General features: G+C 41.7%; 6 protein-coding genes across 21 annotated transcripts; 2 read left to right on the top strand and 4 right to left on the bottom strand.

The window, feature by feature from the left end:
- Window positions 1-227: 227 nt before the first annotated feature.
- On the bottom strand, window positions 228-4834 carry zc2hc1a (zinc finger, C2HC-type containing 1A). Of its 3 annotated transcripts, XM_037279319.1 has the most exons (10): window positions 4727-4834; window positions 3788-3861; window positions 3557-3673; window positions 3066-3089; window positions 2637-2778; window positions 2304-2443; window positions 2116-2218; window positions 1935-2004; window positions 1741-1851; window positions 228-1551 (listed from the first exon to the last, which is right to left on the bottom strand). In XM_037279319.1, exons 1-10 carry the CDS (start codon window positions 4743-4745, stop codon window positions 1422-1424), a joined length of 930 nt encoding a protein of 309 aa, XP_037135214.1. In that variant the 5' UTR covers window positions 4746-4834; the 3' UTR covers window positions 228-1421. The 3 variants fall into 3 exon arrangements, with proteins under 3 accessions (XP_037135214.1, XP_037135215.1, XP_037135213.1); XM_037279320.1 differs by lacking the exon at window positions 3066-3089; XM_037279318.1 differs by lacking the exons at window positions 3557-3673; window positions 3788-3861; window positions 4727-4834 and having other exon boundaries at window positions 3066-3546.
- A 1083-nt stretch (window positions 4835-5917) lies between these two features.
- Window positions 5918-28718, bottom strand: phldb2b (pleckstrin homology-like domain, family B, member 2b). 6 transcript variants are annotated; one of them, XM_037279313.1, is made up of 23 exons: window positions 28352-28691; window positions 25828-25884; window positions 25449-25572; window positions 24918-25016; window positions 24584-24667; window positions 19309-19428; window positions 17441-17625; window positions 16113-17249; window positions 14218-14580; window positions 13450-13611; window positions 13178-13315; window positions 12273-12401; window positions 11784-11939; window positions 11598-11708; window positions 11461-11535; window positions 10317-10457; window positions 10079-10178; window positions 9368-9518; window positions 8865-8955; window positions 8636-8782; window positions 8309-8528; window positions 8140-8225; window positions 5918-8055 (listed from the first exon to the last, which is right to left on the bottom strand). In XM_037279313.1, exons 1-23 carry the CDS (start codon window positions 28385-28387, stop codon window positions 7915-7917), a joined length of 4053 nt encoding a protein of 1350 aa, XP_037135208.1. In that variant the 5' UTR covers window positions 28388-28691; the 3' UTR covers window positions 5918-7914. The 6 variants fall into 6 exon arrangements, with proteins under 6 accessions (XP_037135208.1, XP_037135207.1, XP_037135209.1 ...); XM_037279312.1 differs by having other exon boundaries at window positions 13450-13613; window positions 14211-14580; XM_037279314.1 differs by lacking the exon at window positions 12273-12401 and having other exon boundaries at window positions 13450-13613; window positions 14211-14580; window positions 28352-28689.
- Window positions 28719-30709: 1991 nt separating this feature from the next.
- On the bottom strand, window positions 30710-35047 carry plcxd2 (phosphatidylinositol-specific phospholipase C, X domain containing 2). The gene is made up of 8 exons (XM_037280022.1): window positions 34612-35047; window positions 34264-34400; window positions 34069-34188; window positions 33908-33961; window positions 33662-33817; window positions 33281-33391; window positions 32687-32817; window positions 30710-32167 (listed from the first exon to the last, which is right to left on the bottom strand). Exons 1-8 carry the CDS (start codon window positions 34712-34714, stop codon window positions 32008-32010), a joined length of 972 nt encoding a protein of 323 aa, XP_037135917.1. The 5' UTR covers window positions 34715-35047; the 3' UTR covers window positions 30710-32007.
- A 328-nt stretch (window positions 35048-35375) lies between these two features.
- Window positions 35376-41818, top strand: mak (male germ cell-associated kinase). 5 transcript variants are annotated; one of them, XM_037279524.1, is made up of 15 exons: window positions 35376-35496; window positions 36552-36833; window positions 37463-37517; window positions 37593-37714; window positions 38016-38095; window positions 38761-38893; window positions 38961-39132; window positions 39241-39408; window positions 39482-39715; window positions 39801-40009; window positions 40090-40229; window positions 40296-40442; window positions 40927-41046; window positions 41198-41287; window positions 41442-41818. In XM_037279524.1, exons 2-15 carry the CDS (start codon window positions 36730-36732, stop codon window positions 41597-41599), a joined length of 1932 nt encoding a protein of 643 aa, XP_037135419.1. In that variant the 5' UTR covers window positions 35376-35496; window positions 36552-36729; the 3' UTR covers window positions 41600-41818. The 5 variants fall into 5 exon arrangements, with proteins under 5 accessions (XP_037135419.1, XP_037135418.1, XP_037135423.1 ...); XM_037279523.1 differs by lacking the exon at window positions 38016-38095 and adding an exon at window positions 38455-38537; XM_037279528.1 differs by lacking the exon at window positions 41198-41287.
- Window positions 41815-43178, bottom strand: tmem14ca (transmembrane protein 14Ca). Of its 2 annotated transcripts, none has more exons than XM_037279533.1 (5): window positions 43094-43178; window positions 42478-42562; window positions 42299-42400; window positions 42150-42237; window positions 41815-42071 (listed from the first exon to the last, which is right to left on the bottom strand). In XM_037279533.1, exons 2-5 carry the CDS (start codon window positions 42551-42553, stop codon window positions 42014-42016), a joined length of 324 nt encoding a protein of 107 aa, XP_037135428.1. In that variant the 5' UTR covers window positions 42554-42562; window positions 43094-43178; the 3' UTR covers window positions 41815-42013. The 2 variants fall into 2 exon arrangements, with proteins under 2 accessions (XP_037135428.1, XP_037135429.1); XM_037279534.1 differs by having other exon boundaries at window positions 42478-42563; window positions 43075-43152.
- A 2058-nt stretch (window positions 43179-45236) lies between these two features.
- Window positions 45237-56959, top strand: tfap2a (transcription factor AP-2 alpha). Of its 4 annotated transcripts, none has more exons than XM_037279531.1 (7): window positions 45237-45396; window positions 48872-49291; window positions 50164-50215; window positions 51535-51757; window positions 52795-52913; window positions 54168-54309; window positions 55404-56959. In XM_037279531.1, exons 1-7 carry the CDS (start codon window positions 45364-45366, stop codon window positions 55687-55689), a joined length of 1275 nt encoding a protein of 424 aa, XP_037135426.1. In that variant the 5' UTR covers window positions 45237-45363; the 3' UTR covers window positions 55690-56959. The 4 variants fall into 4 exon arrangements, with proteins under 4 accessions (XP_037135426.1, XP_037135425.1, XP_037135424.1 ...); XM_037279530.1 differs by lacking the exon at window positions 45237-45396 and adding an exon at window positions 46482-46653; XM_037279529.1 differs by lacking the exon at window positions 45237-45396 and adding an exon at window positions 47342-47736.
- The last annotated feature ends 12375 nt before the right edge of the window (window positions 56960-69334 follow it).

Here is a 69334-nt window from a genome sequence, read left to right on the forward strand (position 1 = left end):
GCTCATTTTGCCACAGATGCCTGAGTTCACCGAGAAGTTCTCATGTTTGATGTAACTTGGGATGTTCAAGTGGCACAAATGTTGGCCGTACTAAACTTGCCGTTTGTTGATTTGAACCCACATACGTGTGTGATGTACATATATAAGCCATTTATATTGGAAATATATTTATAAGAAAAATGGATTCTTTTGTTGCTGTCTTTCATGGATACACACCAAGTTTTCTGCATAAACATTTGTTTAATCATGGAGGCTCTACATGGCATTAGGTGCACACTTCTGTCGTCATTTCCCCCAATTTAATTTTATGAACATGAAGTATGCACATCCTTAACAGTCAAAGTCGTACTACCCAGTGGTCCATGTGCCTTTGACTAACAGTAATGCAAACACCAGAGTATGTTACGCCAGAGTTTATGCAAGAGGTCGGGTTCAAGCAGCCGGACATATCCAAAGATTAACCCGGGCTTGAAAGTGCCAACGTTATCGCCACTTTGATAGCAACCAATATCAGGTCAATATTGATTTACACTCCTTTGTAGTGCTTTTCAAATACTAATGCACTGAACATGTTCAAATGATAAATTTGTCAGAATTCAATTGTAAGTAATGTTTTTTTCCATGACAGTATGTCCAACTATTTTTTTTCAAGTGTGCTCTTGCACAGTGACACACATTTCTGATAAATACCTCAATTGAAACACAGTGATTTGATTGAATAGTCAATTCTGTTGAGAGTTGAATATTTGTTGTAACCAATGAAAGGGGGAAAAACACAAGGTACATGTGCAAATAAAACAGAATTGACTTTTGGTACAATATTAACAAACTCAAAAGTCACCCAGTAAAAAGGAGTTGAAATATGGACGGAATAAATTAAATTAACTAGCTGGAAAAAAAAAGGAACATTAATGCATGGGCTTATAGACAATGCTACCGTTTGTGAAATATCAGCATTAAAAGTCAAAAGGGGCTTGAAAGAAAAAAAACACCTAACACGCACATTTTCCTAAGAGTCATATTGCACTTATTGATGGGACTAAATTCTCCTATGATGAAATTGAGAAGCAGTTACAGTTATGCTTGAGCGAGAACTGAGCGACAAGGGGAAATGATTGTGTCTCACCACTGCGCTTAACAGTTTTCCCACCTCAGTCCTTTTTGTGACTTAACTAAACATATGCCACTGTTTAGAACAATTTTAAAGCTGTGGTTTAATTTTCAGAACAGGGGTGTAAAGGTTTTTACCCGAGCCTAAGAGAAACCCAATGCGGCCAGCCCAGCCTCACCCCACACTCTACCTCTAGTGGCCCCCAGGTAAATTGACTTTGAGACCCCTGATCTACATGGAAAACCTAAATTGTAAACCTGTGCAAAAAAAAATAGCGTTGACTCATTAACATGAGTAGGAAAGCGATCTTTCAAATACACAGCCTTCTGATGCCACACTCACAGCAGAATTTTGCAGCTTCTATGGGGTACCTGGTCCCACACGAGTGACAAAACTTGCTCTTCACGTCACCGTTGTCCACACTGCCATCGACATCATCCCTGAGAAATCAAACACAAGCGCAGATATTGATGATTCATGATGTATTTAGGGGATAAGCAGTTCAAAAAAATGCATGGATGGTTGGTAGCGAGCGCTTCATGCAATACACCGACCACAAGAGGTCAGGGTAGTGTAGCATGAGCTTTTCTTCCCATGTAGCTTTTCTCTCTTACTGATAAATGTCTCACCTGGTTATGCAAGTCTCCTCTAATTTCTTCTTATTGAGTGGTCCTCTTACAGGCGTAGTGTTTCTCACAGAACCGTATCCAGAACTCACTACTCGGTTCTTTATCCCCACACTGACATAAACGTGGAAGGGAAAAATGTAAGAGGACAAACGAATGACCCTGTATTCTAACGCAGCCGTCGGTGCGCTAATCACCCGGAAGAAGGGCTCGGGCTCGGGTTTGTCCTCGTTGAAGCTGCAGGGGAGGTCTTACTGGAAGGCACTCCTAGAATAGGAACACCGTGTGACCCAACGTTGTGCTGCTCTAGCTCATGACATGATGTTATCTAACTGGAGGTTATGAATGTCAGAGCGCTTTCAAATCCACCATTTTTACCAGTCGGCTGGGAAAGGCCTGATCTTGCAGGCAGACGGGAGGAGGCCGAAGGGATGCTTGATGATGCGGAGTTGACCTTCTTGACAAAAGGGGGCGGCTTGTACTGAGGACAAAGGAAGGTGGAATGAAAATTTGAGAGAGGAACCACACTGAGCCCTGAAAAATCGACCTTAGTGGAGAACTACTACCTGTGTGCGAGCAGGAGCTTTCTTGGCGTCGCTTTTGTTTCTGTTACTCATCCTGGAAGCCTGATCCTGACAGAACTTAATGTGCCCTTGAGCCGAATTTTCGTTGAACCTCCGTTGACAATAAGGACACTTGACTAGGTCTTAAAAAGAGATTGAGAGGAAAATACGCAGGTCAGTTTCATGACAATCCAATACGACGACAAATGTTGTGGCGGCCATTACGTTAAAATGTCAAGGTGAACAGAGAGGAGCTAGTATACAAAAAGTTAGTCTTTCCAATTTAGCAATTTGTGAAAAGAATCAGAGATGAATTTTCAATTTCAAGTGACTTACCTGGGTCAAACGTCGGAGCAGGAGGCGGGGGCAAAGGTCCGCCTTCCTTCACGGCCCTCGCGCTGGCTTTGGATGCCTTGAGGACTGCGAGGAAGTCTTCATGTTTCTTGCGCCAGTTGGACGGCTTCTTTGGGGGTTCCGCCTGGTAAGAGGCAACAGTCATAACATCATTCTGACGTTTCGATGGGGACACATGTTGAATTCTGATTTGATGAATACAAAAGTTTTTTTTTTTGTCCTCAAGCATTTCCGAATCCAGTGTTTGGATGGGAGCTAATCAGACACAATTCATGCACTGAGAAGATAGTAAGTCTAAAGCGGTTTATAGATAGAGGGTGCAGGTCTTTAACACTGTTAGGAAGTAGGCTACAGCTCAAAGAGTGATTCTTGTTATCTAAAACAAAATAAAAAAAATAAAAAATAACTTACTTTTTGAGCAGATGAACTTTGTGACTGAAATATAAAGTAGTTGTATTTGTTGCAAATGTGTACATCAAACAAAGGAATGACTTCAAGGTTAAATGGACATATTACATTCACTTCCATTGATGGCACTGTGTAAAAAAGATTGCACTGTTGGGACAGGGATGTTTCTGGCGGAGTGCTTCCTCGAGATGTGCACACTTTCACCACTTGGTGGCAGTAGTGTGACAGGTGGAGTTGATGTAGATGCGCGACTAATACTGAAGGCGTGCAGAATCTTTCCATCAGTACTACCACACTTCTTAACCAGATGTATGACAAAAGAAAACGCTATTTGGACAAATATGTGCATATATATCAATATAAGGCCCACTATTCAATATCAAATTGCAAGGACATCACAAGCAGCATCTTGTTCAAGGATGCTTTGACAGAGAGTGGGAATAACTTTCAAGGCCAGAGAGGACTGAAGCTAACCCCTTATTGTGTGGTCTTACCTTTGGTTTTAGGGGTTTGAGAGTTGGGATATCTGTACCAGCCGCTCTTTGCCTGCTGGAGTCAAAGACCTTCCTTCGTTTGGATGCTGACTTTTGGCAGATTTTGGCATGCTTCTCCTAGAGAAACAGAGAACCCGTTTCCCAGTAACCACACCAAATATCACATAAGTGCAACTCTGAATAAGTTCTCCATTTGTTGTTCAGGAATGTTAGCAGGAGTGTTGATTTTACCAGGACTTTTGGGAGGAACATTCTTTTACAGGTGTTACACTGGGAGAGATCGCCAACAGGAAGGGCCTCCCCATCTGAAAAGTCAATGATGGCATCAATTGTCATAAAAAGGCATTGCACTGTACATCAAACATGTTTGATTGTTTCATTAGTTTTTCGCATTTTTTGGGGGTTTGATCTCTGATCTCGGGCTTGTTTTTATAGGGTCAAAATAAAACTTGAAGGAATACACATTCATTCGAGAGCTGCTATCAACAAAAACACCCAGGCACACCCAGACTCTCTTATAGACACTCTTTGAGCCAGCATTAAAGCTTAAAAGGTATTTTTGCTCTATCATCTTTAATGACATCATAACTGCCCGCACACTCAAGAGCACAAGACATTCTTTGTAGGGCTGGCTGCACAAAAAAGCAACAAAAACAGTCTTACATCTTAATATGACCTCCTTGGAGCCACTGAGTTAAATGAAGGCCTTCCAGCATCATGTGATCAGAATGCATGACAAATGACTTTTGATTATTCCCCTAAACGCTTTTCCATTTCGTACATACAATGAGAGCATCGGACCAAAAAAGCTCACCGAAGTTCCTGAACCTTGCACGTCCATTTTCTAATGCAAGGTTAAAATTGGGTGGATTTGAACCATTGATACACACACTTGCACATCTCAACAATGTTGACGTTGGAGATTCAATGTGCGTCTGCAAAGAAGCTTGCTTGTGCCGTATTCGTATGGAAATCGGAATCGTCGCAGTCGATGCAAGTGACGGACAGCTCCCAAAGACAAACACGTCCATCGCATAGCAGCTAGCGTATTCACACACAAACGTTACCTAGCCTGACAGAAGCAAGCCAAACAATAGAAGGTCGCTCCCCAAAAATTACAAACTGGATTCTAACACACAAAAGTAGAATAAACATCGTGATTTATCTTACCGCCGAATTCATCCATCATTACCGTTTCTTTACTTCTTGCAGATACAGTTCAACTGCCCTTACAAACAAGAGACTGGTAGTCGCCGGACAATGTCAAATTGTTACCGCTAAACACTTCCGGTTTTGTTAATATACGCCGGGAGTTCATCTCTTTTCTTTATTTAATCCTTATCTGTCCTTGACTTTTGCTCCTCTTTTTACATGTCAACTTCTCTCAAGCAGACGTCCCATTGATGATACTGGAGTTTGGAAAATGATGCATTCATTCCTCCATTAAAGGGAGACGATAATTAAAGAACAGGTATTTCACAACTCGGTCGCACGTGTAGTTGATTCATCGCATTAAAAACACATCTAGCCTTTGACATTTACGTTTCAAAGTAAAGCAAATAAACTTAAACATGAGCAACCAATTTAAAACTAGTTTCGATAGAATTGGCCAGTGGAGAACTCTCTTGACTCCAATAATCTTTGTGTTGTCAATGGCAACTGGCTTGCGTGACGCTGGCGATATGGCAACATCTCGGGATTCCATTGGTCCTTACTGTGTGGGAACATGCACAGGAACCAGCAGATGGGGCATGGGAGGTAACCTAAACACAAATGTGGAAATTATTTTCAATTCGGTTTTCACGTTGACAAAGTCTTGATGTCTGCATTAATATCTCCTGCGCAAATGCCTTTTCTCCAACATGAACGTGTCCATACAGCTGAACTGTTTCAGCTTTTGGGCATATTGTGCACATATGGAGCAAGTGACAAACAGCTGCTACGAGGAAACAAAGGCTGTGGGCACAACAAAAGAATCATTGTGCGCCCCTGGACACACTGTGCACTATTTGTTTGACAAACGGCGCAAGCTCGACCTTTATTTTGAAACAGCAACCGGATATACACTTATCACGTGAACGCTACCGTGAATTGACGGACGCTTGTGCAGCAAGCTCTACCGGTGACTACTAATTGTGCGCTATTTGACTAGTTACGGAAAAGGACGCGTAAAAGAAGTTTGAATGACTTACTGACCTTACTTGTGCGACTGCCATCAACCAAACAAAAGATCCTGCTAATTTGACTTTTTTTTTTCGTTTGCATTATCATTCCCTCCAATGATATTCATATTGCATTTGATTAGGACTGAAACAACGAATCAATAATAGATTAAAAATAGACATCGGAAAGTTTCGGGGACAAATTAAAAGTGTCAATTTATTGTGACACACCATCATTACATCACTCATCCGCTTCTTCTCGCTTTAATTGAGTCAGTCGCGCTGGGCGCGTCCCATGGTGCGCGCATGAACTACCTTTATTGACCACGCGGTGGTGCAATAGCGCCACTTTTATGCAGAACGGAATTTAAGATGATTTGTACTGCACAGGCAGTTATGCTATGATGACTAAAAAGTCAACAATGGGTTCCCCAAAGATAGAACTGATGAGGGGAAAAAAACTAGATACGTTTATTACTTTACATGGAATATAAAAACTAACTAGCCATTCAACAATAACGGCATAAATATAGTCACCTTCCTAAAATAATGGCCCAAGTCATTTTTTTCTGCAACAAATACGGATTATATTGTATTTATTAAAATAATTCCTCTCAGAGGTAGAATTGAATGGTCTGTTTAACTAAGATGTAGATTTTAGCAGCAGTGGCCATCATCCTGAGATGTTTAATGTAAATAAAGTATATATTTTTGATAAAATACAACATGGGCCATTTTTTTTAAAAGAGTGACACTATAGTTAGTAACTACACAAAGTGACAGGAACATTGAGAGAGGTGCTTGGAACGGACAACCAAACATAATCAACAAAGGCACCGCAAAGAATTAATGACCCTTACAACATGAACTTTGGTCAAGAATTCAATGAAAAAGGTTGACATTAATGCACCAAAACTACTGTGGATTACAAGCATGATCAACCGTTGGAAACGAATTTCTATTGCTGGTATACTTTACAAATAACAAAAAGCCATTAAATTAGTAGCAATAACAGCAAACCATTTCTGTAAAAGCACAATAATCAGAAGCATGTAAGCTCATATGTCCATGTGCTTATTAATACAAAGTAATATACATGTTACACGTACTGTACCATCATTCTTTTTTCTCTCTCGCTCTGACAGTTTCGAGTGGTCGTTCAAAAGCAGCCACTATTTCCACAGCTATGTTTTGTCAGCACAGGCGATTTGGCATATATATCAAAACAAAGTTATTAAAATATAGACTATTGTATATGCATTAAAAAAAATCCATTCATCCATCCATTAAGCACGGCGAGAATCCTAATGTTGATTAGTGACTATAACTATACTTTTAAAAAAACTTCTGGCTTCGAGACAGCAGTCTTTTATGTCTGAGCCAATGTTTTCATCCTATGCAACAGTGTGAAAACTGCATCTGTGGTTTATGTTGATAGTACTAGAAAGGCACATTGGAGCTGCTGCATAAGAAGCTCAGTTATTAGAGCTCAGACACAAAAGAAGTCCTTCGCGTATCGATTGAATACATGACACATGCATGCACATTATTAAAACCTGAGAAAAATAGTAGAAAATAAAATAGTTTGGCTTAATAAATGTCTCCATGTACTGTAATTTTCGGACTATAAGCCGCACCAGCTAAAATTAGGGGAACATTCCGTTTTGTTCATATATAAGCCACAGGTGATTTAAATGAAATATTCTCTCTATTACCAAAATGAATCCTCTTACCATATCATGAAAAATCCATAGATATGCCGCACTGACTATAAGCTACAGGTTTCAAAGTTGATGTAAAAAGTGGCAGCGTATAATCCAGAAATTACGGTAATATATGTTTTCACAAAAAGAATAAACTTCTGACTACAACTATAATTGATCTATTGTCTGAGTCTGTGATATAAAGCTTGTTAAAGTAGTATGCTTGACTGCACTGATTCATCAGTATTTAACCGTCACATGAGAAATAGTTTGCCGTAACAAAAAGAGGTAGCGTCAGATTGACTACACTTGTGGCGGTAAAGACCAAAGCCTTTGATTTGATCTCATTTCCATCATCTAGTAACAAGGCATGTTAAACGTGTGCAACAGGTAAATCAGAGGTGCTGTCAGATAATTGTCCAGGTAAAAGATATAGATAGATGTTCGACTACTAAAATAATAACATAACATGGAGAAGTTTTGGGATGTTCCTCTACAACATAAATTGTGTGTATCCTTCAGCGCCTGTAACGATGACATCCATCCAGATCCTCATGGCTTCAGGAGAAGGGGCCACCATGTAGTAGACCCTGTCATGAGTCTTGACGCTGAAGGTGAGGGAGGGGTTGGGGCTCTAGAGGACACGGAGTAAGTCGCAGAAAGTCAAGTTTTACTCAGGCGGCGCGTTTCATTTGAAATAAGACACTGCATCATGTACCTTATGTGCATTCTTCAGGTGGTCATAATACACTTCTTCTATGGCTTGAAAGTAGATTACGCCTTTCAGCTTGGCTTCATGCTTGTCTACAAATATCACATAGAGTCGGTTACGCTCGTGCTGCAAAGTAACTGGATTAACATGATATCAAATGATCCTGAAGTCCAACCTGCATAGTAGGAGAGCGTCCGTCGATTGCGGTCGAAGACGAACCAGCGCTTTTTCCAGGTCTTGATTTTTCCGCCCATCTTGATCAGATAGCCTCTGCACGTCTTTTCCGAGAGGGACAAGTGGAAGCAGGTTTCGGCACTGTGACCCGCCGACTCAATATGAGCCCGCAGGTCAAAGTCATCCTTTCGCACTGGCAGGTACCGTGTGAGGGGCCGGGACTAGACGACAAGGGGAAAGACTTAGGAGTATGTATTGCATCACGCAAGATGAAATCAAGATGGAAGGCTCTTTATTCTTTCATTTCTCCACTAATTCCCCTGCTCACCTGCACTCGCTGCTTCTCTCGTAGTTTCACCTCACGGTCGATGAGTTTCTGCCGCCTGCTGGTCTCCTCCTGGAGCATCTTCTCCAGTTCCTCCCGCCTCTTCTTCTCCTCGTCCAGTGCTTGCTTGCGAATTTCCATCTCGCGCTCCTGAGGGTCACCGGTGAAATGTTGTCATCAGATTTTGTGGGTACATGCATATCCATGAAGTATGTATTTGAGGTCTTATCACCTTGTACTCAAGGAGTTGGTTCTTTTCCGCCTGGGCCTCTCGCAATAGACGCTCCATCTCTTCTAACCTGGCTACATTTGAAGTACTTGCACTAGAAACACACAAAACACTTTTTGGGTTTGTTCTTTAAATTTGATATTAGAGGTATTCATTCCTTTTAGAAACTTCACATTGTTCAAAACACATTCTCTTTTATCCAGAAGGGAATGGGATGATGTCACAGCACCGCTATGATAAATGCTGCACATTAGACTGTGTAAACAAAACGGAGGCAGGAAGGAGAGTAAGTCAAAGTCAGCAAGAAGATAAAGGCAATGGAAAAGAATACCGGAGTCAAGAAATCAAGTGATAAAAAAAATACATATTCATGTTGGACAATGTGTCTACCTACAAAACAATTGGCTTGTGTCTTTGTTCTTTCTAAATAAATAGTTCGGAACATTTTCAACTTTTAGTCCTTTATAGAAATGTAAAAGACTTTTCAAAGCACACTATAAACATACCTGGAAATGTTGTCAGGAGAGCACGCCGAGATGCTGGTTTCAATGGAGTCGGTGCTATCCACACTCATCGTGTCAAAGGCTCGGTTGTCACGGTAGTCAAAGGCATTGAGGTAGACGTTCGTCTGGGATGACGCTCGAGGGCTGGGCTGACCTTCAAGCAAAAAACATTGAGCTTTAGCACACGGCTTCCATTCAGTGCCATCCCTTTTTGTACCTGTCTCCGTCTGCGTCCCCCCCTCTTGGAGAACACTTTGTTCATCCGGCGACAGGTTTATGTCGCTAAGTCCCGCCAGTGTGACTGATATTCCAATACGTTCAATAAGATCGAAAATTCCCTTACTGTTGTCGTGCAACAGGCTCAGGAACATTAGGTTTAAAAATGCTGAAAAAATAAGGTGCCAATGCTGAGGAGCGGTGGCGGCACAAATAACAGCAACATGAAGCTGAGCCTCTGGCTCCAGGAAGAAGACACAAACACGCGACCTGATTGCATCTGCCACTAATCCCGGACACACCCATCTGATGTGCCAGATCAAGAGACCGAAGGGACCGAGGGACCACACAGACGCGTCGAAAATAGCACACAGTCCCAGAAAAACCTCTTCAAATGTTTGCTAGAACCACACATAAAATTCTTACTGGAAAGCAGTAAGGATTTTATTGGATTTGTTTGAAATGTTCCATTAGAGATACTGAATTGTATTTACACACCTTTTTGCAGGCGTCTGCTTTCTGTTTCCTTGCTGCATAGGGAGAAAATTCGGGGAAGAATGCTGCCACAGCTTGTGCTCTGTACCAATGGTGGATGGGCCTGAGATTAAATACACAAAACAACTAAGGCAAGGAAAAGTCAAGTTGATGCAATCACCTGTTTTCTGCATTAAAAAGATAATTTAAAAAAATGACAAGTTTTAATCTTAACCTAAATTTCATTTCAAGTCATACCTACCTTAGTAGGGAAACTGCGTCCAAGTGTTGCACTTGAGAACTGGGGCATCATGGTGGCGCTTTTCTTCCTGGGTAACGTGTCACTGAGATGCGAGCCGCCATCTTTGTCAGGTCGCTTCCTCTCCTCCAGCAGCCGGAAATGCTAATCAAATACAAATGAAAGGTTTGTAAACTTTATAGTTCATGTTCAAATATAGTCAATGGTCCCATTCTGCCCTTTGAGTGAGTCTTCAAACTGTTATTTTGGTGCCATCTTGTGTTTGTAGAAAAAAATTGTGCAGATATACTTTTGAAGCACTTCCGATAAGCACGGACTACAATTGTGTAGAAATGTTCCATTTCTGATTTATTTCATAAATTCTGCCAGGATGCACAAACTTAATAGTGTACAGATGGGTTTGGCACACAAAAGTTACCTGCCTGTGTCGGGGATGGATCTTTTTGACAGGAAGTGGGGGTGGGGGAGAGTCGGGGAGGGGGGAAGGCTCTCGATAAGTCACCATGTTCTCTGGCCAGTGCACAGAGATGCTTTTGGACGAGGGGCACGGATTGAGATGGAAGGAAGAGGAAGAAGAGTGACAGAGCTTTGGAGGGAGAGAGAAGAAATAACATTTTCAGAGAACTGAACAAAAAAGGACGAGGTGGGAAATTAAGAGAAAACGAAATTTGCCGACCCATGACGACACACACCTCATCCTCTCCAAAGTCTTCAGGGGAGGAGGCATTGGTCGGGGTGGGGATTTGGGCATGTGGCGGGTCCCCCTCAAACTGTGAGTATAGCTCACTGAGTTCACTCACGGTCACATAACCCTTGTATCACATATTATAATAGATTTGTAGACAGATCGACAGAAGCAAAATAAAGAAGAACTTGAGCTAAGAGCAGAGAACAAACCAAAAGATAGATAAAGACAGTACCTCACTATTCTTGAGAAAAAGAGAGGAAACGAGAGGAGATGAGAGGTCGTGCAAGCTGACTGGAAGAGAAGTTGCCACAAAGACCGTGTCATGGAAACTGCTGCTAAGAGACACATGAGCCGTAGGAGATGTATCCTAGCAAGCGAGGACAAGAGGACCATCCTGATCATCCTGGAATCGTTTGTGTGTGTGTGTGTGAGTGAGTGTCAGCTGTCCATCACACTTACCTCCCTTAACGTGTACATTTGGCCACCAGTAAGGTCAGCGTATTTTCGATCAAGAGGCGCAAGGTTTTCTTTCTCCTGGGAAATGGAAAACATTTGAAAATCCAATTCAAAGACAAAAGTCATCAAGCCAACATTACCCTTTGTAGCATGGCTTCCAGATTGCTCCTCTCCTTCAGGAAGCTTTCTTTCTCTCGCTCAGCCTGCTGAGTAATCTCTGCCCCCTGCTTCTTTAGAATCAACAGTCGCTCCTGGAGGAAGAGTCAGAGATGACTAACGGGGTTGCAGCTGAATTATGGGATCACCGGCGAGAACGTTATCACAACCTTGCGGGTCACAGTGCTCCGTTGATAGTCGGCGATGTCTCGGAGCAGTTGTTGCGTTTGGGTCTCCTTCTCCTCGTCCTGCCTGCTTTCTCTCTCCAGCTGCTGGAACTCCAGGTCCTCGAAGCGCTTCGTTTCTGTCTCGAGTGCCTCGCAGTCCTGAGGCGTACACACAAAAATGGCTTGAACTGACGCACTCGCAAAGTTAGACACACATGGATTATTATTATTTCAAACGTTGTGTTTAAAGGATAAGAAGAGGTACGGTAAATACTGCTGCGTTTATCGTTATTATCGTTGTGCGTGGTAACCCATTTTCATAACTGCCAGCACCTCATCACATTTCAATTGCCTTCCTCCTCTTGCCTGTTAACGCATAATCAGAAATCCCAAAAGAGCGTAAAGCAGACACACATACCTAGCACGAGCGCAGTCACCGCGTGGCATGTTCATGTATGTGCGAGCGGTGAGTGTTAAGTGCGTTTTACTGACCCTGGCTAGCTGCTCCTGCAGGGGCTCCTTGGTGGCCTCGGGGCAGCTGTCCAGCCGGGAGCGCTGCTCATACACAATCTGAGCCAATCTCTCTACTCTGCCCTTTTCTGCCACCAGCAACTGGCACGCCTGATACGTACATACACATGCGCGTGGCCATATATGCACGTACAACGGAGTGGATGACGCACGTGGAGGAGCACCACAACAAACACACACGACACGACAAACACAGAGGACACAGAGAGGATGGCAGAGTTAGTGGGACTGGGAGGGGGGTAGTCACTGTTAGTTATCTCGGTGACCGGTTGAACATTTAGGGGAGGGAAATTGGTCGTAGAATTCAAATCTACTCAAGATATTGGTTGATTGGTTTTGACAGGGTGATGAAGGGGGAATGTGTATATGGAATGGCTCAGGTTAACTCACACACGTTATTAATTTGAACATACACAGGCATCCATCGTCCGCTCGACCAACTCTCAAACCAAATGGTAATCTAATTCTCATTCAATCTGACTCTCCCTTTGTCCCGTCACAGTGACTTATGAGCGATTATGTTCCGTGAATGCACTTCCGAGGGGCTTGTTGGCACATAGACAGATTGGCATCCCCCCCAATGTCCATGGAGCCAATGTGTGAGATACGATGGCTGGGTGAGCGCTATACCCTGGGCAGTATTAGCAAATATATATTTGGATCACAGACAGCCTGTAAAGGATTAGCACCTACTGCTTCGTCACATGACTTCAAAACATAAATGCTTCCTCAACTAGCATATATAGCTACTCACGCGCGTCCTGTCGGTTTGCCATGTTGCAATGCAATACTCCCTCCACCCACTTGTGCCCACTGGCACATCTAATTCTGACCTGATAGTTTTCGCAAAGAATTGGAATGAATACCTTGTCTTTTTCATGCTGAGATTTGCTCTCCATGTCAGCTATCTTGTTGTGAAGAGTATCCAGGGTCTCTTTTTCCTGCTGAAGGGCAGCTAACTCAGACTCTTGCTCCGCCTCAACAAGAGCTCGTTCTACCTCCACCTTGGCAAAAGAAAAAGAGACATCACTCGAGTGAGAGCTCAGGATTATTTTTCTGTTACTACTAAATGGAAGCATGCATGCATGCATTATGAAAGAATTCCAACCCTGATGGTTAACACAATAAATGTCCACACCTCTCGGGCAGATTCCTCCATTTGGTTGTCCAACTCTTTAATTTTCTGCTCAAGCTCCTCCATGTTGTTTAGGACCTGAATCCTCTCCTCCTCCACTCTCCTCGTTTCCTCCTCAGAGGGCCTGGCTTCCTGTCCGAAGCGGTGGCCTGCATCATAGTGTGCCTGATGACGCAATCAACGAGAGATAAGGTGCAGATATTATCGTTGAAAGCTATCAAACTATTCTCACAAGAATAATTCTCAGGACTAAAAATCTTAGTTTCAGTGACTTGGTGGTCATTCCTGGCCCCAAATCTGAGCACGTTTGTCAAATTACCAATCATCCAAATCAAATGAGCTGCTAGCATTTCCTGTTTGCAATACAGGAATGAAAGCACAGAGCACCAGCAGCTATTTGATGTCAGATATTGCTCCAAGGGAAAGTTTTCTTCGACATCAAACAAATCTACCGGTCGGCCTCGTGCGCACAAACACCAACTGTGACACTTAACCCGCTCTAACCTAATAAATGAGCTGGAAATATCTCTCATCTGTCTGTGTGAAATATAAATGTGTTGACACTTTATCAAAAGTGCGGTTCGTCTTATGTGTGCCAGAAAAAACTTTCAACAGATTTCCACATCAAGACTTTAATCTGTAAAGAAGCTGACGAAGGCCAAAGGTGTTCCTACTGCATTCTTCTATTCCTTTCCTTGTGATGCACATTGCTCTTCATACAAAGATGATATCTTTTGGACACTTTGATGCAATCATCTTCAAAACATTTACCCTCTGTGTATGAGGCGAGGGTGACGGGGCGAAGCTGCGCAGACTGACAGCAGGTGATTCTGCCCTGCCGTCTCGAGTACCACTGCTGCGCCTCTGTCGTACCAGGAGATCCGCATCGTAGTAGCCGTTCTCCGTAACGAGTCTGTTCCCCGTGGAGCCGTTCAGGAACGAGGTGTCGGAGAAAACCGAGGGCGTGTCATCGTCGTCGTCGTCGTCGTCGGTGTCATTCAGCTGAAGCTTCTGAAGCTCCTGGTTGATCTTTTGGAGGTCTGCCACGGCAGATGCTGGATTTGTAACCGAGCCGCCGCCATCCTGGTCCAGCTCTGAGCACAGGGACAAGATGGTCTCAAGACGCTGTCGTTCCTATAAACGGACAACACACACACACACGCAATGTCAGAGAATAATAGTTAAATGGTGCTTTAAAAACTAACAAGGAAATGACAATTATTCACACACTATTGAAACACGTGTAGACCTCCATGAGGGCAACAATTTTACATCTCATTTTTTACACTACCTGTGGAAGCATGGCAGACGAAAAACAGTCCTTGATTATTCAAAAATGCACTTTCGCCCATCAAGTCCCGCCGCACGCAGTTTGCATTCTTCGCAGAGCGTATTTCCCCCCCGACTGACATTCCCTGGAGCGCAAGGTTTTTGTTGCCGCTGTTGAGTGTGGCTGAGGCGCGGCGACAAATTACAGGGTGTGAGCTGCGGCTTGGAGTTCAGCAAAGGGGAGGGACGATTTGAAGCACCAGCATGATCAAGTAATATTAGAACGGGAAAGACGGGGAAAAGGAATGTGGGTCAGAGGTGTTAGGGTTGCGCGTGTGTGTGTGTGTGTGTGAGAGAGAGAGAGAGAGAGAGAGCAAGAGTGACGGCAAGAAAGAGGGATCGAGAAACTGAGTTAATGAGGAGGTAGACAGCTGTCAAGAATGCTCCGAGCAGTGCACAAGACCACCGGAAATGCCGCCAGGAGAACAATTCACATTCTAGGTAACCGTGTTCCGGAAAAAATCTCGGAACCAAATACTAATCTTGTTAGAGCCTATGCTGGCATCCCATTTATAGTGTGCAACGTGAACCACAAACTTGTGTCACCTTGTTCTATTCTAATGGGCACGAGCTACTGTCGGGGGTCTTTCGAGTAATGCCAAGAAAAAAAAAACAATGCCCAGGTGGTGTCTTACCTTGAAAACAAATGCCAATCTATATTTCTAAACGTCATTTGAAATAACGGCAGCTTTTTTCCCCCCTGTCCCTCTATGAATATGCTGAAGTTGCACTTTGTGACCACTAGATGGAGGAATAATACAGTCAAACTGTTCTTCACAAAGTTCAGTACTGCTCAATGTATAGATTTCTGAAATGAAGACTTCTATAAATTCCCAAATGTGGGCTCATAGCATTTATCAAATGGGTCCGGTAATGCAGCAATCTGCATAGTTCCCTTTAGATAATGACGAGAAAGGGTTAGTGGAATTCTCAGCCCATTTCTACGTTGCACATCTGCATGTTTATCCACCTGCTGCTCCTCTGACTCTGCCCTTTAATTTTCCTGGCCTCTTCAGCCCACTTCTGACCAATTTTTGTGGCCCAAACCGCACTGGGGCAGGCCACCACGTGACTGACAAAGTACACACACACACACTAAGTACACACGAAAGCAAAGTGAAAGGTTAAAAATAGTCCTGTTAGTATGGGCTTCATGCCAAATGTGGTCTTGAGGTTAGCCTCAACCAATGTGTGTGTTAAGATGCCTGGGAGAGTAAGGCACGCCTGAGAAGACAATTTTATAGTGAAGAAACAGACGACAGGCATTCATTCATTCATTGTATGACGGCCGTTGTAAAAGGATGGAAGACAATAGTCAAGCGTGTTTGGAAACTCACCAGTCTCTCCACCTCCTGCTCACGGAGTCGCTCCTCTTTTTGATGATGATGGTAGTCACTCAGTTCCTCCTTCCCGCTCAATGAGCTAATACTCCCCCGTCTTTCTCGAAAGCCACCCGGCGGGGTCACTCCTGCTTTTCCGAACGACGACCTCCTCTCACTGCGTCCGAAGCCCAGGGCGCTAGTCGTTTCCAGCTCGACCCAAGCTTTGTTCCTTTCCCCCATAGAGAGCTCCATATCAGGGCTGGTGGTGCTCGTGGAGCTGATGGAGCCCACTGAGCTTGTGGAAGTCAGGCTGAGTTTCTTGGCCACACGAGGGGAGGACGACTTGGATGGGATTGTAACATCAGGTGGGGAAGATGATGATGATGAGGAGGAGGAGGAAGCGGAAGTGATGCCGTTGCAGGTGGGCATCTTAAGGGAGGAGAGCGAGATGGACACCACACCATCTCCTTTTGTTGTGCTGTGGACTTGATTCCTATTTGAGAGCTGCTGATTAGCGTTCCTCGAGTTGTGGTTGAGGTCGAGACTGCCATTGTTGTTGTTGTTGTTGTAATGGTCTTTGCTAAGTTTGTGCGTATCTGAGCGTTGCGGCTGCGCGGTGGATAATGTCCGAACGGCGTTATTGTTATCTCTGGGAGATGGGGAGGGGCAGAGGCGAGGCAGTGAGCGGCTGTGCCCGATTCCTGCCATACCATTCAGAGAACCGGCAGAATATTTCCTCGTTCGACTGCTTGGCGCGGCTTCTTGGTTGCCGTAGCTACGTCGCCCCTGACGGGGGCTTGAAGGCATGCTCACAGCGCCTCCGTTTGACGGAGAGCGGGATGAGGAAGGAGGAAGAGAAAGGAGTACGCTATCGCCACCAGATATAGACGTGGATGAGCCCCTGCCGTTCCACGTTGACAATGAAGAAGTGCTTGTGTTGTGGAGACGTCGGCTCTCGCCGGTGCCCGAGTTGTCCTGGTTGCGACCGATGGGGGCACGCGAGAGCAGAGAGGAATGGTCCGAACGACGAGATGGGCACGGCGGGGTGGCCGATTTCATCGACACGGGGGGCCGATCGCCACCGTAGAAACGTCTTGCCTGTTCCTGGTAGGTTGATGAGGAAAGTGATGTGACGGGTGTGGTGGGCGGGGACTAAAAGAGATTCAAATGACAAATGAGCAAAGGCAGCATAGTACCAATTACAAGTAGAAGCCAAGACAAACCAAACAAACACTTGTACGTTAAATACAACTTGGGCATAGGCCAGGGCAAACAATCCGGTTAACCTGACAGACAGATGACACAATAACCACTGTGGCAGGCAGTACTCGATGACAGCTGACCTGAGTCACGCTGAAGTATGACGGGTTGCTGTTCCCATTGGCTCTCAGGCTGTTTTCCAGAGCCTTTTTCTTGCGCTGTAGGGTGTCCATCAAATCACGGAGCTCTGAGGCCGAGCGCATGCCCCGCGTGCTGCTGGTCCCGCCCACCACAGCGTGGCTATAATCGCTGCTGAACTTCAGGTAGTCTAGAGAAAAAGAAAAGACAATATTATAAATATACAAGCACAAACCTTACAAATAGAAGGATGTTGTTTCGATGTTTTTTGAATATGTGTGTGCGTGGCAAGCTCAGAAAATACATACACTTATGCATGCAAGTACCCACTACATAACAAAACACTCGGATCCAAGACAAACAGTTGGACTTTAGTTCAGTTCCTCAAAATAGGTTTTGAAATGAAAGAGACCACAACATATTTTTGAAATATTCTCAACAGCCTCACCCCCCCCCGCCCAGTCTTTCATTTGTGTTGGGGGAGAGCATGGTAGTCATGGTGCCTACTTGCAGCTGAAGTTGACATGAACGAATAAGTCTGACTTGGCAAAACATACCTTGCTGAGATTAGCATGTTCTTTATTTTTCCTGCCTCCATTCTTTGAAGCTGAAGACTCACCTACCAGTTGGGTGGAAACCAGCACTTTTTTTTTTATTTAGCTGTGGCTTAATGTGGAAAAGGCGCTATTACGCTCAGACCACCCAGTGTTTAACAACCACGCGTAAAAAAAATGTCCTAAAACGAAACAACAACAATGGCTCCATTTGAGATAAACAGCCTTGTGTATTATGTGTACATCTGCATAGTTTTTTTTTTTTTTTAAATGGAAATGGGCTCTTTTGTTGAATTATGCTGTCCTAGTATGGTTGGGGTACTTGAATGCCTTCAAGACTGTGAGAGAGAATGTCAAACCTTACGTGCGAGAGAGAAATGTGGCGGAAAATGAAAGGCATCATGAGATCTTACAACACGCACGCACACACACACACCGTTAAGTTTTGCGTGTCCATAAATGGGCAGATTTATACTGTAGGTCTGGTGTGCATCAACTCTCCTCTTTCTTCTCCCTCTTCCTTTGTGTGAGAACAATCACTTTTCCTGTGAGACTGAGTGTTGGCAAGCAATAATATGATGCTGAACATTTTTGGGCTTGGGATAAATACAGCCAAGACCGTCAAAGACAATCTGTTTCTGCGATTGGAAACGTATCTACAATAATTGTGTTAAAGTGTAACATTAGCTAAATGCTGACCTATATGAAACCAAAATGAAATTTATTTTTTTAATAATCATTGTTGCATTAGCCATATTGTACTGCGCTTATAATTTCTTTGACCATTATTGAGTTCCTCAAGTGCTAGGTTTAATGAGAATATTCAAATTGTGCAACAGAGTTAAGTTGCAGATATTTTAAAATAAGTTTGATCACCCTCCCAACACACACACACAACTCGATCAATCACCAAAAAGACAGTGGAGGCCAGCTGTGTCCCCGTGCAAACAGAGGGGCGCCCACTTGACAAAAACATTCCAATACATTTCAAATGCAAGCATGCTTGACGATGAAATTGTGTATTTTGGAACAATAGATGTGTGAACTTGCATCCGCCGGCCGGCTCTTCAACATTTTTGCAACTCAATCCCAAATCTCACACACCTGCGTGGCTAATGACAACGTTAACTTGTCGACGGTCTTGGATTATGTGTGGAGACAGATGTTGGAAAAAAAGATGAGAAGGGGGTTGGAATGAAGATTATAGTACGTGGCAGGAGAAAAAAAGGCTCAGAGGGGAAACAAAGGGAAAAAAAATGGACTCATATCATATGTGAGGATAGAAAAAAAAAAAAAGATCGCTTTGAGTTTCTGTGTACCTGTATTGTAGGCTAGGGCGGACACGGGGCTCTTTTGAGGAAGCATGCTCTTCATTCTGTTTGCCTCCTCGGGATGGTTGAACCGGAAGAAGTAGGACTTACCGAGACACAGGGAATAACCTGAAGAAAGAACGCACGCAAGGTCAAATGAAAGGAACTGAAAGCAAAATTATACAAAGTAGACGCCGAAGAACGGAATACAGCATAATATTTATTCACAGTTTGCATGCCTTTACACTAGCAGCCAGTGTAGACCTGCAGTGTTTGCTCTGGCCACCAATTAGGGTGAAAGGGGCAGGTATTAAACAAGATGTCAGGGTCAGGACCTCGGTAATACACACAAGCGGCCACAGCTGTCCAAATACTTCACAAGAGAAAGGACAGAGAATAAAGATCCCTCCTGATAGTCTGTCCAAATGACAGTGACACGGCAACTTGAATGTTTAGGCGAGCTGGGTGATGAAACTATGATTGATATTCTGGATTGTAATTCCAGTCATCTGTGCAGTTCTATCCATCCTTGTGCAGAGACTCCAGATGCTGACAATAACAGCTCAGTCTTTGTCTCACTCTATGGGATGAGATGTTACTGAGGATTTTGTAACTAATTAAATACAGACATCATTTTTATGTTTTATTATTTTTATTTCTAATTATATAAAACTCATACGTTCTGCTTATTAGTTGCGCCCTCTGGTGGAGAAGATAACTGCAACATGACAACAAGAGACCGCTCTCCCTTACCTATTTTGAAGGTTAGCCTTTTAAAAGAGAAACAACACACTTTTGATTCAAAACATAAGAACATGAAATTAAATAACCCTAACCCAAATAAACTTCAATACAGTTACTGCGCAGCAGATTCCTTGGACCTGAGGTCATAGCAAACCTCTGAAGCAGGAAAAGGATAGTGAGAGGACAAATGGAAAAAGACTGAATGTTATGGGAGGGAGAGAAAGAAAATAAAAAAATCAGACTCCTCCTTTTTATCTTCTCTCTTTGTGCAATTTTTTTTTTTGCGCAACCAAATTTGAAGTAATAGTGTAATAGGTCATCTTGTGAGTGCCAAAAAAGCAGCGCTGTAATTTCTCTGCACAAGGCAATGTGGCCACACAAATGAAACGTTGAGACTGCACAGCTGGGCATTCAAAAGCAACACTTAAGTAAACACTCTTTTGCCTGGCCGCCATGACCAAATGACATCCCTTTACTTCCAAAAGATGATCTCTGAGAAGAGACAATTTATTGCATCCAACATCCACGACATGTTTATAATAGGCAGACACTAGCGTGCATGCTGTGACTCACAGTAGTCCCCCAAACACAAAAGGCATGTGGCGTGCACACCTCGCCTCCAATCCACACTTGTAAAATTCAAATTTCCTACACTCAATAAATCTTGCCGTGTGCCGTCTGTTAAAATACATGCAAGAGTGTTGTCCTCATTTGTTCACGTGCCACATCACTGCTTTCAACTTCCTGAAGACACAAACAAATTCTGCAATTAATGATTTTAGTACGCTCTTAATGAAGCTACCCTTGAAAGCGATTAAATGGTCTTAAAACGGAACAGTTTGCACAAACACTCGATTGATGGTTGCCATCATAAACACACACAGGATGTTTTTTTTTTTTACCCACACAAATCCACATCAGATCGCACAAATTGGGGTTAATAATCCCACTTGTTGTTTACTGAAAAATAGCCTCTCATGTTGAACAGTTCAACTCGGCAATGCTCTGTAAAGACCTTTATAAGATAATTAAAGCTTGCCGACTACAAAGTCCAACCTCGGAGTCTTTGAGGATGCAGATGTAGCTTGTCTCGAGTTGAGTCTGGACTCAATTTCTCCAGCTCGAGATGTGCTAAATTACACTCTTACCGCAATGTTATAGGAGAGGAAATTCTAAACTGTTTCTCTATTTGGTTAGCAACAGGGAAAGCACTCCAATTACGCCAAATTCATGTCAAACATTTGCTTTTGGAAGAAATCACGTTAACTACTTAATAGGTTTTGTATGAGGAAGTATTTGGGCCACATTGAAAAGAAACAAGAATGCAGGATCACAATAGAACAAATAAAAAATGTAGATAAATTAAAAAATGTAGATAAATAAAATGTTATTTTCAAGTAAAATCTGTCAAAAACGAAGCTGTAATTGAATGAAAAAAATCGTTACAATATTGAAATTGCTTGTATACCCAATCAATATTTTGCAGGTCTCCAGAAAAAGACACCAGATGCTGATTTTTTTTTTTTTTTTCCTTGTCATTGCACTTTTGTTTCCTGCTGTTTTTACCCTAATAGCCCCCCCTAACAGAACGGCCATGAAACAGCAGTTAATTCCAAATCTTTTGTTTTTTTATGCCTTCATAAAATAGGGTTGTCTCAGGTTGCAACATGGAGCTGAATGAACAAAATGTAAATGTGCTCATTCAAGACAAAGATGCTTAGACACACAACACGCACCAGCGGGTTCCCATTGGGAGTGTAAATTGGCCGCAAAACCACATTATAAGGCACACAAGGCAAGCAGTAACATCATAAAAAGACAGACTGGTCTTTCTCAAGGGAGTCGCTGTTGATTGGGTCAGTCGGTCAGTCTGTCTCACACACACAAAAACAGGCAGACACATAAAACAGATATCCACATCTTATCCAAAAAGCATCAATCCATCAGCCAACACTACACAATTAGACAGCTAGCCAAGAGGTTACAACAACAGGCAATAATCTACTAGATAAACTCAATTAAAAGATAATAATGCAAATTTTGCAAAACAGCTAATTTAGTGGAGTGCTGGATGGGGGGTCAGTGGGGACTTTAGACCACAAGAACCCTCTGCACAATGAAGCAGGGTTTGTTTTCAGGCATTAGGTAACCTAAAAGCTGAGATTTCATCTTCACAGCCTGGAGCAAGTGTGTGTCTATTTCACACACACTTGCCAGTGAACATCCGACCCCCTCCACCCCAAGGTATGTCCAAGGTTATTGTCATGCATGGACCAAAAAAGTGACATGAAACAATTTAACTGGAGGTGAGAATAATCCACACACCATAGCGACATATAAAAGTCCTGACTGAGAAAAGTGTGTTAAAGAGCATGTGATCAAATCAATTTACCAGTGACCCATGCAAACAGATGCGACTAGAACAAGGCGATTCAATTGCAGACAATCAGTTGTAGTCGTTTATTATCCAAGAAGAAGATTCTATGTTATCATATGGCTGCTCAAAGTAGGCAAAAAGGGTCAACAGATGGCCACAATGAACACAAATGACCATATGTGCTCATGACACCACCATATTATTATTTTTGCAAAATAAAGGAACACGAAAATAGGTCTGTGCAAGGTAAACTATTTTAACCACACGCATACAGGTGGAGAACATAAAACACGCAAGTCAAGAGCCCAAGCTGCAATTTAATATACACTACCAGCTGGGACTAACCTTCTCAATTCATTTGTATGCAAAACTGTGTCTACATTTTCATCCGAAGCCAGACTATTAGAGCCAATAAAACCCCGTTACTAACCTTTTGAGTCCCATTCAGTGACGACAGAAGAAAATGTCTTTCTTTTGGCTTTTCACAGCGAATGGTGCATGCTATATAAGACGTATGCAGAACAAGATATGATTATCTTCAGTCTTCTTAGTTTACGTGTTGCAGATGTTCATCCATGTAAAGAATGACGCGACTCGGGCAGAGTGATGTAGAAAGTTCACTGATTTACATCCAGCTGTGGACTGTACCAACGCCATTGCAAAAAAGGGGAGCACTACGCGGAGTGGAGTGAGAACTGTCTTGAGAGATTGCTCAAAATGATCGCTTTTTAGTTTTAACAGAATAGCAAATGTAGAGAAAAAGAATGTGTGATATTACACTTCGACATGTAAAGCAACACCGCTCCGGTTTGTAGTTGGTACATTCGAAGATCGCTCTGAGCCATTTGGAACCACGCCCCCTGCAACGTTTCTTTTGTCTACCTTTTTTTTTTTTTTTTTCATCGGTGTCCTGCACGTTAAGGATATTTGAAGAGAATTTGAAGAAAATTCCACGAATATAAGCTGAAATTGATGTGTGATATTAGATGCAAAGCATGCAAGGCGATGGAGGGCAGTTCAATAACGGAAAAAGGCAAAACAGCAGCAAAAAGTGGTTTTACCATTTAATTGAATTAAATGAACGACCCTTGCGAGGATAAACGGTTCGGAAAGTGAAGGAAATAAAGTAAACAGTCTTTCAAAAGAAAGGCTATGGACATTATTTAAAACCTTTTTTGACTAGTATTGCAGCATTTTTGTGTGTGTTAGAGTTAGTTTTTCATTCCCACTGTATTATTTGACCTAATTTCGTGGTTGTCATAAGTCAAAGTGTTAAACAGCATGAGCACATTCCTAGTTTTCCAGTGACTTCTTGTTTCAATAAGGTTTGAGTGAAGCTAATACGGGTCAATCTCCTGTTTCCTAAATATGAAACAGATCACTTCCTGAACATCTTCTGCGTCTTGGGGTGTGTGCTTAACTCAACAAAAGCATTCATTGACATTTCTCATCCTACTTTTTATAGTATAAAAATGTTTTGTTGGAAAGTTGTCAACTCGACCACACTTGTTTTTTCACAATGCCTCCTGATGTTGCAAAACAATGTCAATATTTGGATCGGTGAGGCATGCAAGAAAACAGATAGGCGTGTTAATATTCAACCCAAAATGACACACTACAAGCAAAACTATTTCACTAAAGTAGGCTCCAAGTGAAGGAAAAGTGCAAAAGTGCAGATCTCCCTGACATGTAGCACACTGGATGCTCACTGGAATATGTGAGTCATTAGAGCAGTTAGTTCCAAACCATTCTGAATTAAGCGAAACCAGAGCTACGTAATGTGAAGTTCCGCTGCTGTGATCAACACACTACATGAGAACATCCTCACTTATACACACTCACAGAGATATATGGAGCGTATCAACTGAAAGGAATTCAAACATGGATAAATTATGTACACGTGGATCGGAATGCAGATAACTAAACCACAGATGCCCCCTCCCCGTCGCTCTTTCTCTCACTCGCTCCATTCCAGGCCATTCCTATAGTCAAATATCTAGCTCTATGGTTGTCATTGCACTTTTCTCTATTGTGTCAAACTAAATTATTGCGTTGTTTTCACAAAAAATCTCAAAAAAGAAAAACACATGACTACATTCCGTGCTATGTTATTCATGATTCATGAAATGTATTTAAATTTACAATAATAATAATGAAGCTTACCCTGTGTGAGTGGTGTGGGCACCGTGACCTGTACCCCATCTAGACTGCAGAGGTGACCACAGGGATCCAGCGTAACTACCCCACCTGAGGAGGGAAGCCAATTTGTAAACACACCAAAACAGTACATCAGTAAATATTTTCAAATATTCCTACATGAGTCTCTTAACTTGATGCATACCAACAACAAATGACATCACATTGCTAGTTTTGGTAACGCATAAATCATGAATAATTCCAGTGATGATCCGTTCATTCCATTGACCCAGTAATCTAATTATTTTTCCTTCTGTTAATATTTTTTGTTATTGGATATTTCAAGTAAGCTGGTAATGACCTTCATTGACGATGAGACAGTGTTCCGCCTCGATTCCAGGACCCTGGATGGTGATATCTTGAGGAATTGGGGCATCTTCTCGCCCTATGCGGGTTACACCTTGAAGATGAAGAATGAGTTAATCACATACAATAATACATTTATTTTCTGCTTATTCCTGGAGACTAACAAGCATACATCCGAAAATGCACAAGGGAGGCTTTGTTTTCTTTCCCACATTGTCAGGATTGCTCACTCAAATGTCAGAGTGGCAAGCCAGTAGATGAAAAAGCTATTAAAAGATTGGAAAAATAACAAACTTTAACATTTAGAAAAGAAAAAAGACTGTAAACATACTGGACTTAACTACGCAGACAAAAAAGTTCGTGGATGGCATGACTCAATGTGGCCATCAGCTGTTCCAAAAGAACTTTTGACCCAAAGACACATTTTTCTTTTCTTTAAACCACATTCATTGGCGTAAAAAACTAAGCTGTACCAAAATATAGAACCCAACAATTTGGAGTAAGTGATTCTACCATATAACATTACCTTCTTTGAGTGGCAGCAAGGTAATGGCCACACTTAGTCTCCCACTGCCCAAGCTAACCAGATGAGGGCTGGCTGTTTGGACCTTGAGACCCTTCCCTGTGTCAATCAGATCCAGAGGTGCAGACTGCAAACAATGACAATCGCAAAGTTCAATTGGAGAAGTAATAGTAAAATGGATAATAAATAGAACATTGGATATTGATAATTATGGAAATTGCTACATTCTTAGCTATTCCCACCCCGAAACAAAAGACAATTAAATAATTTTCAAATAATAAAACAATAGCAAACTTAAAAATAAAATAGTAAATCTAGGACAGGGTCCCAAGCTGTGTTTAGACATTTGAAACTTCACGCATGCAAAAGGTTCATGCATCACCTTGTGATCCACTGGAGGAATCTGATCTGACTCTGGTTGTGACATCATCTCAGAGTCCTGCAACAGAGGTCATATCAGGTCAAACCACATAGACACAGTATTGAAGTGGAATCCATCAAACATCAATGAGAGATGATGCCCCAAAAATATAAAAATATATATATACATTGGATATATTTAGCTCCACATAATGGTGCTTGTAAAACAGCTGTGCATTGCATACTCAGCTGGCACATGAGAGAAATGGATTTGAGTGAAAGTATTCCAAGGGGGAAATACCACTTAAGACCAAAACAAACACACACATGAGTGTTCATCTGCACTCACAAACAAGCACACATGCATGGGCAGAGCTGCATAAAATATTCCATAAATAGAGTTCTGCAATTTCATGGTTAGGGAGTGTCACCAGTTTGATTTTTTTTTTAAATTTGGGTTGAGATGGAGAAAACTTCATCCTGATCTTCCTCTTCTCTCTTCTTTAACCTTCTTTGACATGAAATCAATCATTAGACCTTTAATGAACGACATGGTTTGCATCCAACGCTTTCACCGTCACCATCTTAGGAAAAGCAAATCAAAGTCGCCTCCAGGCCACTTCCCGAATTCATCGTCAACTTCCTCTCTGAAATTGTTTCCCGTGCAGCTTTAACACACTCGTTGCCTTTTTACACACACAAACCCGCTCACCCCTAGACCCTGCATGCACAATATATAAACATCCCAAGGTAAAGTCACACATCATCTACTTTTGTTGAATAGAAGGTTACACGCTTCACATTCCAATCTTTTTTTAATCCAAAGCAAACCGCGGACGATGGCATTTACGACCAAGCAGCACTACAAACAAAAAAAAGACCCTTTGGGGAATGATGGTATTGTTCTTTATCTTTTTGTGTCTTCCTTCACAGAACACTTTCTTTGTTGTTCCACCAGGTGAACTCCCAAGTCTGGGCAGGTGCAAACATGTTTGCTGCAGTCTTGTTGTGTGCTCTAGTTGAGTCAGGGCACTGTTACGTGCCAATCTCGATCCAGACATAAAAGAATGCACTTCTGGCAACCCAGTATTTGATAGCATCAAAGCTCAGGTGCTAAAGACGGATATGATGATATTGTTCGCTAGAGACACAAATAGCAATTCAGCAAAGCTACCATATTATCCCCTTAAATTAAACGCTGATTTGTTTTGAAGTTTTATTATCCTCATTTGGGCAGCTTGTCCATCACCATCGCAAACAATAAGGTACTCAAAGCGGATCCCTGATGCACTCCCACTACTTCTGTCCAGTTTTGACTTTAAAACACTAATTATACACATTTAAATCTGCTTTATCAGCTAGTTTCATTAACTACAGCATTTTATTCTTGATCATTCTCTTCCTTTCTGTGTCTCCCAAGACTCCCCTCCCCTCACATTCCAGCGTCACCCTCTCCCCCTCCCACCTGACAAAGCCGACATTGTATCACAGATACTATTTAATATGGAGTCCCTCTCCCAGTGACTCCTATAGTGCAAAGGCTCTTATGTTCCTCTCTTGTCATCACAGCACTCTGTGTTTAGCTCGCAACAAGACTAGGGGTTGATCAAAAGCACAATATAAGGCTCTCAAGCAATAATAACTAACACACATTTGTTTTTATATCTTTAGCTGTACAATATTTGTTCTGGTGAAAAGACAATTCCACAAATATTGTTTTCTCAACACAAAGTTCATTTATAGAAGACTTCTAACAGTCCCGAAACACAGCATCCTCACAGGAAAGACAGGCCATTGTTATAACAGCTGACTCAGAGGATGAGGAAATCTCGCTTTTGAATTTCAAGTCATGGCTGTGGGTGTCGCTCGCTGCAAAGACCTCACATCACCTTAAGTCCCGCATGCAAGTGATCAAGTCATGTTTGGATTTGGGAGCCATAGGGGTGTGAACGGGGGATGCGATAGCGAGACGAGAAGGGACTGAGAAGTGTTATCCCCCGAATCTCGTGGAAAATAGACCCCGATTGCTGGATTGAATGGAGACAAAGAGAGGATGGAGCGAGGGAGATAAGAAGAAAATGGATGTGACCAAAATAAAATGGACTAAAATGGAGGGGAAAAATGCTTTTACAAAGTGAAACTTGAATTATTTCCACTATCCAAGCATCTGGCACCCATTTATTACATAGATATTTTTTTTCCATTTACAGCTTAGTTTCTGCATGCATACCATAAAGCAGATGTTTTCTATCTGGCATTCAACTGGTGACAAAAGTACAGCCAAGACTAATGTACTGAGCAAACTGTCTCCCCCCCCAATCAAGTCTGCTACAATGGTTTTAACATTAACTTCATCGGGGTCACAGCTTTGAACTACAGTACAGTGCAATTCACGTTATACTATCGTTTTTTATTTATTACCTGCATTCTTCTATGTTGTGCAATTTACGTTAATCATTACACACCTAACTTGGGTGCAAACATATTGAATTCCTGAGCTCATTGTGCAAAGAAAATAAACAGACCTGTATTAAAAATACACTCACCATGATTACAGCCGGACGAGCCACTTCTGTCATCATGCAGAACAGAATCCAGGTTCTCGATGATCCAGATTTAACCTCACAGATTTCCCCCGAACTCCCAGAAGTGATCTGCTGCGATTATAGTCCTTTCCTTGACAGCGGAAACATCCCCTTTACAGCGTGGGCAACTTGTGGAAGACTTTCCATCCTAGATCATGCATATACACAGCCACAATAGGAAATAGAAATAAAAAAAAAAGAGAAAACCTCAGCCAATTGCGACGTGTAGAGGAATGTGACAGCAGCTGGAAGTCAAGCTGGAGAAGAACTGGAACCAGGGGAGGGAATCTCTCCCTCTCCCTCCCTCCCTCGCTCTCTCTCTCTCTCGCTATCACACATACACTCAACACCCCCCCACACACACAAAGTGAGTCTTTCAAACACACAGCATGAGGACACAGACATAATAGGCAGGTGCTAAGAGAGCACCTCAACTTGACCGCTCATTCGCTTCCAGATGAAAGAGAGAAGCTTGCTGAATTATTAGCCTAGGAAGAAAAGGAGTGAAGGACAAAGAAGAAGAGTCAACATTCTTCCTCACCCACAACACTGATAAAAGGCTTGGAGGCCTTGCTTGGGTAGTCATATTACAAGAAAAATGCAGGATTGTATGGCTAAAATGTTACATTACAGGTTTTGTTTGGATTGATTCAATGGCAACAAAAAACGACACGTATCATGTTGCAGGCAATTGTTGGCAACACTGCTCACATACAAAGTCAATTACAGATAGGAATTGAATGTGCTAACGTGCCAAAAAAAATAAATACATACATAAATAAAACAAGCAGTCTTCTTGGCATTATTTCCCAAATTCCCATTTACGTTTTCCAATAAAGTTATAAAATGCACACTAAGATTTGACACGTCTTACAATACAAACAGGAAAGTGGTTCAAGCAGCCACAAGCAAAATATTTGGATAGGTCAACGACGAAATAACAGAGCTGTCAGTGAAGAGCTCCAGTTAAACTAGCTAGTGTCTTTGCTCAAGCTATGAACGCCATCTGAAAAATCTCAAGCATGTCTTGTCATGTCTGGACTTCATTCATCTCGTTCTACATTTGAGCTTCACTGTTTTATTTGGCACACATTTAAAGGATGACTTAGACAACAACACGAGGCATTTGGGACTACGACAATATTCACAAGTCACGCAGGAGTGGCTTTAGGCTGCAAAATGAGATAAGTGTTATTGTGGGTCCAAAATGATAAGCCTAGTCTGAAAGAATGTACTCCCACAAACCCCAAAACAAAACCTTAAACATCTCTTGGTACTCTTGGAATGCATCCCCTACAATAGATAATATCAAGGTCATTTAGGAACATACAATTTTGGGGACATAACATGCATTTTATCATAACCACTACTACTGTACAACCTTCCTCAATCTTCTTTGTTCCTTTCTTTCCTGTCTGTGAAATTAAATAACCAGAGGGTCACTAGAAAGTGTAATGGTAAAAGCAAAAATCTTAGATCAAGCAAAAAAAAGAGGGAGAAAAATGCATCATCAGTATAATATTTCTTGCAGTTCATCTTAATTGAATTTCAAGTGTTTCCATAATGAGCTGACATCACCCACAAAAACACACATGGTAACGTTAGGCAGCATTTCTGGGCAACTTTCACAATTTTCATGTGACCTCGGGAGGCTCTGTGGTGATTTTTTTTTTTTATCTTGGCCAGCAGTCCCAACCCGTGATTGAAATCCAATCCCGTTTTCTTCAACCGCATTTTTATGTCCATATGTCTTAAAATAAAATCCAAACCCTTTGAAAAATGTTTCCTCTCAGTAGGATGCCTGATTAATTCTGTAATTGGAGTACTCTTGTATCCACAGTAGTTTTAAAATGATCATAATGTCTTGGCTAAAAATATTATGATGCAACGTCAAGACTATTTGGACCAAATCTTTATTAGGTACAGTCTTGTTTGTTTTCCCAGCTGTTGAAATACCGCAGCAACCATGGGAACAAATGTGTGTGTCATAGATGTGACATCAGTTGGCACCATGAAGCTATGAGCGGTTAGTGCAGTTTACTCACCCTTTTGCTGGCAAAGTGATGTTAAACGTGGTGGCTTGACACAGCAGACATCCTTCCAAGTGTGTGCTGTGTGTTTTTTGATTGTAACACACAGGAGGTTACGCCACATGGGTGACATTATTCTCGATGAAATGCAAAAATGTCAGTTCAGCATCAGTGCCACGTTAGAAGTCAAACTAGTGTTAAAACAAGACATAATTCGTTGTTTGAGGGATTAGTGTCTAATTGTGCTAACTGGTTTAATCCGGCCGTCTGTCCATCCATCCATTGGTTGTTGACTTTTTTTAATCTTTCTGAAATTGTGATGATAACCACAGAATCAGAAATAGCCCAAATATCAAACAATTTATTTGACCAAGCAGCTGCCACATTGAACATACAGTTATTTTACATTTTGATGAAGCAACTTTAGAGTGTCCACTACTGGGAGCTGATGCTTTTTTCAAAACATAAGAAGATACTAGAGTGAGCAAGGACCAATGTAAACAAGAGTGGAATGCTCATCATCAATCCAAGCTGCTCCTTTTCCACTCCCACTTGCCTGCCGTGGAATGCGTAATTACTCCGCAATTAAAATGCTTTTGCCGGTGACTTTTAATGACTGCATTCATGGTTCGGCCATAAGAGGTGACGGGCAGCGCTGATATGAAAGCGCTCGGGAACTTTCTGTTCTTTCCACTGAGGGGGAAAACAGCTGTTGGGAATTGCCCCTCAAGGCAAATCTTTTATTTCTTCTTTTTACTTCTTCCTTCCTATCAGAATTCCTCGAATCCCTTTCCTGTGTTTTTCCCTGCTCAGACCACAGGAATGAAGACACTGCCACTATTTGTAATAAGTGAGCCAACAACACACTTGTATAAATACACACGTTCAGACTCTTCTATCTATTATCGTCATGAGCCAGGCATTAATCAAATATTTAACCAAACCTTGTTTTATAACACTAACAAAAATACTGTCCATGTATACATTGCATGTGATTTATATGCATTGTGTGAACCTTAACCCTACATTTCCTCCCTCAAGGTTTAACTGTATACATTTCTTGTTTAAGCGTAGAAGAGCCACAATGCCTCTTTTAGTTTCATGGTTAAAAACGCTAACTTTAGCACACAAGCAGGCAGTAAAAAAAAAATCACGATCCAGACTACTTCGAAAGCATGCAAGGAAACGGACATTGGACTTATTTCTGCTAATAAATTATTAATTCGACAAATTATGAAGTTTAACGGAAAGGGATCATCTTAAATTGTGTTTCAATTGGTCAGTAAGCAGAAATTAGCTCCACATATCCATTGAATTTTCTGCAATTAATTCATCTATTATTATGCCGATCCTTAATACAAACACAGGCCTCAACATTTGGCACACCTGCACAATCTATACAAAACAAGATGGTTGAGGGGCGGGGCTTTTTTTGCCAGGTGGATATATTTTGCGATGACAACTGACACCTCGTCCGTCTCTAAACCGGGAAATACGCTATTCCCAGAACAATAACAACAGCCACAATGAATGAACAATAGCACGCAAGCAAGCGGTATAAAGCGGCACACCTTTGTCCAGTTGTTGTCATCTCACTTTATGTTCTTTTTCAGACAACAGCAAGTTGTTGAGTCTGATGACAACGTTGGCAAAGTCAGTGAGTTCCACAAAGTCAGAGGTAATGATGTTGACCCCGTCCAACCCTGGCCTCTGAACCTCCACCCAGGACATGATGGCAGGAAGGTTTCTGGTTCAAAGAAAAAAGGGATTAGATCAGATCATGTTGATTTCATGGTGTGGATGAATGAAACCTGTTGAAAACATCCACTCCCTTCACAACCGGGACTGCTGCATGTCAGACGCCCTTTTCTCTCAAATATTTGGCTGGCAGAACAAAACCAGGAAGTCAGTGTGTTTGTCTAAATGCGATAAACAATCTTGTTTCCTCAGAGGTGCCATATTAGAACTCTTGTCTTACTCAAGCATCCGTTCAGGAGGTTCGGTCCCTCAACATGACTGACTTTTTCCTTAAAAATGTGAATACAAGAAGGATTTGTGCTCCAACTGATTTGCATCAGTATCTCCAAGACTGATGAATATATAAATGAATATAAAACAAAAAAGTGGATTTTCCATGATACGTCTCCTTTAAACATTAGTGACTGACTATGCACATTAGTGACATTAATTCAGTCAAGGAAAACTTCTCAGTCAGAAAAAAAAAGTGCTGGCCTAAAATGTCCAATTTGGAGACAAAAGCGCTTACCTTTCCACCAAGTAATTCCGTAGCCCCCAAACCAGACCCTTGGCCACAGTGTTGACCCGAGGTGTGAGGATGGCCTGGGACACGTGGAACGAGCCCCGCTTGGCTCTTTGCTTCAGTGTGCTTTCCAGGAACTAAGCAGAAAAATGCAAATGGAAGCAAATTCAGATCAAGAAGAAGGCGGCAGCCCCACATCAAGTCTCAAGTATGCTCACAATTTCTTCCCAAGAAGGAGTTTTGCCTTGCCTGTCACTCAGTGCTCGCTTCAGTTGCTCTTTTAATAAGTTAGGAATGTGGCTGATGTTCCCTGAGACAACTGAGCCATATATAAATAAGATCAAGTTGAATTGAAATGAGAGATGTGGCAATCTTTAGCCAAGGAGAAATGAATACAAGTCATTCTAGATTCATGGATTGTCCCAGAAATGGAGATTTTGTAAACTGGAATGCCAAACATTTCCACTATTGTTGATCTAGCAGTTTTTTTGTGAGCATTTTCCTTCATTCATGATGATTCATAATGGGGAAAAGTTAATAATAACGTGAAATTTTGTATGAACAAAATTCACATGACTTTATCAATAATGAGACACTTACCTGGATGAGCTTGCTTGGATCAGTTGTGTTTGCCCATGGTGCGGGGATCTTGTTACCAGGCCACATGACAGGGACGCCCTGAGCTGATGGATGATGGTAGAAAACAATCACCTGCAAGAGTCAATTACTGTCTTTAAATGATAATAAGCTGGAAGAAATGAAACTACTGAGTGATAAAATAAAAATGAAGTTAGCACTTACACAAAGTTGGTGCTCTTTTATAGAAATCAAGGACTACACCAGATTGTATATAATTTGAATAAATAAAATCTGACAATACTGCCCCCTGCTGCCGATTATTGTACAATGCTCTTTTCTTCTTTTGCTTTGCTCCCTTGCCATCATCACTCCATATAAATACCGATGTAGTGAGAACCTGACCTGGTATTTGTTTTTCCAGAGGTAGTCCAGTGTGATGGTCTCCACGTCACAGTTCTTACAAAGCTTACTTCCAAACACTTCCTGAAGCATTTTGATGAGGTATTCATGGTGGGCTGACCCCATGGCATAGTAGTGGTTGAAGTCCAAGAAGATGACCTGTGTCAAACATCAATTGGTTGACCTGCTAAACTGGCACCATTCACCAAATTTTTGAAGCTGGTGATAAATACAAAAATAAAAACTTACCTCTTTCCTGTGCCTGCACAAGAAGGAGTTGATTTCTATAAGACCATCTATCACCTTTTAAAACAGGGAAAACATTTCATACTCAAAATCTGGTAGAAGCTATTGTCAGATGCAAAGAAGGCACATATTGGTGTGCTACGTCAAATGTTTCCTTTGCCCACCTTGTGTCCAAAGAGACCGTGGATGAAGAAAATGTCAAGCCCCGGTTGGCCTGGTTTTGAAGAGACCCTGAGATCAAAGTAGCGAATACCTGCATCTAGTTGTTCCTTAAACGACAGATTCTGCGGAAATATACCAGAGCATAGAGTGAGCCTCCGCCGTTACAGAGAATCCAAGGTGAAATTTAGATTCCGTACCTGTGTCATGGACCACTTCACCATCACCTTTTTGGCTAAAACGCTAAACATGGTAGCCAGGTACTTGACATAGACCTTTTGATCAGGACCTACTGGAGCACGAACATCCACCCAATAGGTGAATGAGTCATGAGACCCTGGAGGGGGAAAAAAAGAAGAGCCAAAATTGATGAAAAGATGAGAGCCTGATTCCTTGGAGTCAATGAAAAAGTTATTTGCTGATTAGTCCAAAAATAAATTGCTATCTGGTTTGTGTCATGGATTTGAATTTGGGCTCTAGTGTCCATGTGGCATTTGCATGTTTTAAACAACTAGGTCATTCCAGATACATTGAGGGGGGTGGCTCACCTGGAACTGCAAGGTGTTTGAGTGGCATGACAATTAGTTTGGGGGGCAGCGAGCCCATCCAGTCGGCGTTGGCGTTCCCGATCCCAGCAGGTCGAGTCTTCATGCCTGCGTTGTCCAAAAACGGCCCTTCAGGAAATCGCTCTGCAATGCAGGGGCCAAATGTGGAACGTGTCCCCTCCAGCCATCAGTAGTTTGGATCCACTAGACATCATCTTGCAATGCTAAATGTGCTTGCACCATGATTGCCTTTCTGCTGACTGGTCACTGGAACAAGTTCTGGTTTCGTTGGTAGTGGTGTTGCACGTTAACGACCTTTAGTAATCCTCTTAGGAAGACATTCCACTCATTATCCCCTGACACCCAGCTGTCTCTTATCCCAGGACGTAAAGACCACCCTGAGGCAGGACAGCTCATGTGCATGGTAATTGTCTTTCTTTCTTTCTTTCTTTCTTTCTTTCTTTCTTTCTTTCTTTCTTTCTTTCTTTCTTTCTTTCTTTCTTTCTTTCTTTCTTTCTTTCTTTCTTTCTTTCTTTCTTTCTTTCCTTCCTTTCTTTCTTTCAAGCATATTCATGTACACATGATACAATAAAATATTAATATTTTTACAATTAAAATAGAATTGTGTCAGGTATTTTTACGTCATGGCACTTATTTGTTAAAGACAACAAGTCCCACGATGCATTGCGTTGTTCTGCCGGAAGTAGTGTGTTTTCGTTACCATGGAGAGCGCCCTCGCACACAGACGCACGCACAAAAACACGCGCGCATGCTCACACACTCGCACAAAGGTCTTACTGCAAATGCAAGACGCTGCGTGAATTCTACGGAAAGAAAGTGTCGCTATCACCAACAAGCAGAATACAAGAAGACGCTTCCATAAAAAAGGTGAGTTTAGAACATTTCTTTGTGGAAGGCTGGACTTGTTGGAAGACTGGAAGAGCTGGCAAAAGCTAACATGCCAACCACAATTGTTTTTTGTTGTTGTTTTTTTAATCATCCTCTGCTAAACGGTGATAGATTTTTAATATCAGTTTAGGAACAGAATCGGACTTTGGGTAAAAGTATTTGCTCCATCTACAACCTGTTGTAATAGAGTAGAACAATCGTTTTTTTTTTTTTTTTTTAAATACAGAATTGGCCATAGATGCCTTTCCATGTGCGTTTTGCAGTTCAATTGACCTTGATGAGCCACCTACTGTCATGGGACATAGATACAATTTAATTCTCTTAAATCCTGCTAACAACAGGTGCCATATGTGAGGGTGAAGTGGAGTGCTGGCCATCTGTCCTCCGGCTGTACTTCCTGAACAGTCACAGTGTTCTTAATCTTGAATTTCTTTTAAAAATAGAATAGTAATGAAATAGAACAAAATCTATTTTTGGTCGACTTTTTGAATTGAATCAATCAAATGTTATCAAAGCTGTAATTTATAAGGTCGCAATCCCACATTAAAAATATGACAATGGTAGTGGGGATAGTTGTAATTCTGAGAGAATAAAGTCAGTATTATGAAAAATCTGTTACTGTATATGTTTGTATTTAAAAAATATTACAAACTATAATTGGCCTTTTACTGGGTTCATTCTACAAATTTTGTAATTGCAATACTTGATTGCTTGGCTCAATTCTAACTTGCATTGACCAGACCAGAGTTGACTTACATTCTAAATTTATTCTACTGTAATAAAGCTCATGCATATCATAGTAGCAGTTTAGCGCTAGACAGGCGGGTCATGGCGGTGATATAACATCTTCTCTACATCCCTGTTGGCCTAATCTGCTGAGAGCTCGCTACGTCATCCACTTAAGGTGTGCGTGTCCTAGTGTGACACCATTGTCACTGGGACCAAGAAAACAGGAAGCTACTTTTCGAACAAAAACAAATCACATTGTGGAAATTATTCTTTAGTAGTTGATCATTAAATATATTTCTGTGTAGGCTTGCCATGGCTGACTGCTAACGACGAGTGGTGACACCCCAACCCTCCAAGATGAGTTTTGAATCATTCGCCTCATTTAAACCACTTCCTTGGGAAAGTACAGACAAACTCTCCAGGAAGAATAAGGGAGATATCTAAAAAATCATTTTTCAAAAGCTGATAAAACCATTGTGAGACATGATGAACCGTTACACCACCCTGAAGCAGTTGGGTGATGGAACTTACGGCAGCGTGCTGATGGGAAGAAGCAACGAATCTGGAGAACTTGTTGCTATTAAAAGGTAAGGAGGATTTTTAGCTCTGATGTATGAAATGAAAATTATATCACCAGTTGATTGGGAAATACATGCTTTTAAACAAATGGTACTTTTGATTCTTGGCCCAATGTTATTTTAGCCTATCAGCAGGGGTAACCAACATGTTTGTATGTCTTTGTTTCAGCAGGCTTCAATAATACATGAGCAAGCCAAGCATGTGTGTGCAGCTTGATTGTTTGGTTACTATGTAAGACAATACATGCACGGTGGTGAAAGGGAGTGAAAGTAGAGGGGAGGAGGGTGTGTCACTTTGCTGACATGGTGGAAAGGGAAGCCCGAAAATGGCAGGCAGCAAATCTATAAGGAGATTATGATATTCTCTTGAGTGCCGTGTTAACGGGAGCTAGGGAGTTTTAGTATAAATAGCATTGCGAAACACGTCGACTTTACATTGAAGCTTACCATATGCATGTACAATTATGCAATTTTATATCTTGGTTATTGTTATCATTCAAATAATGATATTCAGCTATGCAGGAATTCTGCCTGAATTTTAAATGGCACTATCAAATCATGTGATTTAATGTGTTTCTAATATTTCCTCTACCTTGTTCAGCTGAAAGAACTCAAATATTCACAATTCTTTTTCACAGAATGAAGAGGAAGTTTTATTCATGGGAGGAATGTATAAACCTAAGAGAGGTCAAGGTAAGAAGGGTTTTTAATTACCACTAGTACTGACTATAACCTGGCTATATTACATTACTGCTTTCTATTTGCCAGTCACTGAAGAAGCTGAACCATGCAAATGTTGTCAAGTTGAAGGAAGTTATCAGAGAGAATGATCATCTGTACTTTGTATTTGAATACATGAAGGAGAATCTCTACCAGCTTATGAAGGACAGGTAAGGAAATATATTACAATGCCAGGAGGACATCGGTGTCAAACACAAGGCCTGGGGGCCAGAGACGGCCCGCCACATCATTGTATGTGTCCTGCAAAGACAAATAATTTGTCAATACTAAAATTAGAAATGGCCTTTTCTCCAATTTTCATTACCATTTATCTTTCTAAAATATTCGAAGTTTGTAACTCATTTGACTCACATGATCACATTTGACTTGTAAGATTCCAAAATAAAATGTTCCATGTGACGTTTGACATGAGCCTGACTTATGGGAATTCTTTTAATCTTCTGTTTACAGAAGGAAATTATTCCCCGAATCAGTGATAAGAAACATAAGCTTTCAGATATTACAAGGTCTATCATTTATTCACAAACATGGTAGGTGTTTTGCAGTTCCAAATGAGTGGCCTCACACTATAAGATTCCCTCTTTAATGCTGTATCAATGGGGAATGATAAATGACCGGAATATGGATTTTTGACTGAGCAAAATGGTTGATTACTGGGTGGAATCTTGTAGGTTATGAAGTCACCATCGCCGTTTGGCTTTACATGTCTCTTGCCTATTTCTATTAAACTAGTTGGTGGATTCTTTTTCACCGTCTTGCGGCAATAACAAAAAATACAACTGTACAAATCCTGCTGATGTTTCCACACATCTAGTTTGCATGTCCCTTTCTTGACTTTGGTCTTTTTGTTTTGTTTGTCTTGCTTTTCCTGTCTTTGGCCTGATGTTAGAGAGAATAAGATGTTCTCAGAGAATGAACTTAGGAACATCATGTTCCAAGTATTAGCTGGTTTGGCTTTTGTGCATAAGCATGGTAAGTAGCCTTACTCTGTCGCCACTTCCTCTTCTGTCAGTAGAAGGAGTAGTTGAGTTGCATTTGTTAGAATTCAAAAAATAACTGGACAGAAAATACTGACATTTACAGCAACACTCAGCATTTTCAGATTTTGACATTTGACTTTTTGTCCAGGTATCTTTGCTCATGTAGTATCTGCATATCTCAACTACCATTACAGAATGTCAAATATTGATTCCAGGTTTCTTCCACCGAGACATGAAGCCAGAGAATCTCTTGTGCATGGGCCCAGAACTGGTCAAAATAGCAGATTTTGGTCTGGCTCGGGAGATCCGATCAAAACCTCCCTATACTGACTATGTGTCCACAAGATGGTGAGAGCTTGTGTTTGTATTCAAACATTCCCTCTTGTATTTAACCGAGATTATTTTTTCTGCCTAGGTACCGAGCACCAGAGGTTCTGCTCAGGTCATCTACTTACAGTTCTCCTATCGACTTGTGGGCTGTTGGATGCATCATGGCAGAACTCTACACACTCAGGCCTCTTTTCCCCGGGAACAGTGAAGTGGATGAGATTTTCAAGATCTGCCAAGTCCTAGGTACTGTCAAGAAGGTGAGACAAATATGCACGATTTAATCAAACAAAAATACTTCATCATGGGTAGTGTGAATGAAAAAAGACAGATCAAATGATGATAAGGCATTTTATTATTTTTGTTAGCTGGAGTGGCCAGAGGGCTACCACCTGGCTTCAGCTATGAACTTCCGCTTCCCTCAATGTGTGCCGACCCCCTTGAAGACGCTTATTCCCAATGCCAGCAGAGAGGCCATTAATCTGATGAAGGACTTGCTTCAATGGGATCCCAAAAAACGACCCACCGCCGTACAGGTAAGCGTCCCAAACTACGGCTTCTTGTAAATATTACATAACTGTATTGATAATCTGTGTGGTTTCTGGCTAGGCCCTGCGTTACCCATACTTCCAGGTCGGACAGGTCTTGGGTCCCCGTCCTCACAGCCAAGAAGCCAAGAAGGTCCAAGCCCGACAAACTATCCAGAAGCAGGTCTCGGATTCTCGGGTGGAGCCCAAACAGTCCTCCTCGGAGGTCAGGGCCTCTGAATCATCACCCCAACAGCCTCTGCAGCAAATCACCCTGCCTCAAGCTTCCAATAAACCCGGTGGCATCAACCATGTCGTGAGTCCCTTTGAACTTGAATTCTAATCTCTGACAAATGCATTCATCCCGAGCGTGATACTTGACTATGACCGGCTGCCCCCAGGAAGCAGCATCGCTGGGCAATGAAAACAAAATTGATCCAGGTGGACAGGGCGTGGTGAAGAACGGAAGACGCCGCTGGGGCCAGACGGTCGTGAGGACATCAGACAGCTTGGATGATCTTGATCAATCAGACATGGCTGCTTCTCACTCAAAAAAACCCAGTTTGGGAAATTCAGAGGAGGAGAGGAACTCAAACAAACTTCGGCCACAGTATGTGCTGAAACTTAAGACGTCAATTGTCCAGCTCTCGAGATATTTACAAATGCAATTTCCTTTTTTTAATCATACAGAGCCAGAGAAGACAAACCTCTGTATTCCTTCAGCGCTATTACAAAACTACCTAACAATATTAAGGTCGGTCCAGTGGAGCCCAATGTGCCAGGATCTGCGGCGCGCCAGCATTACCTCAGCCAGTCCAGATACCTGCCCGGTAAGACTCCACTGCTTCACTGCGACTCGTGCGACAATCTAATGCGGCAGATGTTTGTTTTTCAAGGTTTGATCGGCAAGACGCAGGCAATGTCAGGAGAAAAGGCGCTGAGCGGTATGACGTTACGGGACTTGTGGGAGAACTCTTCAAACACTGTAAACAAGACAATTGTTCCCATTGGAGCAGGATTACCCGTCAACAGAGCCAATCCCGGTGAGAAGTCATCAGGACACAAATGAGAATGTTGTGGTTGGTGGATGTGTGCTGTCTGAAGGTCCTTGGTTTTCAGATTAAAGTTTATTTTTATTTCGATCGGTTCAGTTAATACATTATGGTTGGGTGTAACAAGCGTTACGAGTTTAAATGCGCACTTACACTGGAGAACTAAATGAGGCCCAATAAATAGACCATTGAAAATCAACCACAAGTATCTTCATAATGGTATCAAAATTGCTAGCAATGTCTCTATTTTTTAAAAGTGAAGACAATTTGTCATTTTAAGTATTGACATGAAGTCCATGCACAATTTGTCTTCGAGGGCCACAACAAATGATGTGACGGGCCATATCTGTCCCCCGGGCCTTGAGTTTGACACCTTTGATTTAGACTGATAACCTTCTAATGAGTTTTTCGACTCTGTTTCTCCGGTTAGTGTAATGGACAGCTCATTGTTTTTACTTCCTTCCTTCCTTTTCAGGTAATTTTGTGAGCACCAAGTATAACTTATCCGCCGGCTACATCCCTTCATTACAAAAGAAAGAGGTTGGCTCTGTGGGACAGAGGATCCAGCTCGCTCCTTTAGCCGGCCATCACACGGGTAAACAATCCTCTCGGGTATTTCTGTCCAACAGACTAAAGCTTTACTGAAACCTCCCACTTTCATCTCATTTCCAAATGTTTGTTTTTAAGCATGCGCATGCAGATCTGAACTCACTTGAGGTCTTTCTTCTCATTTCACTTCCTTTCAGTCAATTCTTCCTCTTCTCCTGAAATCAAAAGAGACAAAACAAAATGTTCAAAAACAAAATCCATCTCATCTTCGAGTGAAACTAACGAAGGTATTGTGATTTTCTAAACAGCGGCTGTGATTTACTTGGACATAGATGTATCGTTTAGCGTAAATAGACAGGACTCACCTGAGTAGTATTTCATTTGAGCTGAATGTATCTGACAATTATTTGACTCCATGTCTAAAACACTATTTTCTTCTAGATTACAATGGTTGGAAGAGGAGGACAGAAAGAACTCAGCTAAAAGGCAGCAGCTACTCAGTTCTGGGGAAAACTGGGAATCTCATGTCCAGAGTTCCCGCTGTCCAGCCGGTCCACGGTAGAGTCGACTGGACTTCAAAATATGGTGGAAATCGGTAGCAGGGTGAAAGAGGTGATTTCACTACCGGTTGAGTAATAGCAAGTATTGTTTCTACTGCAATGATGTTGCCTCCAATTTTATTCACCCTTGTAACTCACTGGTACAAGTCTGTACTGTAATGTCAGATGGCATCAATTTATGTCATGTTTGTTAATTGTTTTGTAGATGTTTTATACAAACAAATAAATAAAAAAAAAAGAAAATCACTAACATCTAAATGGAATTTGATGCTTTATTTCAATCTTTTTTTTTGGTACAAAATGAGTTTAGCATACAATGTAATTCATACTCCAAGAAATGAAGCATTGACTTGAATTAATATTTTATTTGCATACAATATTTTTGCAGAAAATAATACTAATTAAAGCTAATGCTTCATTTTTCTGACTGTGCGTAAGTGATGGTTCTTCTCCTCAGGATTGCTGAGGTTTGTTTAGAAGCGCCATGCTGAGTTTCCCCACCATCAGAAGACTTGGAACGCAAAGAAATAAAATCAGGTCACTTTGACAGTGCAGAAATCAAACAAGTCATGCAACGGTGCAAACCTACCTTGCACCCGCTATGAGGCCAGCAGGCATGAATTTCCTGGAGCCATAGAACCTTTTTCCCATGACACCTGTCAGTGCACCTGATGTAGCTGGAACACACCACAATGTGAAAATGGAAAAGGCAACACAATAATAATCATAAATCCTTACCTAGAGACAGCCAAATATTACTGGGGTCATTGGAGATCTGATAGGCGCCAACACCTGCAAGACCCCCAAAGAGAAGTCCGGCAGCCAGGGAGGGAACACTGCCTGAAAGAAGCCACACAGAAGAGCTCAGCACCTGCATCTGACATCCCGGACGTGGAGGACGACTCAATTGCACGTACCTGCTTTCACATAGCCGATGACTCCCCCTGATGCCACCAGGGCTGCATATCCATATCCCACCCAATCCACAGACATGTTTGAAACCTGTCAGTACCAATGTTCCCATTGTTCAATTTAATGACATTTAAAAAGTGACAAAATACCAACAAAATAAACATGGAACCGCTTTAAGACGACACGACTTCTACATTAGGAATAAAAGTTGTGCAGGGCAGCACAAAATTGTTCATACTTAAAGAAGTAAAAATCAAACATTACATTTGGCTGATGTGATCACAATGCGCAAGACAATATAGAAACAACTTTGAATTTGCATGCATTCCTCATTATAGCAGAAAAACTCACAGATACAACAAGTGCTTAATATCTAAACAGCTAAACATAAAATAATGACCACGATGACACAGCGCACAGTTTAAATTTCCATGCGTCTGGCTGCAGAGATAAGCCCAACTGTCACGACAAGCCAATGAGCAATACGCATTTTAATTGTTTCACATATAAAAGCAATGCACGTTTAGAAACTAAGCGAGTTAGCGTGACACTTTGACGACCATAGAGTCAATGTAATGTTCAAATAATATGTAACACTTCCGCAGAAAAAGAAAACACAACCTTGCTTGTCTGGTTTGTCCTCTGTTGTTGCCTGTTCCCTGTTTCCCACCGGAAGCTAATTGTAGTTACACAACGCTTTGGCGAAATGTATGATGGGAAGTTGTGTTTTTAAAGGCAAAGCCGCTAAAACACTAATACTGGATACTTTTTTGTCTACCCCTATCCCCTTTATACTTTAATAGGCATCTAAATTTAACCCATCCCTAGACGAAAAGTCACGCATTATTCAGTTTATATTTTGGCAGTAATACCAAAGTATTAAAGACAAAAAAAAAAAAAAAACATCTTCCAGTTCTGTTTTGCCAAACTTTTGAATAATAATTATTTATTTGCTATATTTTCGGATCCTCTATAACTAAATCCCACTCATTCATGTAGAATTGAATCTAAAATCTGAAGGTTAACTCTTGGTTAGAATTACCTATGCCCATTTTGTAAACAACATCCAAAATGCTTGCTTGTTTTCACTGGTTGTTCTTTTAATGGAGTCAATAAACACGACCAAATTATTTTGTTAAAGTCAAACAACGTAGTGTTTCACTTCACTTTTGGGGGCGTAAACTGCACATTTGTATTTAAGCGCAAGATGGCGCCAAAGGATAAAAGTAAGTTGCATTTAAGTGCCACTTGTGTGCCTCATGCTTTTCTATCGAAAGGTGGCGTAAGAACACCACAATTTATGCACATCAGGGTCACACACATTCGCTCAATACAATTTGTGCTGAAGAGGCATGACATGTATTCAAAAAGTTGGACGATTTAGTAAATTTAGATATAAAGTGTCATTTAAAAAAATATTTTTCTTTTCTTTTTTTTATAAATATAGAAAACATGTCTGACACGTACAGTAACATCGGTGACAAGAACAAAATAAAAAAACGATACCAAAACAATTCAATAACAACCGCAAACAGTAAATCGATAAATACAAAAACATTGTTGCCATTGCTGCTGTAATAATTATTTCAATGTTAATGGGAAGTGCCCGAGGTGCACTTTCTGACGCTTAAAGACAGCTTGCAGGTTTAGGACATCATACGCCTCGGGCCTGGTGAATAACAAGCTCCAGACAAACTGGCTGGATATTCAAATAGAGCTAGTTAAGGAAATAAAATACGGTCGCCATCTCCTCTAGTTTTAAAACAATATTCACCACATTTAGTTTTTGCTCGATTAGTTCAGCTGTTAAAATGTCTTATATTAAATAAAATCAGCGTAGTCTGTATAATATATATGAGAGCGAGTGGGACGTGCAGGTACAAGACGGAATTAATATGCAGTACAACAGAGAAACATAAAATGCATTGAATAATTAAGACTACTATTATAATAAATATAATTTAAAGCTTTGAGCACGAGCATCACGAGCGCACGTGCCAGCGTGTGTGTGCGCGCGCGCACGTGCGCGTGCGTGTGTTTATGCGCGCACTTACGTACGCACATTTACATGCGCGAAAAGAAGACAAGGGGGTGGGAGCTCACTCACCGTTGGCTTGAGGCGGTCTCCGTATTAGAAATAAACAGTGGCTAAATAAATAATGACGACACGGCAAAGAAGTGCAGGAGCCAACAATGTTTACCGTTTGAGTTTTTAACTTGTTTAATATGATCTTCTAACGTGACAAAACGGTGGACAAAATCGTAGGCCTATATTTATACCTAAATAAATTAATTACTAACAAAAGTTTTAGTCATGTAGATTACAAACTCAAAGGAATGTAAAAATGAAATAATGAATTATTACAGCGACTGGTCCAGGGTGTACCTGGGGCGCCTTTCACTCAAAGTCACACGCGCGTGAAAAAGGAATGGGTGAAATAAATTGTTATCCCTCATTTAATAAATGTTTTAGAATTTAAAAATTATATTACGTGATAACAAAAGCATTTTAATTTTGATATATAGTATATGATCTACTTATATGTCCATATTTTCTATATATTGTGTTAAAATATTTCACTTATTAAAAAATATATTGATCAATTGTATGAAAATAAAATAGAGTATAGCCTAATCATATGACAGGCGTCCCACGTCAATTCACGTATATAGTTGATCGCTCCTTCTCCACACCCGCTCCAGTGCGCATGCGTTCACAGGTTGCCACGCACCCCCCCCCCCCCCCTCTCCCCCTCCCTCCCTAGGCCAGGTGAGACGATCTGGTCCAGGTAGAAAAAAAGTAAAAGGTTTTACTTTGAGACCGGAGGCTCACGACTCGGGCGGTTCGACCAAAACAAAGCAAGGAACGAAGAAGACAAAGAAGGAAAAGCATGTCAATTATGGGCAAAATTGGGGAATGGCAGGTATGTGCTTCTTCTGCTTGAAGACAAAGCTCCGCTGAATGTGCGAAAAGTGTCACAAGTGTCGACTTGTTGTTAGATGGCGCTTTACGCTTTTGACTGGGTTGTCTGCATTATTGACAGCATATATTGGATTTTGCAGCCTGATGCCTTTGACTTTATTAATAGCTAACATATTTCTTTCGATTTAAAGTACTATATTGGGACGTATATTATTTAACATCTAAATCTGCTTGCACATAACATGGCACTTTTAAGTACATGCGGAAAATTGTGGGATTTACAAGTTTTTAGTTCAGGCAAAAAATAATGTATTATGGTGTAAGTTTCCGATCCTAAAAGACCCTCACTCAGATGCTGTCATTGTCAGCCAGTTTCGTTGCTCTTTGTCTCATTAATAACAACTAAAAAAGACGTGACAGGGGGGTCGTCCACCCCCAAAAAATGTTAATCCAGATTTGAAGCGGGCCAACGCCTTGCGAGAGAGTGGCGGGCGACCTGTCTGCTCACCTATGATCCTACTGAGGTGAGGGCTGGGCGCAGGGGCCGGCGACAGGGCCGAGCCAGGCTGCATTTATCCGCTCATTCACATGAAACGAGACCATGTTGTTGTGTTAATTATTGACACCCCCAAAAAATAACCCACACAGGTACTCCGAGGACCGCCTGTAAATGTTCAGCCTTTTTACCATAACAGTACAAGAATAGCCTCACAAGGTCTGCGCTCTCAATGGGATTAAAATAACAGTTTGAAAAAGAAAGACTGACAACAAAGTGTGTTGGCTGCTACATGCATAAGACGTGCTGCCCCTAACAACTTTAGCTACGTTTTCACAGCCCCCCCCCCCCCCCCCCCGTCCCCAAGCGCGCGCACTCAAACCCCCAAAAGTTGCATTCTAATTATTATTACTTTTTTTTTTTATACCTGTGCAGTGTCCACGAATGTTGCATTAATACTTCCGTGCGCACGCGTGCGTGTTAGTCTGGGTGAATCGCAGTTGATATGATAATGAGAGCCAGTCGTAACTCCAGCCCTCCACTTTCACCATTAGAGGGAGACCTCAGAGCGCAAGACAGGGAAAGGCAAAAGCAGGCTTGCGCGCGCGAGCTTCAATAAAAAGTAGTTTTGGAGCTGAGCGGGGAGCACAGTTGACTGAGTGCAAAAACTGGGCGAGCGACACCTTGACTCAATAGTCACCTCAGCGTCCCATGAAAATGCTCTGGAAATTAACTGATAACATTAAATATGAAGATTGCGAGGTAAGGGGCTCCTCTTCATCAATTCATACATTTTTCATTGATCTATATTTAAAACTAATGCCGTGGGTTTATTATTAGACATTAGTGTTGTATTGTTATTTAAATGTATCATACTTTTGACAAGTGAAAGCAAGTGTTAATCAACAGTACTACCACTACTACTACTACTACGACTACTACTACGACTACAAAATAATAATAATAATAATAATACTAAATTATTGTCATTATACAGAAAAGGAATTCTACATTATGTTCCATAATAGCTTTCTTTTATTTTTCCATATTCTACATTAAACGTCATTTCTAAAACACAGGCCTATGACCAACAATCTTTTTTGAACGCATGTTTTGTAATATTCCTAGTTCCTGCCGAAATGTACCCCTAATCTTAAATGACACCTGATAATAATAAAATGACAAGTGTTCACCTACCCTTGGATCGAATATAAATAATTATTTTGACTTCTACTCGGCAGGTGTTTTGCAACACAGGCTCTTGTATTCAGTGATTAAATTGTGTTTTAACGTGTGCAATTTGAATCGTGAGATCATGCTGCTGCTGCTGCTGCTGCTGCTGCTTGAGGATGTGTTTGAGACTAAGTGGCAGCTGCTGCTGCTGCTGCTGCTGTTGTTGTGGCCATGGACAAAGTTAGACAGTAATATCAACGACTTGTTTTGGACTGGAGAAGCCAGTTGGACGTGTTTTCAGAGCACACCAGGTTTGACGGGACAGGCAGCCCTTCGTAGGGAACGAATATTAAAGAAGAAGCGTCTAACCACATTTGCTTTCACGTCGTGGTTGTTTTAGTATTTTTTCTTCTTTATGGCAAGTATCGCAAAAACATGCGGGATTTGGCCATTGGAAAAATGCGTGACGGGTCGGGGAAGGTGCGTTTAGCCGTGCGGAAAAGTTGCGCCTGCCGAGCGATCTCGTCTCAGAAGATTTTTTGGTTGCTATTTTTTTGAGTGCCCAGTGGATTAATTGGATCCATGGAGGATGTGTCAGGGTCTGAGGTGGAAAACAAAAGGTCTGGAGACAAAAATGAACTGGTCCGAGCTGGCATATCGTCGTCCTCAGAGGTGCATACACACACTATCTTTCTTTCGTTCTTTCTTCTCGTCCACATCTTTCTTTTTCTTTTTTTTTTGCTTTGGCCTGGGACCCTTTTAAACCCCCTCCCCTCTCGTTGTGATTCGTCAGAGGAGAGTGAATGTCCCTCTTTTTGTCTCTCGCTCTCTCGCTCTCTCTCAACTCCCTCCTTGCTCCCCCCTCTCTCTCTCGCTCTCTCTCTCTCTCTCTCTGATTAGATATTCTGATTCCTCCTTTCAATGGACGTCATTTAAGCGCAGACTTTGTGCCCCTGACTTGCGTCCTCCGCTCCACGCACCACTTCCGACTATTCTTTCTGGCGCCCCCACCCTTCCTTTATGTATATCTATTTTTTTTATTGTTGAAGTGTTCCGACACTGCTGGTGCGCCATGCCCGGGCTCTGTTAGGAGTCCAGCAGAGAGGAAAAACGAAGAAGCGGCTAATATGAGATCGAGCGAGGGGACAGCAGCATCGTGATAGCAGGGAAGGAAAGAGAACAGAAGAGAAACTTTTTGCTTTTTGATCGGGGTCCAATCTTAAATCCACCAACGTCCTTGAATGCTTTTATTTTTATTAGATCCAAATGAAGCGCAACGGGGATGTAATTTATTATTTCTAATGGATTATCGCTCTCTTGCTGGGGCACGTATCTGATCTGCGGGGCCATCGCGATCTTTTGCAAGGGAGTCTTTTTTTTCTGGGGGGGATTTTTTTTTTTTTGGAGGGGGTAAATCGCCTTTCTCTCAGCTCCAAGAATCGTTTTTGAAGTTATATATTTTTCAAAAACATCCTAAGATGTTAGTGCACAGTTTTTCCGCTATGGTAAGTTGCTGGAACCTTGGCTTGTCAAATTTGACGAATTTACTGTGCACAGTAATAATATGGTTGTTTCATAATTGTCAGTATAGGGAAGTGCATGCGCAATATGTGCATGCGTAATTTTGAAAATGTGTAAAAAAAAAAATCTTGAGATTTTTTTTCATAAATTGTGAATGAATAGTCGTAATAATTTGATTTGTGCACTCGGGCCTTGCTTAAAGCTTGAAAGAGTCTGATTATTCGAATGCTTGTCAAATGTATTTTGAGGATTCATTTGTATGCATCTCCCGCCCGCCCCTCCCCAGGACCGCCACGACGGCACCAGCAACGGGACGGCAAGGCTACCTCAGCTGGGCGGCGTGGGCCAGAGTCCCTACACGAGCGCGCCGCCGCTCTCTCACACGCCCAATTCAGACTTCCAGCCCCCGTATTTCCCCCCACCCTACCAGCCCATCTACCCGCAGTCTCAGGACCCTTACTCGCACGTCAACGACCCCTATTCCCTCAACTCCTTGCACGCCCAGCCGCAACCGCAGCACCCGGGCTGGCCCGGCCAGAGGCAAGGGCAGGAGAGCGGCCTGCTGCACCAGCACCGCAGCCTGCCCCACCAGCTGTGTCGGGACTACCGCAGGGAGGTGCTCCTACCGTCCGGCCACGGCATTGACACGGGACTGTCGGACTCTATCCAAATCCATGGAATACCTCACTCTTTAGAAGATGTCCAGGTAAGCTTCTTTTGCTCAATTCAAGTGCCAAACTGGTGTCACAAACGCGCACAAGAAATTGCGCCTTCATCATTAAATCATTTATTTTGCTTAAAAAAAAATAAAAAAAAGACTTTTGCTTAGCAACGCATATTATTAAACAATTAACGCAAATTGACGTGCGAGTGACATCGTTTTCTGATTATTATGGCAAAGTGCGCGCTTAATACGGCAAAAATTATTTCAACAATTTGTCCATATTATTTGCTAATGGAAGTTAATCTTTATTAATTATTTTTGGAAAAAACGTAAACCTTAATCCCCGTCAAATGTGAAGATTATGAAGATCAAAACCAAATAGCTACACAATGTGTTTCGTTTATTAGGTTGTTCTGCTTAAAATGCTTCATATTAATACTTTTTATTTTAATAATACAAAATGCTGCAATGATTTAACACGTGTTAAAACGGTCCGTAGCCCCGATTCTCACGGACAGGGGGTCTTTCATCGGAAACAAACACCAAAAATCTTCTAATTAGTTCATAGGCCTTTAATAGGCTGCTGTCGTAATTACTATTCAATCTAGATTTGAAGTTGCCTTATGAGTGTGTGCGTTTATGTGCGTGTGTGTGATGAGAGGGCGGAATTAGGTCAGGATTATGGGGCGACACGGAGTCGTTATTTAAGTCTGACATTGTCTTGCACTATTATATGCCTTCAAAATAGAATACGCGTATGCTATTAATAAAAAATAAAAATAAAAAAACACTGCAAGGTGCGCAATAATAATAAACGGGTATGATCCGTGTTTGTGTAATCGCGTTTGCGTGGCTGATGTATGTTTTACGCCTTTGTGCCTAAATGTGCTCTTTTTTGTGCATTTCTGTCACAGCCTGTTGAGGATCAAGGAATTCACATTCCCGACCAGACTGTAATTAAAAAAGGTAAGCAATTTCCTCCGAGATAGATCATGCGTGTTTCTGCAAGTTGACACACACGCGCGCGCGCACGCACGCACGAACGCGCGCGCGCGCGCACACACACACACACACACACACACACACACACACACACACACACACACACACACACACACACACACACACACACACACACACACACGCACACACAGAGAAAATTCTGCTCGAGAGAACTCAATGCTGTAATGCCTGACTGATCCTAATATGCGCTAGCCTATTTTTCATTACATGCTTTCCAAGTGCATCAAACTGGGTTGCACCTTCCCCCCCTCCCCTCCTCCTCCTCTTCGTCTTTCTCGCTGATGGAATTTACTGTCAGCGTTTCACATCATGCGCGCACATGAGTTGAGAGGGGCTGGTGGGCTTTGTGAGGCCCGGCGCTGTATTAATGGCCAGTGGATTCGCTGGTTGGTGGAAGCCCAATACAGCGGCAATCACGCTGCACGGTCCAAATGCTCAAAATGGAAGTCAGTGACGGTGGATGGAGCGCATGCATTGGGCCTGCTGTGTGGAGGATGAGAGCGTGTCGCTTGGAAAGGGGAAAAAGAGGGCCATGAAAATGCACTTTGCTATAATCACAAGCGTTTTGAAATCTGGTTTAAAGCCAATTTAGTTGGATTACGCCGGCTCTTTTATACATACTATGCGTGTGATACAGCGAGGGGGTCTTTTATTGTTAATGCGTTCTGTCAGGACCAATTGGCGCTCACCAGCAGCGTTTTCCGATATCACCCTATTTATTTTTGTACTGCATTATTATCACTATTGTTTTTATTCCACGCTCTTTATCTGCAACATGATAATTGGCCTCTTAAATGTGTAATCTCAAGAGTTCGTTTGACTCCCATTGTCTCTATTAGGCTCCCCTGAGCCATTAATGTCACAACTGATCCATCCAAAAGAGCGCACAGTCCCTCTTTGTCTCCGGTTACTGCGCACCAAAACAGCGTGAAGGCCAGTCGAGCAGCACCCACCAAACACCCTATATCTCTTACAGTCAGCTCTATATTTTGCCATTGAAAATATCGAGTACACATCATAGATATTTAAAACAGCATGTGATAGCAAATGATGATAAAAGTGCTGTGATTGTGCCGTGACTTCAAATTGATATTTTTTCCAAATGCTGATTTTCTTTTGGCGTGGCAAAGCTGCTGAGAGTATACACATGTGCTACTCTAACCTCCCATCTCATTTAGTTAAGGCTTTGCATTGCATGAAATTCACTGAGCACGAATTCACCCCCCCTCTCCCTTTAACCTCCCTCCCCTCCTCCCTTCTAGGTCCGGTGTCTTTATCCAAGAACAACATCTCCGGCATCCCCATCAACAAGGATGGACTCTTCGGCGGGGTGGTCAACCCGAACGAGGTGTTCTGTTCGGTTCCGGGTCGCTTGTCTCTGCTCAGTTCCACGTCCAAATACAAGGTGACGGTGGCCGAGGTACAGAGACGCCTCTCGCCGCCCGAATGCCTCAACGCTTCACTGCTAGGCGGCGTGCTTAGGAGGTGAGGAAAAAGTATGATACGTACTGTCTCTCTCTCTGTCTCTCACTCTCTCTCCCTCTTGCTCTCTCTCTGTCTCTCCCCCTCTCTGCCCTATACCAAGAATAATTAAAATCGACCAAGCATGACACCTTGCTGCCGCATTTAAAGCAGGAGGGGTGTGTGTTAAATTCCATATTAACTTCACCCTCTCTCTCTCTCTCTCTCTCTCTCTCTCTCTCTCTCTCTCTCTCTCTCTCTCTCTCTCTCTCTCTCTCTCTCTCTCTCTCTCTCTCTCTCTCTCTCTCTCTCTCTCTCTCTCTCTCTCTCTCTCTCTCTCTCTCTCTCTCTCTCTCTCTCTCTCTCTCTCTCTCTCTCTCTCTCTCTCTCTCTCTCTCTCTCCCCCCTTCTCTCAAATTAATGGAGGTTCAGCTCTATAGGCCCACTGAAGGCATTACACATGAAAACATTGGTCTCTGGTGAACTGTCTACTGAAGTGCTGCAGCCTGTAATAGAGCTGCCTATTAACTAGGGCTTTATTTATTCATTTTTGCACAGTGTGTCTGCCAGTGAGACACCAAGCTCTTTTTGGGGTTTATTAATGACAGGTTTCCCAAATTTTCGAGTTTAAAAACCTAAATTAGAAATCCAAATTTACTAACATCATATGGTGCCACGACACACATCCCACAATTGTTACATAACGGATCAGAAATTAATATGAATAAATCTAGATAAAAAAAGGCCACTTTTCGTTTTCTTTGGGTGGTTCTGCGCAACACGTTTTGTAGAAAAACAACCAAATAATTGAGTCAAATTGACCCAAATAGCAGCCGGTGTCTTCTTAAGCCATGCATACAACTATTTTTTAGAGCATATGATCAATAACAGATTTTGGATTCTGGACTCAACAAAAATTGACGCTTCATTTCAGAAAGCATTTGGACATTTTTGGAATATTTGCATACTGCTAAAGATGAGTGTGTGGGGGCTCTGTTCACAGATTAGCCCACTCACAAAATTCCACCGCGCTGAACGTGTGCTCCATTTTATTGTTCCAGGGCCAAGTCTAAGAATGGAGGGAGATCCTTGAGGGAGAAACTGGATAAAATCGGCTTAAATCTACCTGCGGGCAGACGCAAGGCAGCCAACGTCACCTTGCTGACGTCACTAGTAGAAGGTGAGCTGCAGCAAATCACGTTTTATAACGCGATACCAGGTGGTGCCCCCCCCCCTCCCCGCTCTCTGTAGCCTTCCCTCTTTTTCTCGCTCTGTGTTGGAAATCAGCATATGCGCTCATGCGTGTAATGTGAAGCGACTTTGCCTTGCAAGTAATAAAGCATGAAGGGTGTGTGTGAGTGTGTGTGTGTGTGTGAATGCGCGCGCGCGTCTGCCTGCCTGCGCGCGTGCGTGGAAAGTGCTGGTAATTCTCGTGGCTTTTCTGTGTCCCTTGCAACAGCCTCGCGTATAGGTCCACGGCTGGCCTACTTTTACGCGCGGAGGGGGTGACTCCGTTTGTCGTGTTAATTATTGGGTGCTGCTTGTTTATTGGGTGCCGCTGAACCCATTTCACCACGTGGACGAAAAGTCAATTGATTTATTGCTCTAAACATTAATAACGTCTCGTTTGAATGGCACTTCTCCGCACTTGCGTTGCATACATGTTCAAATATTCACTGCGTATTTGTGAAGCCTATTTGGGAAGATGTTTATTGAGCAAATTGCACGGTGCTTTGCAGACCTCATTATTCAGCGGTGTACTGTGAGTTTAGAAGAGGTGATGCTCAGTTGGTCCCTGTTAATCATTGTTGCAGAAACTAATGCAATATTCATCGTTTTGTTTGTATTTTAAGCGAGGATTTTGGAGAAAGAAAATGTTGCTATTAGACAGTTAGTTGCGCTATAATTAAAACGCTGCCATTGGTTATTGCTTCAAACCATGGAAACAAGGAGGCTAGACTTGAGTACAGATTTGATGCGAAGTGACGCATGTTTGCGTGGCGTTAAGGCTTGGGGGCAGGAAGTGCTGCAGGAAATTGAAAGCAAGGACTTGGAGGCTACTAAAAGTTAGATTAAATTAAAACGGGTAAAATATGTGAAGCGAACGTGAGATTGGAGCGCTCACCTGTGTGCCAACGGGTTCTGGATTTTTATTGCTAATCGATGACGCGGTGCCTAATAGGACACTCCGTCTATATTTCAATCCAGTATTGTTCGCCTTCACGATAACGTGTTCTCGCGGCACCGCCGGAAATTATAGTCATTTTACATCGTCTCCATTTCGTTTACCGGGCTGCATTTTTTGCTACGATTTTGGATGAAATTCCATCGTTGTGCGTGAACTGCTGTGGGATTTGATGTCACTGTATTTAATAATAGACAAACGCATCGAAGCTAATGTTTTTTCCTCCTCCCCTTGCATCTCTCCTGTCAGGCGAAGCGGTACATCTTGCCAGGGATTTTGGTTACGTATGTGAGACCGAGTTCCCCGCCAAGGCAGTAGCTGAATATGTAAACCGTCAACACTCCGACCCAAACGAACAAGTCCAAAGAAAAAACATGCTACTGGCTACGAAGTAAGTGCGCACTCTCGTTCTGCTTTAATGAGCTCGGGGCTTGACATGTGTATGATCTGTAGGAACCAGCTGCACGCATTATGCAGAAACATTTCTTTTTTTTGGGTGGGGGTGCAAAGTTTGACCAGAATAAAAACAATACATATTGTCGATGAAATTCCTCTAAACAGCGTTGTGGTAATAAACTTGAAAAAAGAGCGTGTGCGTTTCGTGGGTCACCTTATATTCGATTTGGGAGCGAGAGAAAAAAAACACATACAACCCCCACAAATATTTTGGCTGATTTCGTTACTGTGGTTTTAGTATAAAAAGCACATCAAGTCATGAAAAAGAAAGAAAACAACAGTAATGTAAAAAAATAGCGCACGTCAAAGTCAACGTCATTTCTAGGTCACGTTATAATTTATTCGCATTCGTATCGAACACGCCCTTTTAAAATTTGTTTAAAACCGGGGGAAAAAAAAGAAACAGAACATGTCTATATTCCATTTAGGTCACGTAGTGTAATAAAGGCTTTTTAAAAAAATAACAATAACGAATATTATTCATTTATATTTCTCACGACACAAGATGCATTGGTATTTTGGCAGATTTTTTTTTTTCTCACACAAAAATACATTTAAATTAAAATAACACCCAAAATAAACAATTACACGTATAATGTAACAGGTGCTTGTCACTGATGGGATAGGTCACGTCATAGTCATTAAGTTTGAGGCTTTTAAAATAAAATAACGAAATTTTGCATTAGATGTAAAAAAAAAAAAAAAAAATCGCTTTAAAGGAGCAGATAAATCTAAATGAAAAAATGTTGAAGCATGTCATGTCGCCGCTAAGTCACGTGATCTTGCGTTGAAAAAAATAACGTGAGCCATTAGATTTTTTGTAACACAAAGACCCCCCCCCCCCCCCCAAAATAAATAAAAACGTAACTGTAAAAAATAAGGCAGGGGCAAGTCACATGACTAACTGGTCACGTGATTGACTCTTTTTTCTTTTACTACCTAAATGTGCAGCCCCCCCCATTTTCCTTTCCACAAGCGCACGTTACGTATTAGCATACTAACAGGCCATTTGCGGTTATGTCTCCACAGGCAAGTGTGCAAGGAGTTCACGGACCTGTTGTCCCAGGACCGTTCGCCGTTGGGGAACTCGAGGCCGCAGCCCATCCTGGAACCGGGTATCCAGAGCTGCTTGACCCACTTCAGCCTCATCTCGCACGGTTTCGGCACGCCGGCCTTGTGCGCGGCCGTCACGGCCCTGCAGAACTATCTGACCGAAGCCATCAAAGCCATGGACAAAATGTACCTCAACAACAACCCCAACAGTCACTCAGATAACGGCACTAAAGGCGACAAAGACGAGAAGCACAGAAAGTGATACCCCCCCAACCCCCCCTCTCCATTAAGGGGCCAAATCCCCGGGGGCCCTTTTTTTGCCCCCTCCCACCCCACCTCTTCTTGTCTGGGCTCTCCCACCCATCCAATATAAATATTATAAATAAAACCGTGCCACTTGCTGATCTTGCCACGTTTTCTTTTGTCTAATGATGGCCAATTTTTTGGATTCGCTGGGAAAACGACACAAGAATCTTCCAGCAGCTGTATTATTATTATTATTGTTGTTATAAAAAAAACCCGAAAGAAAAGAACAGCTCCAGGGTGTGGAAGAGGTGTGTTTGCTCACAAAAGACGTCTGATGTTCTCCCACCACCTTCTTTTTTTTTTTTGAAAGAGCTGCAAGCAATGGACTGAAATCCAGCTACCCATTTGAATTTTGTGAGACAAAAAAAAGAAAGAAAAAAAAAACGAAAAAGAAAAGAAGAAGCCCAAAGATGGACGAATTCTTCTATCAGTATTGTGAATAATAACTTGGAGAAAGTCAACAGAGCTCCATGTCATCACTTCAAACTCTCTTCTCTCTCCAAGCGACCAACTTGAACTTTTTCTTTTGAATTTCAACACGATTCACGGTTATATAAGGGAATCAGTGTTCATGTATGTATATATTTATTTATGTGTAATTTAATGGGAATTGTAAATATGGTGCGTCTGTTGAACCCTTTTTTTTTTTTTATTTATCTGGTGCCTCCTGTTTTAGTGGGTTTTAATATTCGGTTAGTTCTTCATGTGATTTAATGGTTCTTAGGAGAAAAAAAAACAGAAGTTTGGGGTCTTTTTTTATTTTATTTCTCTGGGATATTTCAATTCAGCCCTCTTGTAGCATGTTGAGGCGACATTGAAGCAAGTGAACAAATTGAATAGAAATAAACTTCCACTTCTCTCTCTCTATCTATATATATATCATCCTTATTCCGTTTATTTGCTCATTTCACACCCAGGAGAACGTGTTGTTTTTTTGGTTTCTATTTTTTATACAAGATTTTAATGTGTCGTGCCAATCAGAAATCACCTCCTGTTCCTCCTTGAAGCGCCATAAAAGCAATAAATTGATTTTTTTGTTTTTCTAAAAAAAAAAAAGAGTTCCAAACACTTTATTGGGATACACCTAATCTTGTTCTGTCCGATCATGTCCAAAAATTGGAGGCGATTTTAGCTGTTATTGTATAGACACGTGCTGGCAATAGTTCCCAATGCCTGATGTATTATATTCCTTTGTTGCCCAGAAAAAATAAATATTTGATACGCTTCATCTGTACATTTATTTATTTTTTCACCCGCTTGATTTTTTCTTTTTTTTGCCTATTTCTCCCATTGTGAACGGCAACAGTACAGTAATTGAGTTTAAGTCTCCCTTGACGATATCGCTTTTACAATACGAGCTGAACTCATAGCTCCCCCTCAAGTATAATAATAATAATAATAAAAATAAGATGTAAAAATAAAAGCCTTCAGATTGGTATGCAGGCCAGCAATGAGCATATAGTGGTGTTTGAAGTGTGCGAAAGAAAGAGAGAGAGAGGGAACCCTCTGGGGTGTATATACAGCCCTGCTGGTCTTCAGCATTGTTGGAAGACATGCATCAAATATTTGTTATGTTGTTTGCCTCTCAGTGTAATCACCGCCGTCGTGCGATTCTCTCTTTTTTTTGCGTCGCTGCTGCGTGTGGCCTTTAGGCTTGATTGGTTGCGCAGAGACGCACGCAAAGCCATTGCGTAATATCGCTCATTCTTATCATTTCATTTTTGGATTATGAATATTTCACTGGGGTGCTCTCGAAAATATTGCAACTTCAATCTCAACAGCTGGGCTTTGTTTTATTTTATTTTTTTTACAGGAGAGAATGAATGAAGTTATTTTAATGCATGTCCTTTGCATTATTGCGACTTACTGCATTGGAGCAGGTGAAACATTGTTGTCAGTCATGGGGTTGTATTTTTGTTGGCTCCTCTCCTCACTTTGTGTGTGTGGGATCCTGTCCTCGGGCACAATAGAGCTCGCTCGCTCGCTCGCTCGCTCATAAAAGGGTAGAAGAGGGAGACTAGCCGGCTGCTCCTGCTTACGGTAAACAGTCACTTTATAACGAACAACAGTATACAAAAATCGTATTAAACTGCTGATATTATTTAATAAACGTACCGAGGTTCTAATTGAATCGAACATGAGACGAACGTATCAGAAAAAGTTAAAAAAAAAAAAGAAAAATCTGAAAACTCTGTAGCACGAGTTGTACAACTAATGACAAATGAAGAGGATGGCAACGTTTTTGGGAGCGCTAATGGATTTGGGGCGTTAAAGAACTGTCATATCACGTGCAAGCCCGAATGAGGATTTGGATGTCATTTGACTCGGCTCCACCTAAACAGGTGGAGGGCGCAACTGCATGAAGCAAAGCTGTTGTGACGTTCATCCCGCCTCAAACTCATCAATATATTTTTAACAATCCAGTTTATAAAAGCCCCTCTCCCCCAAAAGATACAAAAAGTTCAAGATCATTTATTTGAGTCATAATACATGTTATTGTAATATGACAAATAAGCAGATTTAATTCAATCAAAACAGCCTGGCTAATTTTTTACAAAAAAAATGAAAAAATGTAAATCGACTGCTCCTGCACGCCACACTTTTTTAGGATGCTGCTGCAATGCCTTGCGTGGCCTCATTAGCCTGGAGCCCCTTCGCCGTTATGTAGTGTGCATTGTACCGCTGGCAGGCCCTGCCTGCAACCATATACAGCAACACTTTTTTCTTCTTCTCTTTTTAAACTGTAAGTCAATACAGGCACCGGAGTCCAGGTGTTCCGTCTAGTGCAAAAAATAATCTCAAAGCATGGGAAAGGAATTGCACGCGCTGGGAAAAATTTAAGTTGCACAAATAACATGACATCCAATGGATAAATATTAGTACTGCACTTTAAATTACCGTCCAATAACGCATAGTAATCTTTGTCAAACTGTCAATCAAGCAAGAGAATTGCGCTCATATTTCTAATGCGTCATTTTATGCGACGCATGTTCAAATTCAAGTTGCGCATGAGCCACATTTGAAGGAATGCCTCGGACAAGAGGCAGACTTCGACGAAATGACATTTGATACGCTCATTGGTGCAATCGAATTAGAGGACTTGAAAGTTTTTGCAATGAAGCGCAAAATGGCTAATTGTCTTCAACTCTGACATCAGCCGTCATTTGGGGGTCTTAGTGTCCATGGATACCCCACACCTCCCCCCTGCAAGGCCCTGACCCCCTTTTGGGCCCCTTGGCCGGGGCTCAGAAGCCAAGAGAGGTCAATGACTCCGCCAAATCGCCCTTGATTACTTGAGACATTAGGTAATCGATTAGAAAACATTAAGTGGCTTTGAATAAACAAAGCAAGTGACACTGGGGGAAAAATGACTTATTTATCATGATGAAAAATGACATGCAAAAACACAAACAAACTCCCCAAAATACATACAGTAAATTGTGCTTTACTATTATTTGTTGAATGGCAAACACTATTATGGCCAAGGTTACCAATTTCACGCATGTATCCCTCAACTATACAAAAAAGGAGCAGATTACAATTATGCTTTCTTCATGTCGTTCAATTTCTAGTTTGGTCCCCCCTCTCTCTCTCGCTCCCACTCGTTCTCTATCGCTGTCTCTCTCTCTTTCTCCTCTGCAGTCAGCCAGGGGGGAGAGTGTCGCCCCGGGCCAAACATATGCTTCTTTCCATTGCACTAATCCAAATGCAGCGTGGAGGAATAATTGCTCCAGTGGCCGTGGCTTCGCTCGCTGGGTCTTTGTCCCTCACTGGCTCCCGTCAGCTAGGCACACGCCATCTCAATCACGCCTTTGCTCACCCTTTCTCTTTTCCCCTCTAAAAAAAAAAATCTGATCAGCTCACTATGCAGAACGACGACTCAACATGTTAAAGAACTACCAAAACACTCATTAATATTGACAACATCGCACCTTGGCAGCAGGCATTATTGGCAAACATTTGCATAAAGTTTCCTGTCCGTCACATAGGAGAGATTTCTGTAGCCAATAATACAAATATCAATACTTACTACCACTAATATATTTTTGCACGTGCTTTTCTAAGCACTAAATGATCACCAAGGCAGTGTAACATAAAATAATAATAATGGCATTAATAATAATTACAATGATAATAATTCGAATAAAATTACTGATATTACCTGGTGCTTTTTCAATTAATCAGTCACCCTATTAATTAGAGCGTGTTTAAATTGGTAATAAAAACAAAAGTACTGCATATCAATAACAACAATCATAATTAATTTTTGTTAGGGGCGCTTTTGTAGGCGCTCAAGGTCACCATGTAAAATCAAAGCAAAAATACAAGACAGTTAAAGCATAATAATTAATAATAATACAAATAATAACAATAACAACATATTTAATTAATCTTGCTAAAGTTTCGTTGTCTAATATATCGAACTTCAATTCATCTAAATAATAATAATAATACAGTAAATATTTTTTAAATATTCGTTATTTAATATGAATCACGCAGTAATAAAAGGTGTTATCGTTCGTTTCCTAGTTGTGCTAAAGTTGATTGATATCCGCCCCCCTCGCCCCCGCCCGCCCGCACACACGCACGCGCGTCCACATACCCAGGCAGATACACGCACAGCGGCTTTATTGTCTGTGAATCAATGATGAAAAATCACTCTTAGCATTTGCGAGGACATTTCCAAGGCTAAGAAATGGCACAAGACAGAGAAGATTTGGGAGGTGTGTGTGTGTGTGTGTGTGTGTGTGATGGGTGGATGAATGTCTGACTGAATTAATAGACATGATAATTTCACACTATTTCATAGTGAGCTATCTGTTCCATCACAGCAAAATAAAAGGGTCACCGCGCAGCTGTGGCAAAGCCCAAGCAGCTATTATGAAGTTTGATGATAGACCCCCGCCACCTCCATCACCGCCGCCCCCTCTCCCTCCCTCCCTCCCTCCCTCCCTCCCTCCCTCCCTCCCTCCCTCCCTCCCTCCCTCCCTCCCTCCCTCCCTCCCTTCCTCTCCCTTTTCTCTTCTCCGTGGTAGTTTGCTTGAGGCCAGCAATAGCTGCAGGCCACGCTGTGCCTCCCCATGATAAAGGACTTAGATTCTGTCTCTGCCTCTCCCTCTCTGTCTGTCTGTCTGTTTCTCTCTCGTTCTCTCTCTCTGGTTTTCTCTCTAATCAACTCTCGACTTGGCCCTTTAACGAATGCTATCCCCACCATCTCCCCCCCAAAGCAAGTCTTCCATATGGCAGATTTTGGCAAATATATGATTTGCTTCTTTAAAATCACAAATATATTGCCCAACTTTTTTTAAATATTATTTCATTATTGTACGACAACTACATATTTCCCAAGCAAGTAAAAAAAAAAGCTGTAATAATTGCAACAAAATATCACAAAAAATATAACACACGAATACATGAATAAAGGAAATTAATAAAATGATAGATGATACAAACAAGCAAACTAACATATACAATTAGACAAGCTAATGGACATTGACTATTTGCGACTGTTGACTAATTGTACCTTAAAACTAATTATACCTTAAAAAAAACTTTTGTTCATATGTCATGACTGTCAACAGCGTCCACTTCCAGTTGATTCTTCACAAAGCGGATATGATGACTTGAGGATAAACAGTGGCATTATTAGCCCAAAGAAGACTTATTAGCAACAGTAACTGACCTAGCGTAGCCTCTCATAGCCTGGGAAGAGACATACTTGATCCCACCACAGGCTAAACACTGCCAACAGGACTTGACACTGCAGAACAATTTCCCAATTACCTTTTGACATGCAAACGTGCAAAACTGTAATTTTCTCTCTGAATTATTTTTGCTTGGGGGTCTAACTTTCATGCCAGTGGACTGTCAGTTATGCTTCCCTTGCTCTCTCTCTAGCTGACTTTATCCCTCCCTCTCTCTCTCTCTCTCTCTGCCTATGAGAGGATCCATAAAAAGTTGGCAGGAAAAAGAAAAACATTGTAAAATATTAGGAAAATTAAATGATTACTTCTTTCATGGAGGTTACCCTCATCGATCAATCTGTGGCCAGTGCTTCGATTGGCTACGATTGTAGGCGCTTGTGTCCACTCTCACATTGGCGGAGCCCTCCCTCTTGTAGATCCGCTGGCCGGGATTGTAGAAATAGAAAAAAATGGTAAAAAAAAGACTAATCTTTAGGAGGATCTCTGAAAGTTACTGACATCACGTATGAATATTGTTTTGACTTTGGAGCTTCCACTTCATACACTTCCTCATGTTTCATGGTTTTTGGAACTTACCACGGATGTAAATGCTATCTGACAGCATGCAAGTTTTGCGTAATACCATCGAGCACTTGTGTGGCCAAAACCTCAACCTCTCCAAATAATCAGACATGTTTATGTCTCCATTGTCAATCTCGGCGCTTTGGTCAAAGTCAACATGCCAGTTGACACTGAAATGCCATAATCACTGGCGTGTTTGCTTGCTTGTGAGGCATGCGGGCAGCCAAGAAGAGCAGAGAGGACCATAACCGTGTCATCTCCAGCTTGTCATTGTGGAGGGCCTTGATTGGCATATGCTAGAACACATTACAGGAGCTGGTGCTGATGGAGGGTGCTCTGAAGACCCCTCCCCCTGAAACAAACTGGGTCATATGTGGTCTGATCCCCCCTTTTTTTTTGCCCGGGCCATGAAGAGCGACACAGAATGAAGGATCAGGCCTCAGGGCTTCTGAAGTTTAGCATTTTAAATACAGTGGAACCGTATCTGAGGATGTGCGGATCGGAATTCTAACAAACCTTTGGTAAAAATATACCATTAGCAAAACCTCGGCGTTTGAACCATAGGTGCGCACTGGCCGAAACCTCAGTTCAGTGAGCATATGAATTTGTTTTGACGCTGCAAATCAGCCTGACAGCTGACTGACAGCTTTTATGATCGCCGCAAATCCGATGTCTAAAATCGCATGGTTAGCCAGGTGTCGGTAATCCCTAAAGTTGGTGAGTTTAAAAAAGGGGTGTTTGTGCCATTGTGGGTGTGAACACAGCCAACTTCATGCTCCACCAATCAGAACAGACAACATAAGCAGGTGCCCTCATATTTATAAAACGCTTAAATTGGTTTGATCAAGTGAAAACGAAATAAAAAAAACACAGCTTATTAACTCTGTGATGTTTAAAAGTTAAAACGTCAAATGATCGACTTTAATTAAAGCATATAGGTGAAGTCACATCATCTCAACGCCCTCCGAATGTGAATGAGGTCCGTGGTCTTTATTAAAAGGAGCCACAACTAAAAGGCTTTTGCAGTGGCAGCACCGTGTTTAACACAAGTCCCATTAAAAAGAAGCCATTACCAGCAAGTGAAAGAAACAACGCCCGGGGCCCCCTTAAAGTGTTGCAAAAACCTCATTGATAATTAAATGTTGGTTATGCGTCGCTCTCGCACTTTGCTTACCCATCAAAGCGCCACCGCCCACTGCTGCTGCCACTCTGCTGTTCCCTCACCACTTTGTTTAGCAAGGAATGGCGCAGCCCCCCTAATAGGTGCCAATTACAAGCGATGGGGGTTCTGGGGTTAATTGTTCCCAACACATTATTTGATTGGGCAGATTCACAGCAGAGCAGGAGTGAGGGAAGATGGGGACAAGGGGCTAGCAGTAGATAACGCCTTTAGTGTTTGTTGATGTGTGCTGTCAGCTGGGGGTACGCACACACACACACACGCATGTGTACACATGCTCTCTGAGAGCGTGTGCCCTGTGCAGTGTTTATGGCAATACGAAGTCAAACAGATTCAACATTTATAAGGTAAGTTTGACTATCCGGAATTAATACTGCCGATTGATATTAGCGCCTTTCCGATGAGTTACAATTACCTTTTTGGATTTTTTAAATTTACAATATCTGAAAGATGGTCGAAACTGAATGACAAATATCCACAATGATATTTCTGTATTGACAAACCCCATTCAAATAAATGTCAAAAGGGACGTCATTTCCAAGAAATTTCTGAAATGTCAGTTGGTGGCTGAAAATTTGGATTACAATCCTGAAAAAACAATTTTTTGGTCTGAGACCAGTTGCCCCACGGCCCCCCTCTAGCTCCGCCATTGCTTCCATTCAAAAGTAACTCTCTTGATATTATGACAACTTTTCCTTATGTTGATCTCTCAAGGTAGCATGGGAATCAATATTGGCTCCCCCCAAAAAAGAGAGACTTTTTAATCATTTGTGTTGTTGAACCACCACGAACATGCATCAAATGTCCCAAACGTATTTGCTATCATGTGGTGAAGTAAACAAACAAAAACAACAAGCACAGACAGAGTGAATAATCAGGATCTTTTTTTTTTTTTTTTGGGAGTGCACCGGAGAGCATTTTACCATCAATAATACAATAATAGTATGTGAAGTCGAGCGAAACAAACACTTCTTGAACATTAAACATACGCAGGGGTGGAAAGCAAACACTCACACGTGAGGAATGGAAATCTGATTTGCACTCATCATGGTTGTTGCCAAATAGTAAGGACAATGCAAAGAAGACATAAAAGTAAGCTGAGAGGGAATCTTTTGACGGCTTGCTAATAGATCAGTGTGGGGCCCATCTGTTTCACTGCAAAATGGAGAAAATGGCGAGCTTGTGATTTGGCTGTTGAGACTGTCACTGTAAACAATAATTGTCAAACATATTTATCCCGCAATCGCTTTAGCAGATGTTCTGCTAAAGCGATTTTTTTTGTTTTGTTTCAAGAGGCTGTTTTTTTTTTTTTTCCACTGTGTTGTATCTCCCCTGTGCAGACACTCAACTGCTCCACCCCCTCCCATTCTCTAGAATATTGAGCAGGTATTTGCCAAAAGGTGCTCCAGGGCACGGAACGCCAAGGATTGGGTGGGGAGAAGTGAGAGGGGGTGGGGCCGAGAGGGAGAGGGAGGAAGAGATTATCTGGGCCCTTCATCAGCGCTTCAGCACCCTCCTCCTCCCGTTGGAGGCCTGAGGGCCTGGGGAGGCAGCCTCGGTGCCTCGCAGCCATGCAACCTCTTTATCACTCTAATCTGTTAATTGTAGTTGCTCAATTGGCACATGGTGGCTTTTTATTACAGCCTCCCGACATCAACTATAGATGCAGACTGTCCATTTTGCTTTCCTCCTTCCATCACACCAGATTCGAACCTGCACCAAGCTCTCCCACAAAGGAAGCAGGGCCTCTTATATAAGTGCGCATAGATGATGTTTGACTGCAGGCAAAGTGATCAGGGGATCCGATCCTTCTCTTTTTGTCTTTGGGCCGCTTGTTACTCGGTTTGTTACAGCTGCGCCCCTCCTCTGAAAAGAGAAGCCAGAGGTCTCCCTTCTATCCCGTTCAGGCTTGTTTTCTGTCGGTTGCTCTTTTTCTCCTACGCCCCGTTTCAATTTATTGTCGGCCCCCCTGCTTGTTTGCCTTGTAGTTTGCATCAGGAGGATGACTGGTGTTCATCGGTTTTGTTCAGGCCATTTATACTAAACCAGATTTCTCAAAAAGGATGAAAATAGTATGAGGCAGTACAAAAAAAAAAAAGTGGTAGTGAAAACTACCATAGGAACATAATTACTATTAAAAAAAATACAATTGATACAATTATTTCCATGGACATTATGTTTGTTTTTTTGCACAAACTTCAACTTAACTTTTTACCGAGTTTCTTTTTTTTCAAAGATATGAAAGGGTATTTTAAAAAACACAGGCGGTGTTTCATGTGCCCAGGTGAATGAGTGCACCCGCTACAATGATTTCTTTGGCCCCAAACAGCTTGTGTTTGTTGTCAAAAGAGTGATTAGTAAAAGCAGTCCGTCCTCTCAGCTGGCTCGGCTCGCTAAAAAGGTGAACAGCAGCCAAATCCAGATAAGTTTTTTCCCCCTCATGTCATCATTCATCCCAATATCAGCATTGGGCCATAAAGCGGCTGTTCAAAAGCCGTGACTAATTTACATCACAGTTGAATTAGGTGCCACAAGAGAAGACTGCGACATGGTTTTTCCCATTCAAATCGGGAAGAATTTTGTGTAAATTATCGAAGGGATGCAAATGACTTGAGTTCAAACTGCTGTTGACGCTTGCAAATGTTTGATATTTTCAACAAAGTTTTCCTTGATGAGAAAAAGGCTGCCACTTGATGACAGAACAATGGAGTGAACAATTTATGGGCGCCTATTAACAAGTTCTGCTTTCAGGCCCCCCGTACTGCAAACAGGTGTTTTACGAGTGCCCCCTCAAACACGGACATAAGCCCTGCTGTTTATTTTGCCAACTTTTAGGATGTTTATTCTCTGTTCCAATTTCAAAGGTTAAAATAAAGTGCAGCTAAATTTCTTGGAATATTTTTAATTATTATTATTTTCTATATTTCAATTTATTTTCATTTATTATTTTCAAGAGAAATATCCATAACCTTAGAGCACACATTGAAATGCTTGGAAATTCGAAATATTAGTGACTTTTGATGACTAACAATCAATTTATAATGATAGAATATTTTGTATTAGAATAATTGTTGTGCTGAGCACAGGCGCCCTCTCTGGTTGAGTGCTGCATGCTCAGTGTGTGTCTCCATGCTGAAGATTGTTGCCAGATTTGGGGTTCTTAATTAATCAGCAGCGGTTTAGAAACGCAGAAGAGAGAAAAGCAAACTGTATGTGAAAGGAGATTGCAGAATTGAAGACTTGGTTCAAAACAGAAGAGAATGAAGGAGCCAAGTAGCTTCTTCAAGTTGGGGAACTTCCAACCGTGAGGGCCACTTGACAATAATTGAGGCAATATTTGTGCTCTATACATAAATGCTAATATTTGATCAAATAAATTAATGATGCTGAATTTTATATATAATAAGAAAAAAAATGGACAGAGCAAAACTTCTACTTTAGTGTTTTTTTTTTTTTTTTGAAAGAACACTTACGAATATAACAAATGCCAGTAAATGAAATTAGCTATATTGTAATTCCGTGGTAATATTTCAATTTTAAAGCGTGGAAAAAACACTGTATTTGTGTTTACGAACACTTAATCAAATTTAGATCTTAGCATCCAGTCATCAAAAGGGTTTAAGTTAAAAAACTGAAAGGCCTGAAATTCATAAAAGCAAAACAAAAGTCTGAGCACAAATAAGAACTAATCAGATAAGTTGTATTTAATGTTTCAGTGGAAAAATAATAACACATGGGCTGAATAGAGGCATTGTGTTTATGAAGAAAAACCTATAGAGGGAATAAATCCAGCATGTGATGGTAACATGGTTTAGCCTTAAGACTTGTACTGTGGCTTCAAGCGTGGATTTTCTCAAAAGGGTGTCCTAATTTTCAAGCCATCCGCACATCCCACTTTGTGCATTTCACAGTGATCTGTTTGTGTTTGATTTAGTTTTTTTTGAAATATAATTTATTCCAAACTTTACGCAGTTGTAAAGTTTTTATCTCAATTCTGCGGCTTGGTCACAAGGACTCCATGCGACAGTGGGCATGTTGCAGAAGTAAACACACCATGAATGTGACTATTTTAGGGGAAGAGGACTGCTGACTGGAGCTGCACAGCCTTTCTGGGGCCTTGATACTCCTTAATTCATTCCAGCTTGCACGGTTAGCAGTGACGTGCAAATAAAAGGGGAAAAGAACTTTCAGTTGGAAACAAATATAGCCAGACATTTCAAAGTGTAAAACCTACGTGAGGGAATTAATTAAAGTCACATTTATGAGTAGAAATGAGACAATGAAGAGGTATAGACCAGAAGGAAAATGAACAAAGACTGACACAAAGTGCACTCAAACAAGTCGGCGGTTAGTAAATTCATTACTAGTGACACAGCTGGGTCAAACATAAGCGTGTCATTGATTTGGCAGATGCAGCATTTTGGGTGGAGCTGATGGCAAAGTGGCAGGTGGGAACTAACAATCAAACAGGGTGTGTGACACACAATGAATAGAACCTTGATTGACAACATGTTTAAACCAAGACCACAAGAACAGGTCATGGACAAATGTATTGGGACACCTACAGGATGTGAAAAGACACTATATGATTTCATTGCAGCTGAAACAGCTTCTGCTGTGCTGGGAAGACTTTATACAAGATTTTAGTCTGTGGGAATTTCTGTCCATTCATCCTGACGAATATTTGCGAGGTCATCGGTCACGGTGTTGGGTGAGAGCTGAGGTCTCGAGCTTCCTGTAGCCGTTCCCACAAGGTTGGAAGCATAAAATGCCTTGGCATGCAGCAAAAAAGTTGCAGGCCAAGGAAGAAGTGGGCCCTTATTGACCAGTGGGCCACCTCTAATTTCTTTGCTCATTCATTAACGGCAACGATATTAACTGGGTTGAATGAGTTCAAAGTATAACAGCATTCAACATCATTGAATATACTGCATTCATGGCAATTACAAGCGTTTGACTACATTCTGATTCAAAGTGGGTCAGTCACAGCCCGCCATGCAAATTTCCTCTCAAGAACTGTTCTGAAAAGCCGCAAATATTTGACCTTCAATTTCTCATAATGTGGCTTGGGATGACTTCCCTGCCACTGGATTATGTTCATAATGAACAATAATCAAGTCTAGTTTCTAACAATAATAATGAATAAAAAACACAAAAGCATTGTTCTGGCCTTCCCGTATAAAAATGTAGTTGATGCAAAATATCCGAAAAAGGAAGATGGACGTTTCCCCTTCTCTTTAAAGCACTTGTAATTGCATCTTTACACATGGCGTGCTTCAGACGGCACTTTACTTAAAGCGCCTTTTATTGGGTGCCTTTTGGCTGGCCTAAGTAGGGATACATTTTATTCTCGGTGTTGGGGGAAAGCCCGAGGTGTGTACAGCCGACATAAGTGGAAAGGCTTTGCAACTTAAAGGAGCCCTTACCTTCGGGCACTCTTTTATTGCAACTACTGTTTACATCTCCAAATACATCCCAAGTATTTCCATTATTAAGTTTGGACAAATCATTTGCCTGGGGTTCAACCCAGTATGCCATTGAAACACGATCTTTCTGTTGATCTTATTACTGCCAAAGCAAACAAGCAGAAATCAATTTCAGCAGGAAAGGTAAAGGAAGAAAGGGAAAAAAGAGAGGAAATTAGATCAAAACGATGTGGGGTGTTGGTTGCAGCTGTGTGTGTACAATTGGAGAAGGAAGGTGGGGCTTGCTCGTGCGTGTGTGCGTGTGTGTTCACTGGCCAACGTCCACAGATAGTGAGTCATTTTAAAGCTATTAAAAGCTTGACACAGAATTACTTGGAAGGTGAAATGAATCACTTGATATGCATTTGTATCATATTTACTGTCATATACTGGACTTGACAAACTTTATAGACTCCACATGAGTGTTGACTAAGGCTGTAATTGGCAGTTACAAGCCATGACACTCCTCTTTTTGGTTCTTCGCAGCTTGTAACATTGCTATGCCATGTTTCATGGCATTTCCACAGTGCTCGCTCTCATCAAATCATTTCAATTATAATATAGGCTGGTGGTCAGTCATTTTAAGTGATTCATTTTAAACAGATTTGCTCAAGTTATCCCCCCCCGACATCCCACAGGCAGCACTAGCCTACCCCGGAATTGGCTAGCAAACCTTGTAGAAGAAGAAGG

The sequence above is a fragment of the Syngnathus acus genome, chromosome 20, assembly GCF_901709675.1.
Source record: "Syngnathus acus chromosome 20, fSynAcu1.2, whole genome shotgun sequence".
Lineage (NCBI taxonomy): Eukaryota > Metazoa > Chordata > Actinopteri > Syngnathiformes > Syngnathidae > Syngnathus > Syngnathus acus.

Bases quoted from the DNA above. Each gene is read 5' to 3' on its own strand.
- plcxd2 (XM_037280022.1), bottom strand. From the start codon at position 34,714: ATGAAGACTCGACCTGCTGGGATCGGGAACGCCAACGCCGACTGGATG. The intron at 34,189-34,263 runs GTACGGAATCTA...ATATTTCCGCAG, and splicing joins TGAAGTGGTCCATGACACAG to AATCTGTCGTTTAAGGAACA. The intron at 33,392-33,661 runs GTCAGGTTCTCA...TGACTCTTGCAG, and splicing joins TCTGGAAAAACAAATACCAG to GTGATTGTTTTCTACCATCA.
- tmem14ca (XM_037279533.1), bottom strand. From the start codon at position 42,553: ATGTCTGTGGATTGGGTGGGATATGGATATGCAGCCCTGGTGGCATCA. The intron at 42,401-42,477 runs GTACGTGCAATT...GGCTTCTTTCAG, and splicing joins CATCGGCTATGTGAAAGCAG to GCAGTGTTCCCTCCCTGGCT. The intron at 42,238-42,298 runs GTAAGGATTTAT...GGTGTGTTCCAG, and splicing joins TAATATTTGGCTGTCTCTAG to CTACATCAGGTGCACTGACA.
- phldb2b (XM_037279312.1), bottom strand. From the start codon at position 28,387: ATGATGACAGAAGTGGCTCGTCCGGCTGTAATCATG. The intron at 24,668-24,917 runs GTCATTACCAGC...TTCCCTCCTCAG, and splicing joins CTGTCTCATCGTCAATGAAG to GTGGGGTAGTTACGCTGGAT. The intron at 8,956-9,367 runs GTATGTTTATAG...GTGTGTTTCTAG, and splicing joins TCTCCTGACAACATTTCCAG to TGCAAGTACTTCAAATGTAG.
- mak (XM_037279523.1), top strand. From the start codon at position 36,730: ATGATGAACCGTTACACCACCCTGAAGCAGTTGGGTGATGGAACTTAC. The intron at 37,518-37,592 runs GTAAGAAGGGTT...TCTATTTGCCAG, and splicing joins TAAACCTAAGAGAGGTCAAG to TCACTGAAGAAGCTGAACCA. The intron at 38,538-38,760 runs GTAAGTAGCCTT...TATTGATTCCAG, and splicing joins GGCTTTTGTGCATAAGCATG to GTTTCTTCCACCGAGACATG.
- tfap2a (XM_037279529.1), top strand. From the start codon at position 47,647: ATGGAGGATGTGTCAGGGTCTGAGGTGGAAAACAAAAGGTCTGGAGAC. The intron at 51,758-52,794 runs GTGAGGAAAAAG...TTATTGTTCCAG, and splicing joins CTAGGCGGCGTGCTTAGGAG to GGCCAAGTCTAAGAATGGAG. The intron at 54,310-55,403 runs GTAAGTGCGCAC...ATGTCTCCACAG, and splicing joins AACATGCTACTGGCTACGAA to GCAAGTGTGCAAGGAGTTCA.
- zc2hc1a (XM_037279318.1), bottom strand. From the start codon at position 3,344: ATGGAAAGATTCTGCACGCCTTCAGTATTAGTCGCGCATCTACATCAA. The intron at 2,219-2,303 runs GTAGTAGTTCTC...CTTTGTCCTCAG, and splicing joins AAGCTCCTGCTCGCACACAG to TACAAGCCGCCCCCTTTTGT. The intron at 1,552-1,740 runs GTGAGACATTTA...TTGATTTCTCAG, and splicing joins GAGGAGACTTGCATAACCAG to GGATGATGTCGATGGCAGTG.